The 72089-nt window shown below is 39.0% G+C and overlaps 1 protein-coding gene across 4 annotated transcripts; it reads left to right on the top strand.

The window, feature by feature from the left end:
- The first annotated feature begins 39073 nt into the window (after positions 1 to 39073).
- Positions 39074 to 70984, top strand: LOC122008606 (probable anion transporter 3, chloroplastic). Of its 4 annotated transcripts, none has more exons than XM_042564391.1 (9): positions 39074 to 39533; positions 58058 to 58284; positions 58421 to 58787; positions 58871 to 58915; positions 58983 to 59129; positions 69785 to 69922; positions 70035 to 70068; positions 70174 to 70344; positions 70719 to 70984. In XM_042564391.1, coding segments are annotated over exons 1-9 (1545 nt in total). In that variant the 5' UTR covers positions 39074 to 39119; the 3' UTR covers positions 70721 to 70984. The 4 variants fall into 4 exon arrangements, 3 of the variants coding, with proteins under 3 accessions (XP_042420325.1, XP_042420326.1, XP_042420327.1); XM_042564393.1 differs by lacking the exon at positions 39074 to 39533 and adding an exon at positions 52181 to 52294; XR_006119322.1 differs by lacking the exon at positions 70719 to 70984 and having other exon boundaries at positions 70006 to 70068; positions 70174 to 70250.
- The last annotated feature ends 1105 nt before the right edge of the window (positions 70985 to 72089 follow it).

Here is a 72089-nt window from a genome sequence, read left to right as displayed (position 1 = left end):
GTAAATCTCCTGAGTGGAGTAGGTGAGGACGCATTTCCCGTAGAGGGAACAGTAGGCGCCGAGTCGACCTAGGATTTCCGGTTAGAAATTCGAAGTCAGGCTCGGACAGTCTGATGACTGTCAACTATCATTTGTTATATCATTTCTATGCCAACTTTGTTTTGCAGGGTATGTGTTTGGGACTAACACATTTTGCAGGAACAAAGAAGCAATTTTGGTCTCGGATGAACAGTGTCCGAGGCGCCTCCATGGGGCTTGGAGGCGCCTCGGGTGCGAGCCAGCAGAAGTCTGCGCAGAAGACTTGGAGGCGCCTCGGACATCGCTGGAGGCGCCTTGGACCAGGAGTTGGAGGTGCCTTGGAGCAGCTTGGAGGCGCCTTCAAAGGGATAAGGCGCGACCGGATTAACGCTTATCACCGCGGCAGACTCGGGGCTTGGAGGCACCTCGGATAGGCTTGGAGGCGCCTCCAGCACAACATAAAAGAGGGGTCGAGGCAGCAGCTCAGTACAACAATTCAGAAGTTATCTCTCACTAATCTGCTGCTCAAGAGTCGGCGTTAAAGTGCTGTTGCAGTCCCCGACGACCCGAAGCTTCATTTACTATTACTCTGTTGTCGGTATTGTTTCAATTTCAGTTGTACTTATTCCTACTTGTACTCATTCACGATATTTTAGTGATTGCCCAAAGTAAATGCTCAACGAGTGTGGGCCTTGGAGTAGGAGTCGCCCAAGGCTCCGAACCAAATAAAACCACTTGGGTCTTCTATGTTTGTTTCTTATTTCCGCTGCGTTACTCGTTGTTTTTACGAATCCGAAATGAGTGAAAGCCACGAGCGCCATTCCCCCCCCCCCCCCCTCTAGCGCTTCTTGATCCAACATATTAGATCAATTGTTATTTCATACTTTATGAAATTATGGATAATACAACGAGCATAAACAATCCTACATTTATTCTTAATGGAATTGATCCGGCGGATAGAACAGGGGGCCCCCATTCTGAGGGGTCAATGCCACGCTGGAGTCAAAAGGCCGAGTGGCCCGACCGGCCCCGGCAGACCGACCGGTGAATAGCCGAGGCAATAGGGCCCCCGCTGAAGTCGTAGTTCCGACGCTCAATGGAACAGTAGCAAGGGGCCGAGCGGAAGTCATGCTTGGCCAAAGATATAAAGTAACATAGCGCTAACAGTCCTTGCCTAGCACCCTACCGAAATCTCCCCAGCGTATCGATACCAACGGCAGGTCGGACGTGCCGTCCGTCCGGCACGTAAGATGAGGGTCGTCCGGACAGCACTCCCCGTCCAGCCTGCTGGACGGACCCACCGGCCTGTGGCAGGTAGAGAAAGACAAGAATATCTTATGACAGCTGTCAAGCCCTAGGGCTAGGCCATACTCCTAGTCTGACAGCTAGGTGTTCTCCTGTCTCATCGAAGACGTGCTTGGACTGTAGCAGTATGGCGTCAGGTAAGCTTTCTGACAGACACATACCGAGGTATGGGCTGCGGACACGAAGGCGCCTCGGTGGACGTGCAGGAGCTCTTTCACCGCTCTATATAAAGAGCCGCATACTTCGCCGGAGGTACGCGTTCAAGACCTTTGGAGCCACTCTTTTCACTGTTTGCTTGCCTGACTTGAGCGTCGGAGGGTCGCCGCCGGGAACCCCTTCCCGGCCCGACTTCTGTGCAGGTTCGCCGGAGGTTCATACGACTAGACGGAGGCCCACGTCATCGACTAGAAGAGCGTCACGTGCCCAGCATCCGTTGGTTCAGCGATTCGGACAGGATCAATTTGGCGCCGTCTGTGGGAACGCTCCTGCATCCGAACGGAAACAATGGACAAGGCTGGACGACAACACACGGTGACGCTTTCGACGGAGGAACTCGACGCTCTGATCGAGATAACGGCCGCCAAGCTTGTGGAGCAAAAACAGAAAGCCACAGCCGAGCGGCCGGAGCAGCAAGCAACGTCAGCGTCTGGTGGTCGAGCGGAAGCACCGCCGGCCACCGTTGCATTTCATCGAGCCCTATTCCGCACCCCCGAAGCCGCAGCAACTAATAGAGATCGGGGATCTTCTTCTAATGAAAGGCCTAGACGGGATGACAGAAAATGAAAAGCCCCCCGAGCGAATGCATCGCCCGAGCGAATTAACCGCCAATTTTCGGAGGCCATTCTAAGAGACCCCTTGCCCAAGCACTATGTGCCTCCGACGATCGGCGAGTATAATGGGACAACCGACCCAGATGATCATCTGGGTAAGTTCGATAACACAGCTACTCTCCATCAATACACAGATGGAGTAAAGTGTCGAGTTTTTCTTACCACTCTCTCGGGATCGGCTCAACGATGGTTTCGGAGGCTGCCGGACGGATTCATCACAAGCTTCAAGGACTTCCGGACGGCTTTCCTCCATCATTTCGCAAGCAGTCGGCGCTATCAAAAAACCAGCGTTAGTCTGTTCACCATCAAACAAGAAGCCCGTGAATCGCTCCGAGCTTACATCCAGCAGTTCAACAAAGTGGCCATGGATATTCCAACGGCCACCTCGGAAACCATGATGAATGCCTTCACACAAGGCCTAGTGGATGGGGATTTCTTCCGATCGCTCATCCGAAAGTCGCCCCGAGACTACGACAACATGCTACACCGGGCCAACGAATACATCAACGTGGAGGAAGCGCAAGCGGCCAGGAAAAAAGAAACTCCAACCGAGCGGGCTCCCCCTGCTGAGCGGAAACAGCACGCCGCTCATCAGCCGCCCAGAGGACCGAGGGCCGAAGCAATCCGCTCCCCCCATGCCAGGTCCCACGTGCAAGAGGTAGCTGCCGCCCGGCCAAAGCCAAAGAAGAGATGGACCCCGATGTTCTGCTCCTTCCACCGGACGGATACGCATAACACAAGGGATTGTCGAAGTCTTCCCTTCGTGGCTCATCCCGTGCCCCGGAATGGCGGCCGACGGTCTCCATCAGTTGACAGGCGAAAGAGAACTAATGAAGCCGATCGGACACGAGCTGATAGGCGACAGCAACAGACTCCCGATCGGCATCGTTCTCCAAGACAGGAGAATCGCCTAGCGTCAAGAGAACGGTCCCAACCGTCCACTCGGGAAGAAGAGAATAAAAGTAATATTTCCCGAGACGAGATCAACATTATTGCTGGCGGGCCGACCGGAGGAGACTCCAACCGAGCAAGAAAGGCGAGCGTCCGGCAGCTCCAAATCCATGCAGTCGGTTGCAGCCAAGAGCGGGCGAGCGGACCCGAAATTAGTTTCGGGCCCGGGGACTTGGAAGGAGTTAAAGTAGCCCACGACGACGCTCTCCTCATCAAAGCGGTAATAGCCAATTACACTATTCACCGCGTATTTGTTGACACAGGAAGCTCAGTCAACATCATATTCAAGAAGGCGTGTGATCAGCTACAAATTGATCAAGCCGAGCTGCTACCCATGACAACCCCCCTATACGGGTTTACAGGTAATGAAGTTCAACCGGTCGGACAGATCCGGCTGGCTATCTCGCTAGGAGAAGAGCCGCTCCGGAGGACGAGGACAGCAAACTTCGTGGTGGTCGACTCCCCTTAGTCCTACAACGTCATTTTAGGACGACCGGCGCTCAGCGATTTCCAAGCGGCCGTCTCCACCTTCTATCAGAAGATCAAGTTCCCCGTGGAAGATAGAGTGGGTGAAGTACGGGGAGACCAACTAGCAGCTCGGCGATGCTACATTGAAATGGTCCGAGCAGATGCAAGTTCAGCTCAGAAATCACCATGGATCGAGGTGAATGCTATAACTGAAAAGCCTCCCTCTTTAGTTTATGAAGAAAAAGAGGAAGTGCAGATACACCCGACCCGATCGGAGGCCACGACCTTCATCGCGTCCGATCTGGAGGCCAATCAGAAAGAGGAGGTGATCCAATGCCTCCGAAGAAACCATGATGTCTTCGTCTGGTCGACACATGAGCTGCCCGGAATTTCACCGAGCATAGCGCAGCACGAGTTACATGTCCGACCGGACGCTTGGCCGGTAAAGCAGAGAAAAAGATATTTCAGCGCCGAGCAGAATGTCATCATCCGGGCAGAGGTAGAGAAGCTTCTGGAAGCCGACCATATACGCGAGAGGCAGTTCTCGAGCTGGCTGGCGAACGTAGTATTAGTCTCCAAGCCGGGCAACAAATGGAGAGTATGCATAGATTTCAAGGATCTCAACAAAGCTTGCCCGAAAGACTTTTATCCCCTGCCCCGAATAGATCAGCTGGTGGACTCTACGGGCGGCTGCAAATTAATATGTATGCTCGATGCTTACCAAGGCTATCATCAAGTGTCGCTCGCCCGTGAAGATCAAGAAAAAGTCAGCTTCGTGACGGCCGACGGCACCTATTGCTATAATGTGATGTCGTTCGGACTGAAGAATGCGGGGGCCACATATCAACGCTTGATGAACAAAGTATTCAGAGAGCAGATCGGGCGAAATCTGGAAGTGTACGTGGATGACATTCTCATCAAGTCCGTCCGAGCGGCCGATCTCTTCAAAGACCTGGAAGAAACTTTCCGAACACTACGTAAATATGGAGTCAAGCTAAATCCTCAGAAGTGCCTGTTCGGAGCAAAAGGAGGTCGTTTCTTAGGTTACATAGTGACCGAGCGGGGCATTGAAGCAAATCCCAGCAAGGTGAAAGCTCTACAAGACATGCCGCCTCCAAGAAATACAAGGGAAGTGCAGCGTTTGACCGGTCGGATAACTGCTCTGTCCAGGTTCATCTCCAAAACTGCCGACCGGAGCCTTCCTTTCTTCAAAATCTTGCGCAAGGCCACTAAATTTCACGAGGACGAAGAATGCGACCGGGCATTCGAAGATTTGAAGGCATATCTGAATTCCCTCCCGGTATTAGCCAAGCCGGCTGCGGGTGAGCCACTTTGTATCTACCTATCTTCGACCGAGCAGGCAATCGGCTCGGCGCTAGTGAGGGCGAGCGGAGAGGAGCCTGTGTATTTCCTTAGCCATATTTTAAAAGATGCTGAATCTCGCTACACTGGGCTCGAGAAGCTGGCTTTTGCTCTGGTCCTCGCCGCTCGGCGCCTTCGCCCATACTTCCTGGCGCATACCATCATTGTCAAAACCAATAGCCCGCTTGGGCGTGTGTTACTGAATCCAGAAGCATCCGGGCGGCTCATCAAATGGACGACGGAGTTAAGTGAATTTGACATCCAATACCAGCCCCGCTCGGCGATAAAAGCGCAATCCTTGGCGGATTTCGTTACCGAAGTACAAAGGCCGGAGCCCGAAGCCATGTGGAAGATATTTGTGGATGGATCATCCACTCGGCTCGGGAGCGGTATTGGTGTATTATTGCTGTCTCCCCAAGAAGAGAAGATGCATCTATCTGTCCGGCTTGATTATAGAGCTACAAATAATGAGGCAGAGTATGAGGCCCTTATAGCCGGCTTACAGGCCGCCCGGCATGTGGGTGCCGGTCGAGTGATGCTGCATTCAGACTCTCAATTGGCCGCTCAGCAGCTCACAGGCACCTTCGAGATTAACAACGCTCGGCTCAAACTTTATGCCGAGGCCTTCGAAAAACTCAAGGTCGACTTCAGAGAGGTGATTATCCAAAAGATACCCTGAGCCGAGAATCAAGCGGCAGATGAGTTAGCTAAACTGGCGAGCTCAATAACGCCGATTGGCATCCAGCAGCCAATTGAACAAGTATCCTTGGTGGCGCATGTCGACCGGATGGAAGGCCTCACGTTGCCGAGCAACTGGAGAACACCCATCACTGAGTTTCTGCGCTCGGGATCCGCACCATCCGATCGGAGCGAAGCCCAGCTGTTAAGGAGGAGAGCCGGTCGGTTCACACTCATCGGCGATCAGCTTTACAAGAAGGCTTTCTCACGCCCGCTATTGAAATGCGTGAGCTCGGAGGACTCGGCTTACATCCTCCAAGAAGTACATCAAGGATCGTGCGGAGGACATTCGGGCGGACGATCATTAGCTAAGAAGATCCTGCTAGCAGGGTACTTTTGGCCAACCTTACAAGCAGACGCCGCGCGGACCGTGTCGACGTGCCTATCTTGCCAAAAGTATCACAATGTCTCCCACCAACTGGCAAAGGAAATGAAGGCATCAACAGTTTCGTGTCCGTTCGATCAATGGGGAATGGATATTGTGGGTCTGTTTCCTATGGCGACCGGACAGCGAAAATTCTTACTGGTGGCGGTTGATTATTTTTCCAAGTGGGTGGAGGCCGAGCCGCTAGCCAAGATCACCGAGCAGATGGTCAAGAAATTTATTTGGCAGAACATCATCTGTCGGTACGGCATCCCCCGTCGACTTATCTCCGATAATGGGCGGCAATTCACGGGAAAGTTGCTCGAAGATTGGTGCAAAAGCTATGGCATCGAGCAACACTTCACATCTGTAGTCTATCCCCAAAGCAACGGTCAAGCCGAAGTAGCCAATCGGGAAATTCTTCGCATTCTGCGCGCTCGGCTCGACCATTTGGGAGGAAGTTGGGTCGATGAAGTGTCGAGCGTCCTATGGGCCATCCGAACGACGCCAAAGGAAGGAACGGGCGTCACGCCTTTTCATCTGGTATACGGCGGCGAAGCGGTGATTCCCGTCGAAGTCGGCGTCGAATCCGCTCAGATCCAAATTTATGATGAGGACAATGCCGAGCGGAGGAACATGGAGCTGGACTTGGTCGAAGAAGAAAGAGCCAAGGCGTCCGTTCAGCTGATGGCGTACCGGCAGCGGATGAAGCAAAACTACAACCGCCGCGTAATCCCCAGATCATTCCAGGTCGGCGATCTTGTCTGGAAGAGAGTCAAGCCGGTCGGCGACGTCGGCAAGCTGGAAGCTCCTTGGGCGGGCCCCTTCAAGGTTATTGAAAAGCTCCACTCGGGCGCTTATTATTTGGAAGATGAAGACGGGCGTCAATTGGATCGGCCGTGGAATGCGAATCATCTCCAGCCTTATCGGGCTGGGTGAAAGGTGCACTAATGTAACTTATTTTTGCATATATTTTGGTCGCCCGTACCCTTGTAATGCAGGAAGCAAAATAAATTCAAAGGATGGCCAATGGGTTTGCCAAGCGGTTGTATTGAAGTTAGCCTTAAAAAAGGCCATCGAGCTCCGACGTTAAATATCGAGAGACGAACCGACGTCTATAAACGTCCGAGCTGAAGATCGTCGAGCTCCGACGTTAAATATCGAGAGACGAGCCGGCGTCTATAAACCTCCGAGCGGAAGACCGTCGAGCTCCGACGTTAAATATCGAAAGACGAGCCGGCGTCTATAAACGCCCGAGCGGAAGACCGTCGAGCTCCGACGTTAAATATCGAAAGACGAGCCGACGTCTATAAACCTCCGAGCGGAAGACCGTCGAGCTCCGACGTTAAATATCGAGAGACGAGCTGACGTCTATAAACCTCCGAGCGGAAGACCGTCGAGCTCCGACGTTAAATATCGAGAGACGAGCCGGCGTCTATAAACGCCCGAGCGGAAGACCGTCGAGCTCCGACGTTAAATATCGAGAGACGAGCCGGCGTCTAAAGCCGGCGGAAGACCGTCGAGCTCCGGCGTTAAATATCGAGAGACGAGCCGTTTATAAACCTCCGGCGGAAGACCGCCGAGCTCCGGCGTTAAATATCGAGACGAGCCGGCGTCTAACCTCTCGGCGGAAGACCGTCGAGCTCGAGGCGTATAAACTATCCGAGCGTATAAACGCCCGGCGGAAGACCGCCGAGCTCGGCGTTAAATATCGAGAGCGAGTCGATAAACGCCCGAGCGGAAGACCGTCGAGCTCCGACGTTAAATATCGAGAGACGAGCCGGCGTCTATAAACGCCCGAGCGGAAGATCGTCGAGCTCCGACGTTAAATATCGAGAGACGAGCCGGCATCTATAAACCTCCGAGTGGAAGACCGTCGAGCTCCGACGTTAAATATCGAGAGACGAGCCGACGTCTATAAACCTCCGAGCGGAAGACCGTTGAGCTCCGACGTTAAATATCGAGAGACGAGCCGGCGTCTATAAACGCCAGAGCGGAAGACCGTCGAGCTCCGACATTAAATATCGAGAGACGAGCCGGCGTCTATAAACGTCCGAGCGGAAGGCCGTCGAGCTCCGACGTTAAATATCGAGAGACGAGCCGGCGTCTATAAACGTTCGAGCGGAAGGCCGTCGAGCTCCGACGTTAAATATCGAGAGACGAGCCGGCGTCTATAAACGTCCGAGCTGAAGACCGTCGAGCTCCGACGTTAAATATTGAGAGACGAGCCGGCGTCTATAAACGTCCGAGCGGATAGCCATCCACGTGATACATTCTGGCGGTGAGAGTCGACCGACGACAGAGCCTGTTCTTGAAGGCCAACATACGGCCGAGCGGCTCGCTTAACGAAAATATATAAAAAACCCTATAAGGTAAGGGGCAAGGCAATAGATGGTTAATAGGAATTAAAGAGCACGTGAACGAGTGACGTTCGCGCGCCGAGCGGCTGCGCAGTTGCATGGCGAAAGACTTTGAAGACAATCGGCTTGAGTCCATGTTAAAGTACGAAGCCGAGCGGAGGAGTTTTAAAGAACACTTTAGACATGATGAGAGGAAAATTTCTTGCCAAAACAAAAGTTGAAGGAACGGAAAAGATAATCTATTTATGCCGAGCACTGGACAAACCAAAAAAGTTACAGCGAAAAATAAGTTTGGCCGAACGGCAAGGGTACAAAAAAGTTGATGAAAAACACTCCTCACGCGTCAAAATCAAAAAGGGCATCAGGGATGGCGCCCATCACGGTAGCCAGATCCTCTGGGGGGATGGTCAACTCGGTGGGAAGGTGGCCTTTGGTCTTCAAGTGATCCACAGCCGCCTTGATCGCCTCTTCAAAGGTGAGGGAGATCTTGTCAGTAAATTTCTCCCCAAAGGCATCCGAGCGGACGAATGCCTTCCTCACTTCCTCAAAGCGAGCCGACTCCCCCTCCTGATACTCTTTGAGCGCGGCCTGGGAAGCATCGTTGGCAGCATGAAGAGCCTTTAAGTCTTCATCAAATTTCAGCAGATCGACCGAGCGGCCCTCCTTTTTGGTGGTCAGAAGGGCATCCAGATCCTTGATGCGTTGCTCTAGCCCTCTGATCTCCACCTTCATTCGATCCATGTCGTCGACGGCCTTGCGCTTCCGAGTGGTCGCCGTCTGGACCTCTTTATCACGTTTTTTGACCACAGCTTCAAGCCGAGCAACCTCGGCCGCCAGATCGGAAGCGCGTTTCCGTTCGGCTTCTAAGAGCTTTTTGCTCTTCTCTAGAGCAGCCGTGGATTGCCCTTGGTTCGCCTCCGAGAGCTTGAGTTTTTTCATTTCTTCCTCCAACTCGGCCAATCGATTGCTGACCGCAATATGCTCTACCCAACTCTGCGAACGAAGGCAGTTAAGCTAAAAGCTAAAAGCTAAAACAAAAAAGAAAGGCATACCCCGGTCGCCTGCTGCAGGTTACTGTCCCCTAGCTGACTGGGGGACATAAGCGCGACGCGTACACGCGCGTCCTCCCAAACTTTGGCGAGCGGACCGGTGAGGGTGATCTGCTGTTCGGGAGCCGATGGCCGATCGGCGGCCAATAGATATTCCTCCGATGGAAATCTTAGTACGGTTTTAATCACCCTCGGGCCGCTCGAATCATCTTGAGATGCAGCAGCCGGGCCAGAAGACTCGCCGATCGGACCCGGGTGGTCGCCCAGTCGCCTAAATCGACGTAAAGTTCGAGAGGTGGAAGGTTGAGCCTCAACGATGGTTGGCGGCAAGTCAAGTTGAGTTGGAGTATGCTCTGAGGAGACCGCCTCAAAAAATGCAGGAGCATCAGTGCTCCATTCGGAAAGCTGCTTCCTTTGTGAAGGCTGTGGAGCAGCTTGCTCTAGCCGACGGCGCTTTCGAGTCACCAAAGGTGTCTCGTCGGTCGAACGACCTTCCTCCTCGCCCTGGGTAGATGTTGTGATATTGATCGCGGCCTCGTCAGTGAAGGCACGGGCAGCCGATGCCTCGGGAGCAACTTGAGTTCCCTCGCTCCCTTCAGTTGCAGAGCCGGTCGGAACCAAACCCCGTTCGACAACCTCTTTGTCCTTTACCGCCTCAATATTGGCGGCTTTCAACTTAAGCTTTTCGGTTGCCTTAGCGCGCCACATAACTTCAGCTGCAGAAACAAACAATAAATCAGTTAGCACAAAAGAAAAAGGGGGATAAGAATCGCTTACTCATGCTACAAGGCAGATCGGCTTGGATGGGAGACAAGCCAAATATGTACATTACTCCAGGAAGGAGCAACTTGTCGATGTCGTATCGTTGGCCGACCAGCTGGTTCGCCGCATGAAGATACACCGGATGGCTCTTGAATTTGCCGAGACCCAGTTGAGTCGACACTGCCGTCTGCCACTTCTTGCGGAAGGTCGGCCGCTCGGGTAGACGCATAAAAAAGAAATGCTCCTTCCAATTTTTATTGGAGCTCGGCATGTTGGTAAATAGGACGAAACCCGACCCAGATTGAAATATGAAGGTCCCCCACTCTGATTGTTTTGGGTAGAAGAAATAATGGAAGATTTGGGGGTCCAAGGGGATATCATTCAACTTGAAAAGGACTATCACCCCGCTCAGCAACCTAATCAAGTTCGGGACTAATTGGCCGAGCGGGAGGCGAAAGTAGTTGCATATTTTGATAATGAACGGATGGGGAGGAAAGCGCAGCCCGGCCAAAAATTGATCACGGAAGAAGCAAATGGTGTCGGGCGGCGGATCATTGGGCCGATCGGAAGGAGTAGCTACAACTATTTCGTGGTCGGCCGGAATTTCGTATGTTCGAATGAGACGCAGTGCGTCTTCTTCATCGAATCGGCTCTCCATAGTCGTATACCAGAGACCAGGAGCGCCGACAGTAGGCGTAGAAGTACTCGCCATGGTCGAAATAGAAACGATAATCGACAGAAAAACTAAAAGAAAATGCCAACAGAATGCAAAAGGAAGCAATACAAGAGGCGGGTAGCTGGAAAGGAAGGCTTACGGGTACAAGGAAGATCGAAGAAAGGGAGAAGATGGCGAGCGCACCAAACAGGCGGTGAGTAAGGATCGCCGGAGCAGAAAGAGCAGCGTGAAGACGAAGGAGGATGAAGCAACAATGCGGCGGAAAAGGAGTCGCGAGCTTTATATTACCGCCCGGGAGCCACCTCCACCGTCCGATCCAGGTCGTGAAAAATGAGGCCATCATCTAGCTGTTCATTTCAAACGGCGGTTGTCCCATCGGAAGTGACGCCACCGCCATACGCTGACAAATGCACGATCGCCACGTGTCAGTTGGATACTGGTCGCATTTAATGGGCGCCCCTTACCTTGCGCAGCACACGTGATGGGCAGTAGAGAAGAAGGTTCTGCGTAAATTCCAGGCAATACAAGGCACGGGCAAGGTACGGCCGAACGGATGAGCATCCCTAAGCCTGGCCGAGCGGATTAATGTAGCGGTCGTTACTCAGTCAGATCGGCAGTCCAGTCAGTCGGACTTCGCCTCCTTCGACTAGACTTGAAGGGGAGGCAAGTGATCCGGCGAATAGAACAGGGGGCCCCCATTCTGAGGGGTCAATGCCACGCTGGAGTCAAAAGGCCGAGTGGCCCGACCGGCCCCGGCAGACCGACCGGTGAATAGCCGAGGCAATAGGGCCCCCGCTGAAGTCATAGTTCCGACGCTCAATGGAACAGTAGTAAGGGGCCGAGCGGAAGTCATGCTTGGCCAAAGATATAAAGTAACATAGCGCTAACAGTCCTTGCCTAGCACCCTACCGAAATCTCCCCAGCGTATCGATACCAACGGCAGGTCGGACGTGCCGTCCGTCCGGCGCGTAAGATGAGGGTCGTCCGGACAGCACTCCCTGTGGCAGGTAGAGAAAGACAAGAATATCTTATGACAGCTGTCAAGCCCTAGGGCTAGGCCATACTCCTAGTCTGACAGCTAGGTGTTCTCCTGTCTCATCGAAGACGTGCTTGGACTGTAGCAGTATGGCGTCAGGTAAGCTTTCTGACAGACACATACCGAGGTATGGGCTGCGGACACGAAGGTGCCTCGGTGGACGTGCAGGAGCTCTTTCACCGCTCTATATAAAGAGCCGCATACTTCGCCGGAGGTACGCGTTCAAGACCTTTGGAGCCACTCTTTTCACTGTTTGCTTGCCTGACTTGAGCGTCGGAGGGTCGCCGCCGGGAACCCCTTCCCGGCCCGACTTCTGTGCAGGTTCGCCGGAGGTTCATACGACTAGACGGAGGCCCACGTCATCGACTAGAAGAGCGTCACGTGCCCAGCATCCGTTGGTTCAGCGATTCGGACAGGATCAGGAATAAAATGACTTATCTCTCAATATGGCACATCTAGCTTTTAAAATCCCAAAACACCTCTCAATGCAATTTCTCACTTGACATTATTCCATATTAAAGTATTCTTTGACAATCGCTGGTTGGTAATCTTACTTCCATTCAGTCAAGTGGCTTTGACCTCTATATAGTGTCAAAAATCCTTCCCCATTTGGTTGGTAATTAATTATAACTTAATTACCTTGAGAAATCTTCAAATCATTCCTCCTACTAATATCACCCCTTAAGACTCTATCATCTACTGCAGATCCTTCCACCCAGTAAAACATAGTTAAATTGCATATTCAGTGTGTATACACCCAAGATACTAGTTACAATTTCACCTTTTCTAGTTTGATACCTAGGTTTATCATCTGCTTGGATATTGACATTAATATAAGTTTTATCTAATGCTCCCAAACAATCCTACACTCAAAGAAGTATCATAAAATCAAATTATTTTATTATGTACGATAAATTGTTTAAAAATAAATTTATAGAAATTATATACTTGTACCTTAAACCATTTCCACCTCTCATTCGTGTAATTCTCTAGGATTAGTTTTGGGTTCTTAAGCAAAATATTGTGTAATCGCAGAACAAAGTTTAAAAACTAACTAAAATTGCTTACTAACTATCTCACCAGATCTAGCTGTTTGGTGTTTTTGGACCCTATTCTTCACATTATATGCAATAATATGAAGAAAAGATATTACAAGTTCACTAATTGACATATTTATGTTTCCTTTCAATTTTCTACGAGTCGTTAGCAAATAACAAAGTTTGTCTAAAGACCTTCTATCCATTCTACAATTATCAACACATTGTCGATCACTATGAAAATCCATCTCATTTAAGTTTATAAACCTAATATTATATCTAGAAAATATCTAATAAGCATATGATATGCTCCTCCTCAATCTAACACTTCTTCTCTTAATAGCTAAGACAATTGTCAACGATAGAAGCATAAATAACTTGATTTTTATCATCTTCATGTGCATAATGAGTACATAAATCATCTTCAACTCCTACCTTACTGCGAATCAAGTCATATCGGCCTATCATGTAAATAGGGCAACGAACCAAATAGTAATTTAGCAAAGTGGAAAATCTAAAATTCTAATAAAAGTGAAAAACTAATAATACTGAATAGAAACAAATAAATTGTTGACACTTGATGTACCTACTCGATAGAATTCTACCTATTTGATGTTAGAATCTGCTACATGTCTTAAGAGAGTTTTTGATGCATACGAGGATGCATATCTTGGATATGTAATTCATCTTTTGAAACCACCACATGATGATAATCCTATAGAAAGTACTTGGGTGAGGGTTGGTTTGTTATTGAACTTTTTGAAGTATTTTTATAAACTTACACTGTCAATTTTGGCTCTTGATATGTCACTTCCAACATAGTATTCCACGAAATAATTGTTGTAGATATGCATCTTAGACAATGGTTGAATGGTGACGATCACGAGTTGAGTTAAATGTCTAGAAAAATGAAAGAGAAGTTTGATAAATATTGGGATTGAATGATAAAATGAATATGATTTTATACTGTGTAGATATCCTTGATCCTAAACATAATTGAAATTTATTGATTTTTTCCTTTGATACAATTTATGAAGATGCTGCAAAAAGTGCAATGATGAAAGAAAAGGTGAAGAATGGCTTGTTAGATTTGTTTTTGGACTATAATTTTAGGTATGGGAGTTCTCAAAGCCCAAAGCATTCATTTAGCCAACTATCATTTTCACTTGGTGATGAAAATTCTTAGTCAAACACTAACTTGACATCGAGAATGTACTTGAATGATCCATTTAAGAAGTACAAGTTGGGGAGAAGACTGAGCCTGTAAAATTTAAGTTGGAGAAATATTTAGGTGAGGATACTGAGAATGATAATGAGAAGTTTGATTTATTATTATGGTGGAAAGTAAATACTCATAGATTTCCGATTCTTTCCAAAGTGACTCAAGATGTATTGCCTGTTCCGATATCCATAGTTGCTTCTGAATCAACATTTAGCGCCGAAAGACAAGTTTTAGATGTTTTAAAAGTTCTTTATCTCAAAAAATAGTTCAACCATTAATTTGTACTCAATATTGACTTCAAATGGATTCAAAACCAATTAGTGTTGAGGAAGATCCGTGTGAGATTGAATTGCTTGATAATGGTATCGAAATTTTAGTTTTCTTTGCTTTTACTTCTTTTCTTAAGAAATTTGTTTTTATCATAATTGACTTATATCTAATCATTGTTTCTTATATTTTGTAGAGTTAACAAGTCTGGAATTGATTCGACAATCATTGACATTTGATGTTACTACAAGCCAACCAAGCTATTCAAGACTATGTGTATTGATCCTTGGTGATATGTGCATTTATGAATTATATATTTTGACAATTAAATTATACAAGTTACAGGCTTATGTTTCTAGTGAATAATTATGACTATTTCAGTTTAGTATTGAGATGGGATATTTGAGATCAATATAATAATAATTTAATTAATTATTTTTTATTCGATCATACATTTTTTATTTATTAGGATGATATTAATATGAGTTAAAGTTTTACTTGTTTTGGCATCTAAAATTATTATTATTTTTATTTAACTTTTCTTATGAGTATAAATTTTTTTCTCGTTTATTTCATTAATATTTTATTTTTTTAAAAAATATCAGGTGCCTGAACACATTGGGTAGTGATCATATTTTTTTCCCTACTCGATATATCGGACACCCGATTATAACTACCTGAATCCAATAAAATTCAACCCGCACCCACCTCTACATAGAATGGTTAGCAGTAGTAGGCCGGCTGGTTTACAGTAGCTCAACGCATGGTTCGACACAGAATAGCCAAGAGCAATAGTCTGACTGGTTTACAGCAGCTTAGCAACATTGCTGGTCTCCAATAGCTCAACAACATTGCTCAGCTGCTTTCTATGCATTTTTAAGCTGCCGAGTGAGCCCAAAGCGTGGTTGAAGGTTGTATGAAAGTTGTATCTCATGCTGAAACACCAGTTCTCATTATGGCTCCTTGTACATGTAGGCCTACGCACCAAAGAAAGGATTCAATATGAGGCATGCAAAATCTGCCCCCTTTGTCAAACCATGAAACTTTGGACCACACATTCTTCTGTTGTGCGATAAGTAAGGCCCTATACGAGAGAATGAAGTCTTAGCTACACATATGTTAAGAGATGAGTACCTTTAAGAGGATGTTGAAGGTCTTTCCCCAGTTCTTCAGCGGCAATAGTCGATTAATCAAAGCTTGCTACTTGGGGATGTCTTGTATGCTCTTTCTTCTTTGGCAAGTTCGGTGATGCGACGATGGAGGGAGACCTACTTGGCACGGGGTTAATTGTCAAGGTGGAAATCAAAATCAAGGTGGTCAACGTCCGAGTGTCAAAGGGTCAAGCGGAGGTCAATGGCAATGGTCGGTCAGGCAGTCAGGCCCCGACTGGTGGGAGATAGGTCCGAGCAGACCTCCAGTCTAGCTCAAAATGATATGTAAGATAGTCGACGCTCGATACGTAGTAGCAAGATGTCGAGGGAGACCAGGTAGCATGTCTGAACGGGCGAAGGTAGGTGCTACAAAGCCATCACATAGAAGAACCACTAAGGGTAACAGAGCGGAGAGGTCCCGGCCGAGCAACTACCCCGCTTGGCCAAGCAGCGAGACCTGACCATGGACCAAAAGGAATCTCGGCCGAGCGGCTATCCCGATCGGCCCAGCAACGGGACCACTGTAGCACCTCTCGATATCCTTTTGAGAGGTAGTACCGTTGACACGAGGCATGGTCGACAGACGGATCGTATGGCGAAAACTTCTACTATCTTGTCAGGGATATGTATGCCTTGTTAAGATATGGTGTCAAAGGTACTTTCTTGATAGATCCTTTCATGGGATACATTAGAGAGCATGCTCATGCCTCGAGAAGCGTGCGCATCGCCCACCAGGGCTCTATATAAAGGAGGTCCATCACCGGTGGAGGTACACGTTGTTTACTATTTGTGCATAGTTCTATAGTTGCTCCACTTTTCTCCATATTCTGGTGACTGACTTAAGCGTCGGAGGGTCAACGTCGGGGATCCCTTCCCTAGTCCAGCACTAACGTTACTTGTTTTGCAGAGCGGAGCGAGATCTTCAGCCGGTCAGAGAAGGCGCCACCTCCCTAGCTTTCCAGCTTCTCGCTTTCGGACATGATCACTCGGAATAGGTGTCAATATGAGTGTGATGTCCCAAACATTGAGAGGATGTTTCTCAAGATTTAGACGAAAATTACCTTCATCCAAATAAATAAGAAAATGATACAAGTTTAAAGTTCTTTTTGGGACTTGCTTTCACTTCATATCATTCACTTTCATTGCAATTCATTGACCTTCAAAGCTATCTTTGATTCTTTACTTATAGCCTTCATGTCCTACTAACAACTTATAAGATTAGATGGACTGACTAGAGGGGGATGAATAACTTATAAACTAAGTAAGAATTACCACTTCTCTTGCTTTCTAATTAGCAAGGACACTTTTAATTAAACAAAAATAATAACATAAATTAAAGTAAGGAGGCTAGAAATTACTTGATTACAACTTATGTGATTGTTAATCCAAAACAGATGCAAACATTAAAGAAAAACCCCTTTTTTGATTAAGTCAGAGACGGAGAAGCCTCTTACAACAATTGGAAGTTCAAGAAAACAATATAGAAACTGAGTACAAAGTGTGTTTTAAAACTCCTAATTCTAGAGTGCTATTTATAGCGTTATGGAAAAAATTTACCATTGCAGATGTGGCATTGGAGGCACCTCCATATGGATAAAATATTATCCTCATCACAACGACTATTATTCAATGGAGGCGCCTCGGCTACTATTTATCAGAGGTGCCTCCAGTCTCATTTTTGGCAACTTCATTAGCTGAACATTCAAGGCACCTCAAAACATTCGAGGTGCCTGGGGTCTTCAAGTTTCCATGGTCAACTTCTATTTCTGGACTCTGCTTGCTTGGGTGATGCTTTAGTCGTCTGAAGTTGAAATCACCCAAACTCAACTCCAACCTTCTCCTCGAGCAGGCTTCCTCCTTGGTTGTTCGTCTCTCGATCGGATGTGTCACATGCATTCTTCTCATCCGCTAGTGTACTTTTCCGCAGTTCCTCGTCCCTCAAATGCACCAAATTTGTTGACTCCCTTCCTATGTCATTCTTTTCACTTGCTGTGTCTTCCACTCAATTTCTTGTATTCCTAAGTTCCTGTATATAGGGGTGAGTATTCGGCTAAAACCGAACCGAACCGAACTGAATAAACCGAACCCGAATAAACTGATTTTTTAAACAATAACTGAACTGACCGAATTCCTCTTTAAAACCCGAGCAAATCAAACCGATTAAAAATCGGTTAATTCAGTTTTCAACCGAATTAACCGAATAATTTTAACCCCAATTCGATTTTATGTATTGTGTATTTGTGTTTGTGTACATGCAATTTAAAATCCAGAAACCACCGAATTAATAAAAAGAGTTTGCTTTACCACCGAACTGTGTTTGTTTACCTTGTCTATATTTTATAAGCTTTTATTCGTTATTGATAGCTTTTATTCCTAATCTTATGGACCAGATCAAATGCATATAGGCTGGAAGATTTGCTCGATAGAAAGGTTGCAAATTGCAGTTCAATTTATTCCAACTGGGAAATGAAGACAACACTGAAATGGCGAGTCTTCCTGAGGCGATGTTGTGTTCGCCAAGAGCAATAAGTAGCATTTCCGTTGTGAGGGGAGAAGCCAAATGCTGTGATGCTATTGTTGGTGCAATATCCCTCAGGTCAAGGTTGACCTGGGTAACCAAGCTGAGTCTTGGTTTGGGTTTAGATGTTTGACAATAAGATATTGATTGAAGAAGAGTCAAGTAGGTCAAGGTTGACTGGATACTTAACTGGGAAGTCCTAACTGGGATGTTAGGCAAAATGAAAGACCGAGTGAGTGAAGCTAGGCAGATGGAAATCCTGGTGAGTGAAGCCAGGTGAAAGTCCTAGTGAGTGAAGCTAGGCAGATGGAAACCCCTAGTGAGTGAAGCTAGGTGAAAGCCCTGGTGAGTGAAGCCAGGCAAGGGAAAATCCAGATGGATCAAGGATGATCGGACATCTGGTGCTGGGAAGTTCAAGTAGGTCAAAGGATTGACTGGATACTTGGCATGAAAGAAAAGTCCAAGTAGGTCAAAGGGATTGACCGGATACTTGGCACAGAGAAAAGTTCAAGTGGGTCAAAGGGATTGACCGGACACTTGGTAAGGGAGTCCTAGCAGGTCAAGAGAGTGACTAGATGCTAGGCATGACATACCAACAGGTCAAGGTTGACCGGATGTTGGTTTGGGAGGTTTGGGACTTGGTTTTGGACAAAAATCAAGTGCTGGATCGATCAGTGGATCGATCCAGGCTCTGGATCGATCAGTGGATCGATCCAGGCTCTGGATCGATCAGTGGATCGATCCAGACCTGTCCCAGCGAACAGAGAGCTTCTGGATCGATCCGTGGATCGATCCAGAGGTCCCAATCGATCAGTGGATCGATTGGGACGCGGCTGCTTCGCGCGATAAGCGCTGGATCGATCCGTGGATCGATCCAGGCGCACAGAGGTGCTCTGGATCGATCCGTGGATCGATCCAAAGCCTCCCCGATCGATTGGGAACATTCGAATCGATCGGGATCCGACCGTTGGCATCGTTTATAGCTGCAGGCGTTCGATGGCTGCGGTATCTCTTCTCCGATTCACTCCAGAGCTCTCGCCAACTCCTCCACAGCGCTCACAAAGCTCAGATCGCCAGTTCTTGAAGGATCTTGGAAGCCCTTCAAGTCAAGAGGCGGATCAAAGCCAAGAAGAGAAGCTAGGGTTAGGGTTTTGTACTCATTGTAAGCTTGTAAGCTTGTACTTCTTGTATCCTTTCCCTCTCTTCTTGTATTGAGTCTTGTAGGGCTTCTCCGCCCTTGGTAGTTACCATAAAGGAGAGTTTTATTTAGTGGAGGGTGTGTGTGTTGGTGTGGATCCTTGGATTAGTCACCTCTTGTGAGGTGGATACCAAGTAAAACCAACCGTGTTAGCGTTGTGTGTTTGTTTCTGTATTTTCCGCTGCACATCTTTGAAGGAACAAGCAACGCCGAGCACCGAGCGAAGCGCGACGAGCTATTCACCCCCCCTTAGCTACTTTTGGTCCTAACAAGTGGTATCAGAGCGAGGCCGCTCTTCACCGGAATCATCGCCGGAAGGGTCAAGCATAACAAGAAAAGCTAGAGGGTGAAGAAGTTGGAGCAAATTCTTCAAGTTCAAGATTTTATCAAGCTCAACTTCAAGATGCAATTCCAAGATGGACTTGGATTTGACACAAGGGTGGCTCCACCATATTCATCTACAAGCTTCGATTCTTGGAAATCAAGAATCGAAAATTTTCTTATGATGGAGATAGAGCAATGGTTTGCTCTCATGGAAGGTTTTGAAGCTCCCACAAATTCCAAGGGCAAAGTACTCAAAAGGAGCAAGTGGAGCAAAGACCAAATCCAAAGATGTGAGGCCAATGACAAAGTGACCAAGCTTTTGGTCAATTTATTGCCAAGCAACATCTTGGAACAAATTGGAGAGTTTGAAGATGCCAAGGAGCTTTGGAGCAAATTGGCAAGAATTCATGAGATCCCCTCCACTGTATCAAATCAAGGAGAATCCAAAGAGGGCGACTCATTGGATCAAGACCAAGAGGAGGACTCCGAGGTTGAGAGATGCTCAACCTCCGAAGAAGAGGAGATCCAAGAAGCTTCATCCTCAAGGGAATGCAACGAAGGGAACAAGGAGGGAGCATACTCCTTGTTTCATATTCAAAATGATGAAGCCTCCACCTCTAGGATTGAGGGGGAGCAATCCTTGGTGACGTCGGATCAAGAAGAAGGAGAAGCTTCTACATCCGGGTCAAGTGAAGAAGAAGAAGATGGTGCCACCTCCGAAATTCAAGAAATATCAAATGGAGGAGCAAGTGCCATCCCTATACAAGAAGGTAAAAATGTTTCAATTAAAAATAAAAATCATATAATATGTTTTGAGTGTAGGGAACATGGGCACTATAAGAGCAAGTGTCCCAACTTGGCCAAGAAGAAGGGCCAAGTGGCACAAAAGGGCAAGGAGAAGCCCAAGGAAACCACCCCCGGGACAAAGAAGAGCAAGGAGCACATTGTGTGCTTCTTGTGTCAACAAAAAAGGCATTACCGAAGTCAATGCCCCAAGGGGAAGAAGATGGTCAAGGCTCAAGGAGGCACTAGTCAAGGGGGAGCCTCCAAGGTAAAAAGGAAGGTAACTTTCATTGAGCCTATTCCCTTGCAAAATGGTAAAAAGCATGCTAGGTCAAATTTTTATCATTTTAATGCTATTTACCATGAAAATAGAAAGCATGATAGCGTTAAAGAAAAACATATAGCTTTTCATGCTAAAACTACTACACCTAAGGCTAGGATTGTAGGTAAAAATCTAGGCGAAAACTCTAAGGATTTAAGATACAAGCCTAGAAACAAAAATGCTCATGGATCAAATACTAAGGACTTAGTGAGAGAAAATCAAGTCTTGAGGTCAAGACTTGATAAAATGGAGAAGACCCTAAAAATGATGGAAAATATCCTATTAGGGCAAAGTGAGCATAACTTAGGTTTAGGAAAATCAAAGTCATCCAATGGCCATAAAGGTTTGGGATACAAACCAAAAGCTAAGAAGGATGTGCCTAGGTATCATAGGGTTCCATATAGTTATGGAACGAATCCTAAGTCTAGAGGTCAAGTCAAGGATACAAGGGAAGATATCCCTAGAAGTATTTTTGCAACCAAAGTGACTAAGACTTCTAAGAAGTCTAAGAAAGTCACGAACAAGGTTACAAGGGAGGCTATCCCTAGAGTTGACCTAGAAAATGTGACCAAGGCTTCTAAGAAGCCCAACAAGGTCACTAGGAAGGTATCTAGGGAAGTTATCCCTAGTGAGTACCTAGAGCATCCAAGGAGCACCAATAGGTGTTGGGTTCCTAGGAGCATCTTCTCTACCCCATAGATGGGTTAGAGAGTGTCAACTCCGATTAGAAGGGTAGTTAACCCAACTTTGAGGAAATTGACACTCAAGGAGCATTTTCAAGGTTTTAGTTAACCTTTGAAAATGAAATGGACCTATTGATTACTCCTTGAAAGAGTAAAATGTGCCTAATGGTGGAAGAATTGATTTTAATCTTAAATGGCACATATTGGGAAATTCATAAGAACTATCAAGTTGGATTTTTGGTATGTTCTTAGGCAATTTAAGGCAATCCGGGCCTTAAATTTAAAAGTGCTACTCTTGAGGAAAAATGGAATATGCCAACATTTGAGGACATGTTTACTTTCAATTGGCATACATTAAATCAAGGAAATTAGAAATGCCAATTTAGGTTTTGGCATTCTCTTGAAGCACTTTAGGGCAATCTAGGTTTAAGTTGTAAGTTTAGCTAAGACTTTAAGGATACTTAGTTAGTTAATCTAGGTATATTTTATTTATGCTAAATCTTGCCATGATTGTTTGCCCATCATATGCCATGACATCATGTCTAGTTTTTGCATTCATGTTTTATTATGGAAAATCCAAAAATACCATGTCATGACATTCATACATCATGTAGTAATAGGATATTTTCTTTTGAAAATTATTTTCTGTTGATGTATGCCATAACATAATCATGCATTTAGTTTAATTCCTTGTAATTAAGGACGAATGGCATTTAACGACACTTATTAACAAGTGACATCCTGGGTGGATGTCTAATATCTCTAAAATGCCTAGATAGATATGCATGATCCCTAGAATAGGGCAAAACCAAATTTTACATCTCACAAAGACCTCTAAGGTGACTTGTATGTGTTTTGTCCATATTATATACAAGTGAGATGTTAGGATGATGAACAAAACTCAAGATGTTGATTTAGTGCATTCTTTTGAGTTTTAAATTCATCAAAACACATAGTTATGTGTTTTCCCATCATTGGGAAAGCTAATGTACAAGTCATGTGCATTATGCCCAAGGAACATGATGGGATATTGGTTTTGAAAATGTTTTTAAAATATTTTTGGAAAACCTTGGTGAAGGCTATCTTTTGATAGTAATCACCATTGAATAGTTAGACACAAACTTGAAGAAAAACACTAAAGTTTTTTGTAAGTTTTCAAGTTTGTGTCAATCTTTGAAAATATGATGTATTTTCATAGAAAGCTATTTTTCCATGATTAAGTATGCCCTAAATAATGTCTACACGAAATTTCATAATTTTTGGATTTTTGTAGAATTTTCTAGGGGTTTCTGAAGTTGACTGAAATAGAATTTCAGCAACTATCAGAGCTCCGATCGATCCATGGATCGATTGGAGTTCCATGAATCGATCCATGGATCGATTCAAACGGCAATTCCCGCGAGCAGAAGCTCACTGGATCGATCAGCCGATCGATCCAGGGAGTCTGAATCGATCAGTGGATCGATTCAGAAAGGTTCAATCGATTGGAACCCAACTCCAATCGATCCAAGTTGCTGATTTTGGCTGGGAAGGCTTGATTTCAGCATCTTTGAACCTGTTTGAGTCTAGGTAACCATTCCAAACCCCTTAAATACATTTGTATACATACAAAGGGTGTTTTCATGTTGAAAACAAGGATGGATTGGTTAACGAAGACTAAGTAGAGGTTTAGGTTGAGGTTGTTTCAAATTTTGAATATTTGAACCTCAAAACTTCTAAATTTGGGTTTCCTAATGTTTTAGGGATTCCAAGTCATTGTTGGTGCAATGACAGAAGTTACCACCATGTCTTTAGGGGGAGGGACTCTTTAAAGACATGAAAATTATTTTTTATGAACCTTGGAAGGTGGTTAACCTTCTGTTGTGAACTTGCTCAAGGTTGAGCATTTAAACTTGAAATGGGGAGAAATGGGGAGTGGATATCCTCATTATTTCAAGTGGACACTCAAGTGGTAGATAATGCTCAAGGTTGGGTAGTTGTCTACATTGAAGGAGAAGTTAAGGATAAATGAAGGGTATGGGACCTTCATTATCGTGTTGATCACAACGAGTGATGTTGTGAACAACGATGAGCAACTCTTCAGGGGGAGAGTCTTCAACAAATGGATTTGTTGAAGTGTGCCCAGAATTGGAGCATAGGTTGATGTGTGTCCAACGATGGGTTGATGTGTGTCAATAGGGGGAGAATGTATGGTTAAGTTTAGGCTTTCATTACCTATGGGAAGGTCATAGGGGGAGAATGAAAGGACTCATGAAAGGGATTAAGTTAGACTTTCATTACCTAGAGGGAGTTTGCCCTCTTAGGGGGAGAATGAAGAGCCTAATTTATGCTTTCATTACCTAGTGGCATGAAGAAGGAGGCTATGGGATTAGCCTAACTTACATATGGGATTGTAAGTGTTATTGTGGTATTGTCAAACATCAAAAAGGGGGAGATTGTTGGTGCAATATCCCTCAGGTCAAGGTTGACCTGGGTAACCAAGCTGAGTCTTGGTTTGGGTTTAGATGTTTGACAATAAGATATTGATTGAAGAAGAGTCAAGTAGGTCAAGGTTGACTGGATACTTGACTGGGAAGTCCTAACTGGGATGTTAGGCAAAATGAAAGACCGAGTGAGTGAAGCTAGGCAGATAGAAATCCTGGTGAGTGAAGCCAGGTGAAAGTCCTAGTGAGTGAAGCTAGGCAGATGGAAACCCCTAGTGAGTGAAGCTAGGTGAAAGCCCTGGTGAGTGAAGCCAGGCAAGGGAAAATCCAGATGGATCAAGGATGATCGGACATCTGGTGCTGGGAAGTCCAAGTAGGTCAAAGGATTGACTGGATACTTGGCATGAAAGAAAAGTCCAAGTAGGTCAAAGGGATTGACCAGATACTTGGCACAGAGAAAAGTTCAAGTGGGTCAAAGGGATTGACCGGACACTTGGTAAGGGAGTCCTAGCAGGTCAAGAGAGTGACTAGATGCTAGGCATGACATACCAACAGGTCAAGGTTGACCGGATGTTGGTTTGGGAGGTTTGGGACTTGGTTTTGGACAAAAATCAAGTGCTGGATCGATCAGTGGATCGATCCAGGCTCTGGATCGATCAGTGGATCGATCCAGACCTGTCCCAGCGAACAGAGAGCTTCTGGATCGATCCGTGGATCGATCCAGAGGTCCCAATCGATCAGTGGATCGATTGGGACGCGGCTGCTTCGCGCGATAAGCGCTGGATCGATCCGTGGATCGATCCAGGCGCGTTTCCAGAGCACAGAGGCGCTCTGGATCGATCCGTGGATCGATCCAAAGCCTCCCCGATCGATTGGGAACATTCGAATCGATCGGGATCCGACCGTTGGCATCGTTTATAGCTGCAGGCGTTCGATGGCTGCGGTATCCCTTCACTGATTCACTCCAGAGCTCTCGCCAACTCCTCCACAGCGCTCACAAAGCTCAGATCGCCAGTTCTTGAAGGATCTTGGAAGCTCTCCAAGTCAAGAGGCGGATCAAAGCCAAGAAGAGAAGCTAGGGTTAGGGTTTTGTACTCATTGTAAGTTTGTAAGCTTGTATTTCTTGTATCCTTTCCCTCTCTTCTTGTATTGAGTCTTGTAGGGCTTCTCCGCCCTTGGTAGTTACCATAAAGGAGAGTTTTATTTAGTGGAGGGTGTGTGTGTTGGTGTGGATCCTTGGATTAGTCACCTCTTGTGAGGTGGATACCAAGTAAAACCAACCGTGTTAGCGTTGTTGTATTTGTTTCTGTATTTTCCGCTGCACATCTTTGAAGGAACAAGCAACGCCGAGCACCGAGCGAACGCGACGAGCTATTCCCCCCCCCCCCCCCCCCCCTCTAGCTACTTTTGGTCCTAACAGCTATCTGTCTTCATCAACTTCATAGTTAGTAACTTCAATTGAAATGTAGCTCTGACGGTAGCCTGACTAGCAAATATTTAAATTTTTATGGTGCATTTCGAAGCCACTGCAACAGTTTAAGGGTCCATTTTAAAAAGATTTGAATTTGACATAATACTAACGAGTAAATTATAGAGTGATTGAAACGATTCATTCATCTCATACTTTCAATATATCTAACTTGATCAAGCTATTCAACATTACACTGTTAGTAATATTCAAATTATACACTACGAGACCTGCAAATACAAGAGATGGCAATATTAACTAAGTTTTATACAAGCATTTGACTAAAATCCAAGTGCTTCCGAAAGTTAATTAAGCCAAGCTCAGAAGCATTATCCACAACAAACTATCGACTTCAAAAGCAAATATCATTAACAGAAATATTTCTTCATCCACTATCACCAATTACTGGCCTTCCGTGTCGATCTCCGACAGGCACAACCCTGCAATGAAAATGTCCTTAGAAGATTGCCTGGAATATGAAACAAAGATAGTACTTAAAACCAATATGCCATTAAAGCCTGGTTTACCTTGGCCTGGTTGAGGAATAAGCCTCCTTATAAGCATACTGCCACAGCTTAATCATCTAGTGGCTAGAAGACATAACTTTCGATTTTACTGGAACTGGAAGTCAACCAAAACCTAAAAGGCAGACAAAAAATAATAATTTTACATGGAACTAAAAATACAAATGGTATAAATTAAATACGGGAACTAAAAGGTACTTATTGGATAACATATTCTATTAAAATGCTTTGTATTTCTGGTCCTGTCCTGCATAGTCTTTGCCTGGAAATATATGCAATAAAAAAAACACAAGATAAGGACAACACAGATTCTATTTATTTCAGTAGCTCTATGTTCATGGAAAATTAGCTTGTTTGTACTCATGTCATGATATATTCAAAGTCAAGTTTTATGGTATATTCCTTGGCAATGTCAAATGTATATTCCAACAGGCTTCATTTGACCCACACTAGCCTTCTATCTATATATCAGTCTCTTGAGGATATTTGTTTCATAAGCAACACTAATTTTGTACATTATTAAGATAGTACACCCATTGAAGAATCCTTTTAGAGATCAAATAGCTACCAAATGCAGCCGACAACTCTACAAAGCTATATTACTTATTGCTAGTCTCAAACAGAACATAAAAAAAACATTGTTGAAGTAAGAACTTTGCTAGTATCAAGAATAAAATTAGCATAGCCGAAGTAAGAACTTTGCAATAGCATACTCTTTCATAAGGAATTGGATTGCACCTTTCCTTGTCCTTTAGAAAATGATGGATCAAGCTCAGTGCACTTCTCGGCATCTTTAAAACCTTCAACTTCAAGCAAAGCACCTAACTTTGTGTAGCATGTTGTCTTAGCAGTCAACTTTTAAAAGCTCGAGTCATCAAATATAAAAATGCTATGAAAAAGGTTGAGTAGGAGTTAGAATTACTATTAACAAGTGGGTGTTTTTGATTGCACAAGACAATCTAGGCAAAATTACAATGAGCACAAAATGTTCTAGGCTAATAGATCATCTACTTGTTTGAGATATACAAAAAACTTCATACAATCTTTTGATTACATCAAAATAAAAATTCATCATTTGGAGAGCAGTTTCAATGCATAAAGCAACAAGGTCAACCCCAACATAGCCATGTGTCTGCAATCCTTTCCAAATCAACCTGCATTATATAAATCAAATTGCATAAAATCAACATGTACTGCCACATGTTTATTGAACAAGGTAACAACAATTGAAAATGATCACTTACATCATTAGATAACTTCAAGATCAATTTAAATAAAATATAATATTTAAACATACCATTGTTTATCGCCAGTGTTGTCGAAGAAGATGAGTCCATTATAATTTTTGAGAATTCTGATAAAAAAAATGCAAGTTATCACAATATTATTTATAAGTTTATAATTATAAATAAAAATCTAATTATCTTTTTCTTTAAAAGAAAAACTTACCGCTTTCAAGTTTTTCCACATGCTCTAAAATTTCTTCGATGTTGGGTGGTTTCAAATTTAACCGAAGCCAATCTTGAGTACAAATAAGACTTTCTATCACCTTCGGAGTCAATGAACTCCTAAAACAATCAAGTACCTGACCACTAGTACTAAAAGCAGATTCTGAAGCAACTGTTGATATCAGAATGCCTAATATATCATGAGCAATTTGAGCAAGTTTGTGACAATTTTGCCTCCACCATCCCAAAATATCAAAATTATCACAATACTCTTCAACTATTTCATTAAGATACTTGTCTAATTCTGACATGTTGTCATCACCAAAAACTTGTGACTTTTGTTTCTTATACTTGGCTATAATTGTTTGTTTTTTCAAATCACTCATGTTGTTTGAAGTATTGCCCTTGTCAACTGATTCTGAAATAGATGGAACTCTTGAAGTATTACATTGAGGCTCCATTTCTTCCTTATAATTCTTGTACAAAGCAAATAAAGTGTCCTTTATTATCTTTCCTACTCTTTCACCCTTCTCATTTCCATATAATTCAATCAACATAAATTCTACGAAATCCAATTTATGTCTTGGATCAAGCACCACCGCAATATAAAGTAACTTATTCATTTGCTCAGGATCTCCCTAATACTTGTCAAATTTATTTTTCATTTTAATTCCCATTGAATACACTTCAAGATCATCACTTTCTTGCCACTCCTTCAAGATGGTAAAAATATAACTAATCTCATATGCAAAAGCATTGGATGTGACATACAAAGATCCTGAAACTTTTAATGTTAGCTCATAAAAAACTTGCAGTAGAGATGCAAAATGTCTAACATTAGCCCAATCTATACTTGTTGGCTTCCCATCAAAAGTCTTCAATTCTCTTTTAGGTTTACCATCTGAGTCAAATATCATCTCTCCATTCTCAGTCAAAATGGTATGTCATTCTATATATTGAAGATCTAATTTAAAACATGGATCTTGTTTATCAAACCTATCAAAAGCTCTTTCAAATTTTTGAGCGATATTCAACATCAAGAAAGTTGAGTTCCATCTAGTTGGTACATCTAAACATAATGAGTTCTTGCTTTCAATTTTTTCAATCTCAACACATTCTTTGAACTTGCTTAATCTAGAGGATGATTGCTTAACATATTTAATTACATTCCTAACCTTTATAATAGATTGATTTATGTCTTTTAAGCCATCAGCAACAATCAAATTGATTATATGAGCTACACATCTCATATGAACATATTCACCCTTTAAAATAGTGGAATCCCAATTAATCATCTTTTTTCTGAAACTATTGATAGCAACATCATTTGAACTTGCATTATCAACTGTAATTGTGAAAATTCTGTCAATTCCCCAACCTCTCAAGCAATTTTCAATGGCTAAACTAATAGTCTCTCCTTTATGACTTGTAATTGGACAAAAATTGAGAATTCTTTTCTGTAAATTCCAATTTGTATCAATAAAATGAGTTGTTAGACACATATAGTTGATTTTTTGAATCGATGTCCATGTATCAGTGGTCAAACAAATTCTTTGTGTTGAATCATGCAACAATTTTTTCAATTTTTCCCTTTCAACTGAATATAATTCAACACAATCATGTGTAATCGTCCATCTTGAAGGAATTCGAAACTTTGGGCATACCATAGCCATAAATGTTTTAAATCCTTCTCTTTCTACAAATTTGAAAGGAAGTTCATCCATTATGATCATTCTAGCTAATGTTTTTCTAGATGTATCTTGATCAAATTTCCAAGAAGTTAGAGACACCTCACCCTCTCTTGAACTTTGTAAACTTAACTGTGCTTGAATTGTTTCAATAACATCAGGGTGTTTTTTACATGAGGTAATATGAGATCTCAAACTTGTTGTTCCATTCCTGTATAGATCACAAAAAAAATCTTTATCACAATATTTGCATTTGCCTTTTATCTCCGATGCATCATTAGTAAACTTTATGAAATGATCCCATACTTCACTTCTCGGTTTCATTGCTTTTCTTTTGATTACATTTCTTTTGGAATCTACAGTAGTTTTTGTTCCCACAAACACAGTAGGACCACTTTTAGATTATGGTATTGAACAACTATCATTAACATCCATATTTGATAAATCTCCTTGTATTGATATACAAATACTGATCACAGTGAGTTCACAGATGATTCCCAAACATTGTTTAAAAAATATTACAAGGTGTGATAACACTGTTTAAAATATAAATGACTAAAATTGAAAGATAAATATGAAACTCAACTTATCACGAAACATGATGATAATTACTATCAGGATTTAGAATATCTAGCTACTGTTAAATAGTTGAGTTCAACAAAGAATTCATATGCCATACAAAATCAATGATTACTAATTTCAAAATATTCAGTAAGTTATAAGTAGGTATTACTTACCCACACCGTAGAGCAGTTGTTGGCTATTGTGCTGTGAGGATGAGGGGGCTCTGGAGGAATGAGCTAGCGGTGAGAGTGACGGGAAAGGGGAGGGCTGACCAGTGAGGAAGGAGGAACAAACAGAGAGTGACGGGAGAAGGGAGGGCTGCTGAGTAGTGAGCAGGAAGTACCGGTGGAGAGAGCGGCGAAACGAGGAAGGGCTGAGAAGTGAGCAAGAAGGACCGAGGAGATGCTTGGAGAAGGGAGGAGGGATGGTTGGAGCACTGGAGGAGATGTGGAGTCTCTCGGCAACGAGAGGAAGGAGGACTGAGCAGGGCGGACCAGAGGCAGAGGAGATGTGGAGTCGTAGCAGGTTCAGCGAGAAGGTGATGGGAGGAGAGAACGCTGATCACGATTCATGAACAGATCCTTGGAGTCGGTGATGGGCGACACATCGAGAACGGGAGCGTGAGCGGTGAGGGAGCGAGTCGTGGAGATGGGAGACGAGAATAGGGATTTTTGGGTTTACTGGATTACTTATGATTTAAGCCCGGTTCAAGTTCGGTTTTTTCGATTTGACCGAATAACAAACTTTAAAACCGAACCCGAACCGATTAAACCGAAATAACCGATTTTTTAAATTAAATTGACCGAAATTCTGAATTAACCGAACCGAAATTAAAATTTCGGTCGGTTTATTCGATTTAACCAAATTTTTTCTCACCCCTACCTGTATATTTAGACACAAGACATTAAATACACAGGGTCTGACTTAACTTAGTTTACCACATTAAAACTGACTCAGGGTACTTACACAGCTTGTTGTTCTTTACTTATTGCCCAATTGATTTCTTTATTTAGTTAACTGCTTTAGCAATCTCTTCAGCCTTCTACCTACTAATGAATATGTTTGTCAAATTTATATGCATCCAATCAAGTATGCTACCTAATAATGGATACTTTAGTTGATTGATCAATTAGTTCACAAACCATCTGACAACACTTGCCAACCTCTATCAAATCATTCATCTTCGTTTAGCTTCCAATCATAACAATAATTGATTGCTCAATAATTGATTTTACCTCAGTCGACTTCCTAGTAAACTAACTCACAAATAGAAATATTTTATTCACTTGCAATATCATAACTCGATTTCCTAGTCAACTTACTCACCTAAGTCATGTTGATCGAAAACTCAAAGTATAGATCATTCATAAACTCTCATTTCACTTAAATTTTCATACCAAGAGGTCATTCCTCCAAGATTTCCTCATCTTGCCAAGAGGCCTTACTTTGAGGCTTCCTCTAATAAGAGTGCTCAACTATGAGACTTTATCATCTATCTAGTATCCAATCTACCTTAAAATGCCAAACTCTCACTTTCCAAAATGTCTCACCACTGAGACTTCTTCTGTCAAGTATTTGATCAACCTTGAATCATTACTTTACAAGCATTAGGTGAACCTTGACTTATTGGAATGTCTACTTTTCAAACATTCAATCATCCTTACCCATTGAGATTTCATTTCTTAAGCATTCGATTATTTCCACTTTCTAAGCATCCAATCAATCTTAATTTTTTGGGACTTCATTTGCTAAGTATTTGATCAACTTTAAACCGTAGAGATTTTCACTTTCCAAACATCAATCAACCTTGACACCTTGATCTATTGCGACTTCGTTTGCTAAGCATCCGATTAACCTTAAATCGTCTAAATTTTCACTTGTCAAGCATCTAGTCAACCTTGTGTTGGAACTAATGTGAATGCTTATGTTAGGACGAATGTATACAAATGATTAGATAAGCTAGAGGGGATAAGTAGTGATTTTACCTATAATTATCAATTTATACAACTCCTGTTCATGCTTAGCAAGGTCATACAAGGGTTAGTAGCAAATATAAAAAACATGAACAATTGCACATACTACAATTGCTAACACGGTACATAATGTAGTTCAAAACTCTAGTTCTTACTCCATGACTTAACTCATAAGTTAGATACTCTTAGAAAGTTCACTATCTTTCTCCTTTGATGATAACCTACAAGTGGAGAAATCTCTTACAATATGAACTCCAATTAAAGATTCAGAGGAAGGCTGAAAAGATATTACAATGAAAAGTTTCAATATGGTTTAACCAATCAACTTTAAAGATCCATCTTACTCCCCTTTATATAGCGTTCAATCTCTTCAAGCTTTGTTTATTGTTCTATTAATTTATCACCAATCAATCTATTAATTTCTTGATCACTTTAATTTGTATAAGCCAATGACTACTTGAGCCAACTAGATTCCACCATTAGTCAACTGCTCTACCATAACATTTAGATCATTTGAATGCTACAACACGATTTTCTTAGATCAATAACTCCTTCTGGTTTTCCTATTATAGTATTAGTTGACTAAAATTTTTTGTTAGACGATTAACCATAAATTAGTCGATTATCCAATCAACTCAATGACAAGTAGAAATATTTAGTTCATTGACGAATTAGCTTGAGCCAATCAATTTCATCAATTGATTAGAATTACCTCTAGTCAACTAGAAGTCTACTATAATCATCCTACTGATTGAGTCTTAGCTAAGTTAAGCTTTATCCTCTCCCGAGGATATATTCTCTCAACTCTCACATCTCACATACTAGAACTTATCTTTCGAAGCTTTATTTCAGCACTAAGGCTATCTCTTGTCAAGTTACTCATCCCTTAAATGAACCAAGGCTCATTCCATAAGTCATTCTTGATGCTTCACCTATAGTTTGTCTCTTTTGCCATCGTTGATGTTATGCATAGATGTTCCTCGACCTTGGTCCCTTGGATGATTTTTACCATCCTTCACTAATCTCCACGGACCTCAAGCCATCAAAATACCAACATCATGCCAAGTTGTGCTCCATGAGCTACTTTGACATCAACTTAATGCTTCTTATCCTTTGTGTCGATGCAGCGGGGGCCTGCAAGAGGGGAGGGGTGAATTGCCTGCAATAAGAAAATACCTTCCTTGATCTTTCAACTCTAAAATAGCAGTAATAAAATAATAACAAATAAAATAAAAGAAACAGAAAATAAGAGACTTAGCAATTTGACTTGGTTACAACCTAGATGGTTGTTAATCCAAGGCGGTTGAATAGCGCACTAAGAATCTCCTTCTCTGAAGGTGGAGAAGCCTTTTACACACTTAGAGAGCTCAAGAGTTACTAGGAAATTGAATACTAAGTTGAATGATTAATTCCTAGTTCCAGAGGCTTTTATATAGCTCCTGAAAATCCTATCTCGAGTTTTAAGGGCACCTCCAAAGGGGTTGAGGGCGCCTCCAAGGGGATAAGCGGATAAAACTTTATCCGCTCTTAAATGGTCTGATTGACCCAGTTGAGGGGGCCCTCAAGGGCATTGAGGGCACCCTCAATGCTATCGAGGGCGCCCTCAAGCTGAGAGGGCAGAGGCGCCTCCAACAACTGTTGAGGGTGCCTCCAGCTGCTTTTCCAGCATTTCTTCATCTTCTCTTTAGCTTCTGAAGTTCCAATTGCTTGGGTGATTGCAGCCAACCGAAATAGAGCTCACCCGAATCCAATTTCCGACCTTCTCCTCGAGCAGGCTTCCACCCCGGCTTCTCGTCCCTCGAACGTCATGCACGTTCTTTTTGTCCACCGATGTACTCTTCCGTAGCTTTTTCGTCCTTCGGACGCACTGAGTCCGTCGGCTCCCTTTCCGTGCCGTCCTTCTCGCTAACTACGTCTTCTGCTCCACTTCCTGCGCTTCTAAGCTCCTGCACACTTAGACATAGGGATCAAAACCAAACAGAACCTAACCTAACTTGGTTAATCACATCAAAACAGCCACGAGACCAACATTCTCTCCCTTTTTGATGTGCATCAACCCAAGTTCAAGTTAGAAAAAAACAGACAAGACGTAATTTAAAGAAATTACTAAACTAACATTTTAAGCATAAAGATTGCAATAATAGAATTTATAATTTTCTAAGAAAAAAATATTAACTTGTTCCTATCCAATTTTTTTTAAGTACCAATTTTTTAAAAAATATTAACTCCCCCTAAACTTGTTCCTATCTCTCCCCATTAGATCACAGCAAAAACGGGGTAGGAATTTTTCAAAATAAATTCTAAGTTAACAAAGAACTCTAACCTTTAGGCAATTTAAACAAAATATTTTTGAGAAATTTCTAAAAAAATGTTAAAAAATCTTGTTAAAGCATTATCTAATTTTTATTTTCATGCTTTATCAGTAAGTTAATTAAACATTTTATTTTAATATTTTGGCTTCCAGGCAGTGGCGAGACACTAGACCTTCTTGGTTATTGGAGCAACAACTACTTTCTTAGACAAAGTCTCATAAAGAAATTAACTGTTTAATTTTTCTTGCTGAAAGCGCTAACTTACAAAAATTTAATCTAGAAAAGATTTTGGAACCCAGTATATGTTCCTTCCTACTGGATTAATCAAGTATTTAGGAGGTGCATAGCTTTTGAAAACTTTTTTAAGTTGTCCTTGATGTTTTCTAATATATCAATTCAACTTTCCATAAATTCTAAGCTTTGATTTTTGAAATTTGTTTGATTTAAAGCATGCATTAGTTTTCAGATTTTCAATTTACATTTTCAAATTATTGTTTTCTGATTTTAAATTATCTAACATTAATTTTAAGTCAGTAATTTCTTTTTCTGATTTTACTAAGTCTTTTGTAAGAATTTTGATAAAATGGAAAAACTGTTTAGAGGTTATTTTTGATGCTCCTCCTTCATCGTAGCTTTCTTCTGATGATTCTCCCCCTTCATCTATGCTCATCTCTGAGCTGGTTTGTTCTTCAATTTGATGGTTAGCCATCAGTGCTACTCCTGAGAAGGCTTCGACTTCTGATTCGGAGGATGATGATTCATCCCATATTGCCTTCAGACTCTTGCGTTTAGAGGACGTCGATCTTTGAGACTTCTCCTTGTCCCTTTTCTTTAATTTTGGGCAATCATCCTTGATGTGTCATTCCTCATTGCAGTTGTAGCATCAGACTGTTCTTTTGTTGCGTTGATGCTTTCTCGACTACGATCTAAATTTATTAGTCTTAATAAACTTATTTAACTTTCTTACTAATAGCGTCACTTCAGTTTCGTCGATTGACGCTTCAGAGTCGGGATCGTCCATCTCAGCTTGTAGGGCAACATTGAGATTTGACTTCTCTATTTGTTTAGGTTCTGCAATTCGAGATTCGTGAAGTTCGAAGGTAGAGAATAAATTTTCTAACGTACTTACCTCAAAGTCCTTAGAGATGTAGTACACATCTACTAAGAACGCTCATCCTGGAGTTCTTGGGAAGGCACTGAGCGTATATCGGATCGAGTCTCGATTTGTTACCGATTCTCCGAGGTTGTTCAGTTAAGTTATTAGTTCCTTGATTCTTACTTGGAGTTGCGCTACCTTCTCGCCATTGTTTATCCGGAGATTTGTAAGCTGAGTTCGGAGAATGTCGTGCCTTGCTAACTTCGCTTTTGAGGAGTCTTCGTGGAGCTCCAGGAATTTTTCCCAAAGGTCTTTAGCGGAGTCGTAGCTTCCGATCCGACTTACCTCCTGGGGTAGCAGAACGCTGAGCAGATGGAACTCTACCTTTCCGTTGGCCACGAAATCAGTTTGTTCTTTTTTCATCTAGTTGTATTATTCGTTATCTTTAGGGACTGCAAAATCATATTTCATAACTAAAAGAATATCAAATTCTGTTTGAAAAATACCTCCATTCAGTATTTCTATGTAGCGAAGTCTCCGTCGATTTTCGGGGGATGAATACTTGCACTGGGCATCGTCTTGATCTTGATGCTTCAGTCGGCGGTCAGTCCTTCTGACGCGGTCTGGCTCTGATACCACTTGTTGGTGCAGCGGGGACAGCAAGAGGAGAGGGGTGAATTGCCTACAATAAGAAAATACCCTCCTCGATATTTCAACTCTAAAATAGTAGTAATAAAATAATAACAAATAAAATAAAAGAAACAAAAATTAAGAGACTCAGTAATTTGACTTGGTTACAATCTAGATGGTTGTTAATCCAATGCGGTTGAACAGCGCAATAAGAATCTCCTTCTCTGAAGGCGGAGAAGCCTTTTACACACTTAGAGAGCTCAAGAGTTGCTAGGAAATTGAATACTGAGTTGAATGATTAATTCCTAGCTCCAGGGGCCTTTATATATCTCTTGGAAATCCTATCTTGAGTCTTGAAGGCGCCTCCAAAGGGGTTGGGGGTGCCTCCAAGGGGATAAGCGGATAAAACTTTATTCGCTCGCAAACGGTCTGATTGACCTAGTTGAGGGCGCCCTCAAGTTGAGAGGGTAGAGGTGCCTCTAACGACTATTGAGGGTGCCTCAAGTTGCTTTTCCAGCATTTGTCCATCTTCTCTTTAGCTTCCGAAGTTCCGATTGTTTGGGTGATTGCGGCCAACCGAAATAAGGCTTACCTGAATTCAATTTTCGGTCTTCTCCTCGAGTAGACTTCCGCCCCGGCTTCTCGTCCCTTGAACGTCGAGTACGTTCTTTTCGACCACCGGTGGACTCTTCTGCAGCTCTTTCGTCCTTCGGACGTATCAAGTCCGTCGACTTCCTTCCCGTGTCGTCCTTCTCACTAGCTGCGTCTTTCGCTCGACTTCCTGCACTCCTAAACTCCTGCACACTTAAACACAAGGATCAAAATCAAACAAGACTTAACATAACTTGATTGATCACATTAAAATAACTACGGGACCAACACTTTGATCCATTAGTTACTTAATGAAACCTTATTTGATCTTCAACAAAGCTAAAAGCCACTAAGCATGCTATCTTTGTCAAACCAAGTCATACTCCATGAGCTGCTCTAACACCACCTTCGTGCTTCTTTTTCTTTAGTTCTTCGATTACCTCATGCAACCTTCTTTGATCTCCAATGAACCTCCAAGCCGCTAAGAGCATTGTCTTGGCCGCACTTGGTCATCATCCAACATTTGACCTTGTCAAGTCACGAACTTTAAATGTGTCCTCTCGAGTCCCTAATTCAAACATGCATATCAAATACCTTATAAGACCTAACTTAAATATTTTGAACCGACATCAAAACCTAAAATTCATTTGACATGATGATAAAAATCACACACAAAAACACTTGTAAAGTTTTCCTGCAAACCTCCCCAAAATAAAAACATTTAGCTATCAAAAATTATATATCATCAACCGAAAGATGCTCATCTTTTTAGGCATGCTCAGTCAAAAATCTAGAAAGTGCTGAAAATCCTAAATACATGTGTTTAGATTTTTTAAGAACACCCTATCTATGTATACTCTATTGTTGTCAAAAATACAATGATTTGTAGTTATCCGCAAGAAATGAACCATATAAGACATTTCTAAGTATTGTGCCCTAGTCAAACTTTGTGTTTTCTATAAGGCCTCTTAAAAACTCATAGCATGCACCAGTGGGTGGACATTTACTACTGCATCCCAAGCCATTCCCCCATCTTGCTCCATGCCAACCAACAAGTCATACACTAAAAGAAGATATGGTCCATGTTGGCATAATCGACTTTTAGCTAAGGTTGACTAAGTTTGATTTGATTTTGATATTTGATCAATATATTTAATAGTTGATTAAGATGTTAAGTATGTCAAAATTAATTGAATAATTAACAATGAAGAAGTCTAACAAGAAGTTGGAAAGGGTGAAGTTCTAATAAATCATAATTGACTGGACACTCGTCAATTGAAAGTGTAACAAAAAATTAGTACAATTGAAATCCAAATAGATCATGATTGATTAGACATTTGACAATGATGAAAGTCCTCATAAAACATAGAGGAGATATCAAGGTAACATAAAAGTTTATAAATATTTTACCTAACAATATTTGTGTGAGATAAGTGAGTACAAGAATACTAAGGAATTATGGATGAAATTAATCAATCATTGGCACAGAAGGAGGATGAGTTCAAGGAGAGAGGCTCCTTGCCTCAAGAAGAACATGGAGGTCGAGAAGTGCTTAACGCCCGAGATGAAGGAAGTTGAAGAAGCATCTACTTCAAGGATTGAGAAAGAGAATAAGTCATTAGCACATGAACAAGAGGAACTCTTGACATTTAGAACAAATGAGAAGAAAGCACGTGTCATCGCTACTCGCATAGAAGGTAAAACAAATTTAATAGTTAAAAATAAAGATTACATCATATGCTTTGCTTTTAGTGCAAAGAGAAGAGGTATTGTAAGAGCGATTGTCCAAAGTTGACAAAGAAGAATGTTCAAGTGACACATAAGGAAAAGGAATCTAAACCCATGGTACGACAAGGTAAGGAGCATATAGTATGCATCTCATGTAACCAACAAGAACATTACCAAAATGAATGTCCAAGGTAGAGGAACCCAAATAAGGATAAGGAAGAAAGCTCAAACTTAGGGTGAGCCTTTAAGATAAAACTTAAGGTATCACTATTTAATGAAATTCCTTTATATCATGATAAAAATATGTTAACACTAACTATTATGATTTAAGTACTCACTATCCACCTCATCATATTTTTATTTATGGAAATATTCTTAGTTTTTGGTACGTTGTTATAGAAATTACCAGATCATAATTGGTATTACATTGACATTTCAATTATTAACTAACATACAATTATTAAAAACTAGCAGTCGAACTTTTAAAATTGAGGTCCAATGAATTACCTAAATAATCAATATTTTTTTAAAAAAATGAATTTCCAAAGTAACTAAATTGAATTTTTAAAATTCGATCAATTCGATGATTAATTTTATTTAATCGACCTTTTGCTCATTCTTAATCAATTATTCCTTTCGGTTGGTTTATTACAATAGTCAACTTGGATTATATGGAATGGATTAATCAAGTAAAAAAGTGACTAATTCAGTTCTACGAAAATATTTCATCAGCCACTAATAAATTTTGTGATACGAATGACATGTCACTTCACAGTAAACGTTCTAAGATTGTCTTATCATTAGAGAAAATAAATCCGTTGGCTGTTGTGACTCATTAAGTCGAGATATCCTTTTAATATTAACATAATAAGATCTTGGTTCTTTTGTCAATTTAAAAAATATTTTTTATAAAAAAATAATAAGCAATAAATGGAAAGAACAGAAGAATAAAAAAAAGAAATCATGGAAAATTTAGGAATGTTTTAAGAAATTCTTTTAAAGGTACCCAGGTGTAGATAAGATTTAAAAGTTTTAGTCCTTTAAAATCCATGTCAAATTTAAAGATAACTAAGTGTTAGGATTTCCGGTCGTTAAAATATAACTTGATGTAGGGTAACGCAGAAGTAAAAATTCTCAAAACAAAAAGGAAAAAAAAATAGAACTTGATGTTAAAATAGTTATTTACTTCATTAAACCGCCAGTCCTTATTCCGTACTCGATCTGTTCCGTCGGATATCAAGCCCTCGATCATGCTCCTTCGACCACCCGCCGCCGGTCTCGTCGTCTCCAGCCACCTCGCCATCCGCCGTAGAAGCGATGGAGCCCTCCTGCCCTCACTCTTTGCTTCCCCCCATCCCCTTCATGCTGCCTTCGACCTCCAATTTCAGACCTCGTGCCGCCCCTGTGGCACCAAGAAGCTGCTCCTCTCCAGGCGCCCCCTTCCTCCAGTTAAATCTTCCTCCGGAGATGGCGCCTCCGGAAAATTTCTGCAGCTGGATGCTTTGCACTTCGTGGAGTTCCTCACCTCCGAGAGGGTAAAGGTAGTCTCCATGCTCGGCTTGGCCCTTGCCCTCTGCAATGCCGACCGCGCGGTCATGTCCGTTGCCATCGTCCCGCTCTCCAGGGCCCACGGCTGGACCCAGTCCTTCGCCGGCATCGTTCAGGTGTTGCTATTGTGCTCTGATTTTCTGTTGTCGATGAAGGTTGGAAGATTAGATTCTTTTGACAGTGCGTTCGGGTATCGTTTGCCTGTTCTCTAAATTTACCCTCTCATCACCACCACTATGAGCGCACTAAAATCTTCTACCAGAGCTTGTTTTTTCTTAATGTCCTCACGCCATGTCGGACTTCTCTGATAGTTAGGCTATCATGACAGTCCTAAAGGCATTTTCTGAAAACAGAGTCAATTTTTTCGGGCAGGATAGGTTCACAGAAATCATAGTGAGTCGCAGACTTATTCTGTTTGCCTTCAAAAGCCATTCTTTAATGTGATGTCTTTACTGTGAATTTCTGCTTATTTGAGCAAACGCAAAATCTAACTAAAACACCTTCCCATTTGGCACTTTGCATAGTAGGAGCAACCTGATGAGGAGACATATCATTAAAAAATTTATGCCACCTATGACCTGGCTTATTCCATCTCACAAGAATAAAGGTACCTCCCTACATCCTTTAGATTGATAGTTCTCACACACTAGCATGATTGATGCTCATGAATCAAGCAGCTTGGTACCTCACTAGGACGCAAGGCCAATGACCTGGATCTACAGCCGCACCAAAGATCAGTGACGAAACTTCCTCTCGTGATGTAATTGGACCTGCACAAATCAACATGCGCTAGAGGGCACCAGGAGTTATCTTGGCATCTCTGCTTAAGTTATCACGAGTGCCATGAAAAAATTGAACTAGTAAAAATGTAGAAGGAAAATAAAAGTAGAAAAGCATGCTCTTGAACCCTAATAGGTTATTGGAACTCCGGTTTGTAGGGTGCAGGTAGTGTACTGAAGGTGCATTATTACCCGGGGTATCATTAGTCTCCCCCTTCAAGTCGGACTAAAGAGTGGAATTGAATGAAGCTTGACTAAAGGAGCTCGGAGTGCTGTCTCACATATGCATTGTATGGTGCTCGGGTTGCTAAGCTATAAGAGCAACTTGGGAAGCTAGGTCAAGGAGCCAGGCACTGAGCTAGATGGGGCACTCGGGATGTTGAGCACTCAAGTGTGACTCGAGATGTCACGTAGTGGGAGTGACTCAGGGTGTTGATCACAAGCACAGTGCAAGGGGCTTTGGTGAGAGTCCTTCTTGAGGACTTCATGCTCTAGTAGATTTGGTAATATATAAACATGTAATGAACTTGATTTAGATAACAAAGGCCTATGTGGATCATATACCAAACCTGACCAAGATAAAGGAGTCGACCCCAAAGCTAGGGGCTAAGAAGGAAGAACTCGATCTTAAGACTATAACATGAACGTCTGAGGTTCAGGAGAGCATATAAGGAAATTGATCTTGCAACGAACTTCTAAGGTCGGGAAAATATAAGAAAGCCACTCGATCTTACTGAGGTTGGGGAGAGTGTAATAAAGAAATCTATCTTGAACCCGCATACGCCAAGGAGAGGTATCATACAGAATATCCACAACTCCATCATTCTGTTTGGATGACCCAATGAGGTCGGGGAGACAATAATAGTAGGACACCCTCATAACTCAATCACTAGATTCGGGGGGACTAATAGGTCGGGGAGAGAATAATAGAAGACTAAGCTCGATCTCGCAACTCGGATAGATCGACGAAGTCAAGAAGAGAATAATAGTAGAACACCTGCAGAACTCGATCCCTTGACTTGAGTGGACTAACGTGGTCGGGGAGAGAATAATAGAGGACCAAGCTCGATCCCGTAACTATGATAGATCGATGAAGTCGGGGAGAGAATAATAGAAGACTAGATCGATCTCGCGACTCGGGAATAGAGTAATAGAAGACTAGCTTGATCCTGTGACTTGGAGGATCCATGAAGTCAGAGAGAGAATATAAAGAATAAGGCGGTCCCTCGACTAAGAAAATCAACGAGCTTAGGGACAGTATAATATAAAACCAAACTTGATCCCTTAGAGAGAGAGAGTCTGCTGCCGCTAAGGGGAAAAGAGGCCTGATCTCGCAACTCCCAAATATCTATAAAATAGGGAGAGAATAACCAAGTTGATCTCGAGACCACGGGGCAGCTCACAATTGTTTGGTAGAGTATATAACTAGTTAATCTCGAGATTGCGAGGCAACTCACAACTAATTGAGAGAGGTAAGGCTGAGTCAACCCCTCGGTATGGGGGAAAAGAGAGCTTGATCCCAAGACCTACAAAAGTCTGGGAGGGGTAAGGACTGAGTCGACCCCTTAGTATGAGGGGGAAGAGAGCTCGATTCCGGAACTCGGTATGAAGGGAAAGAAAACTCAATCCCAGGACTTGCCAAAGTTTGGGAGAGGTAAGGGCCGAGTCGTTGGGAGAGGTAAGGGCTGAGTCGACTCCTCGGTATGAGTGGGGAATAAGAATTTGATCACAAGACTTGCCAAAATTTGGGAGAGGTAAGGGCCGAGTCAACCCCTTGGATGAGTCGACCCCTCAATACGAGAGGGAAAGAGAGCTTGATCCCAAGACCTGCCAAAGTCTGAGAGAGGTAAGGGCCAAGTCGACCACTCGGTTCGAGGGAGAAAGAGAGCTCGATCCCAAGACTGCTAATTTGGGAGAGATAAGGGCTGAGTCGACCTCTCAATACTAGGGGGTAAGAGAGCTCGATCTGAGACCTGCCAAAGCCTTGGAGAGGTATAAATAGAAACTGACCTAGAGGCTAGAGCCGTGGGGTTTGGAACCACCATTCCAAATATGTTTTTACTAAGTTGAGTGTAAGTAGGAGAAGAAAAATTCATCCATGAAATGGATAAACAACAGCAATGTAAAACTTTATTGCCTTAGGAAAGAGGATGAGACTATAAAGTAAAGACAAATGAAGTAATGAGAGTTAACAACTGAGTATGAAACTTAACTTGCCAATGAAAGTTCAATGTGAGTATTAGTTGCTTATCATTTTCTCATTAAGTCATGATTATACCAACTAATTATGATCATTAATTACTAAAAACAATAACAATAAGTAAATATTCACATAAACAAATTCTAACACAAAATGATATCTTATTGTGCAACTTCTAATTATTCATTCTTCTCTTTCTCCTGTTTAAATTGCCATAGAGTTAAAGAAGCACATTTTGCACCAGTAGGCATTGATCAAATTGGCTATTCTAATGAACCACACAAAGCTAGGTAAGAAAAACATTTTCCAGAGGTGTAAGGCAGGAATTTGGACAAAGCCTTCAAAATGCAATTGTCCTTTCTACAGGCATTTGTGTATTTTGTCATTTTTATGATTTCCCTGCTTTAGTTACTTGAACATGAAAGTTCTCCTAATGTAGGACAAAATTAAAATCTATGCTATAAGATATTGAAGGAATAAGCATTTTGGTATAATGAATATAGCAATAGAAAGTAAATAACTATGCTGACACCAATAGATAATTGAACTATAGGAATCATTATATATTTTTATGTTATCTCGAAAGCTTCTCAGTTTGAATATTTGATAGCTGATATAACTCATAATACCCATTTTGTATTTGACATGAATACTGGCACTTACCATTTCCATAGCTTTTTTAGTAGTACAATTTATAGAGGTGCAATGGTCTAACCATGTCCATCAATTAAGATGGGGATGAGAAGTTCTCGATCTCTCTCCTAGCTTCAAAAAGAAACTCTTCAGATTTGCAGAGACCATTGATGAGTGCATTGTATGTTATAATAATATTGGGAAAGAGACCCTTTGTAAGCATTTCATCTCTTTGCAGCAAATTTGCGAAAAATTATTTAGTATCCAAAATTCGTCTAGATTTGCTAAGTTCACCAATAATAACATTATAGATATTGTTGTTAGGCAGGAAATTCCCATTTTTAGTATGAGTGAACACATCTGTGATTTCATGAAGCTTATTAAATGAAATACCAAGCTCTTACTGCTTTTTCAGATTGCTAACTTCTGGAGAAAGATATCTCTATGGGCTCTTGGACAACTCCAATTCCCTCGATGATAAAGCTTTTGCAATGAGAGACTAGAAATTGTAGGACCGTTGGACTTGCAAAAAAAGAGGGGATAACACGTCTCACTTTCTTGCTTGTTTAATTGTGTCTGTTTTTTTTCTATCAGGTTAGTACTTAGTATGTAGCAGAAATATAGAAACAATAAAGACAAGAACGACACAGGACTTTTACTTGATTGACACCCCACCCCTAAGGTGCTACGTCCAAGGCCTACACACTTTGCGTGAGTCCACTATTTTTCATCTTTTTTGGAAATCTTCCAGATGTGGAGAAACAGCTTACAAGAATAAATAGATACATTCACAAGTATTAAATCAAGCACGTATTAAATAGTTCAAACATAGTTTGTCAATTCGGTCTGAAAGTCCTGAGTGCGGTGACACTCCTCTTGGCACTTCCCCTGTCGTAGAACTTCGAGAGTTGATTCAAGCAGAGAGTAGAGATGAATAGTAGAAATTGATGTCTTGAACATAGAGCCTTCATCTCCTTTTATAGATTTGGATCCGACCTTTATCGGTCGAATGAAAATCTTATCCGGTCGACTGAAGACTTGGTCAAACTCTTTCCTTGACACTGAGCCTCCTGATCTCATCTCTATGCTCTTATCGGTTGATCGAACCTTTCGGTCACTCGAATCAAGGGATCCGGACTCAAACCCGACTTAGTTTCATTCGGTCGGACAACTAGTCCTATCGATTGAACAGGTTCGGGTCCGGTTCAACTCGGTTCAAGTTCGATTCACTCCGTACTTGGTCCATCTTTGTCTAGTTGTGTTTGTCTGCTTTCCGTTTTGCTTCCAACTCCAGGCTCTTGCAAAAGAACCATACAAAACACAAATAAACACACAAGTCTAATCCTATAAGTGTACCGGGCCTACTAGGCTACACAAGCCTAATCATGTAAGTCTACTTGACTTAATTTCAAATTATTTAGTTTTTGATTGTTTGAATTTGTATTATTAATTAAATTAATATTTTTTGAATTAATTAAATCACTAGATCTTTCTAACTTATTGTAAGAATTCGAAGAATCTAAATTATCATGCATTTTAATAAGGGCATTTTCTTAATTTTTAAATGTACTGACCTGAATTGCTTCTCTTAATTTATTTCTTTTTTTTTCTTCTTATCCCTTCATTGTTTCTTGTAATGTCCGGATCGCTTGCACTTGAATCACACATTGTGCTCTTTGTTTATCTAGACTCCTAGCATTGGTTCCTCCTTTGCCGTAATTTTATGAGTAGAACATTTATTTTTGTAGTGCTCTCTCTCTGCTTTTGAAATAAATAATATGGAATTTGAACTTCGTATTTAAAATCATACCTGTTACGTTTCTCCCCTCAATCTTTGGCCAACTTGCTCCTTTCGCGGTTAGCCCAATCAGGAGACAATTGGCTTTGATACCAATTGTAGGACCATTAGACGTGCTTGGGGGGTTGAACAGCGTGTCTCCCTTTCTTGCTCATTTCATCGTGTTCGTTCTTTCTATCTAGTTTTTTATGCAGCGGAAATATAAAAACAATAAAGACAAGAACAACACAAGACTTTTACTGGGTTCACAACCCTAAGGTGCTACATCCAAGGCCTACACACTTAGCGAGTCCACTATTTTTTCTCCTTTTGGTAAATTTTTTGGAGGCTGAGAAACCACTTATAATAATAGATATGTGCACAAGTATTAAAGTCAAGCACTTATTAATAGTACAAACATAGTTTGTCGATCCGGTCATGAAGTCTTAGTGTTGCGACACTCCTAGTGCTTCCCTGGTCGCAGAGCTTCGAGAATAGAGATGAGCTGTAGAAATTGATGTCTTGAACGTAGAACCTTGGCCTCCTTATGTAGAGTTGGATGTGACCTTTATCGGTGTAACCTTATCCGATCGACTGAAGACTTGGTCAAACTCTATCCAGAGACCAAGCCTCGCGATCTCGTCTCTATCAAGTTTATCGGTCACCTCTTATCGGTTAACTGAACTTTTCTGTCACCCGATTCAAGAGATCCAGGAACCAAACCCAACTCAGGTTCATTCCATCCATCGGACCAGCTATCCGGTCGACCAAACCGGTTCGGGTTTGGTTCGACCCTGTTCAAGTCCGGTTCACTTTGGACTTGCTCCAGCTTTATTCGGTTGCGTTTGTCTACTTTCCATTTTGCTTCTGTCTTTGGTTCCTGCAAAAAAGCCTTAAAATTACGAACGACACACAAACCTAATTTTGAAAGTTTACTTGACTTACTAGACCACACAAGCCTAATCTTGTAAGTCTACTTGACCTACTAGGTTTATATTTTGCTCAGAGTTCACTTTTCCGAGACTTTTATGTAGAGTTCACTCCCCTAGATTTTTCCGTTGTCAAGCATTCGATCACCTTGATTTGCTTGGACTTGCCACTTGCCACTTGCCAGATATCTGGTCATTCTTGACCTGATTGAACTTTCCCTTGCTAAGCATTCGGGGTCACCTGACCAGCTTGGATTTTTGCTAGTCATCCACTAGACTTTCCCTTTGCTAGCCATCCACCTTTCTAGACTTGCCATTGCTAATCATTCGGTCAACCTTGACCTAACTAGACTTCTCACTTAGTTCACTTTCAAACATCTGGTCCTGTTTGGATCAACCCTTTGTTAAACTTGACCAAATACATGTATATTGTCAAATATCGAAACCTTGGAGGCTGATTGCACTAATAGAAATCTTCAACAAAGAGACCTTCAATGGCTTCCGCTTCCATCAAGTCGACAACCTCAGGCCGTACAAGCCATTGACAGTCTTGTCCTCCTTGTCCTTCTTGGAGCAACCCTTTTGGTCCTTGTGGTTTGGTAGGTGGCTGTCGAGTGCTTGCTACAAGGGGAAGATGAGCCTCCTTGGCTTGCTCTACGTCCGTGATAGGAGGAGAAAGGAGTCAGTTGTTTTTTGCTTTGACCCGAGGTGGAGCGATGATGTTGTCGTGTCTGGGCACGTTGGGGAGGTGGCTCCTCATGCAGCCATGCAACCCTCCAAAAGAGTTGGAAGACTTGTAGAAGACGTAACAATGTAGGGCCAATGATAGAAACAGGGGAGGCTCACCTTGGTCTCCTTGCCGGCCTCAGGGACGTGAAGTGGGCAACATCCTTGTTGGCCATGTGGGTGAGCTTGAGGCATTTGCAGTTTGGCCGAAGCCCTTGGTCGCTGTTAAGGCCCTTGTCGACAGCCATGGCGACGGAGAGGTGGAAGTGGTAGGCCAAGGTCTTGGAGTGTAGCAGTATACAGGACGTGGGCCTTTAGAAAACTTTAGAAAACAATGACATTTAGCAATTTGGCATAATTGTCATTCAAACAATCCAGCACGTAGCAAATAAATAAGTGACTTATGCAAAGTTTTCTAAAGAATGAACTAGCCTTATGGCTTTTCCAACCTAACTTGGTGATAGCCAACTTGACCAAATTTATTGCCTTCCTGATTTGGTTTTCTTGTTTTGTTCCTATGTTCTTTCAAGTGGACCAGGTGCATGTCAACTAAATTGGTGCTTTTCCTATTGGACATGGTGCTTGGCCTGACTTAGTCTCAGTTATGTTTAAAACCTAATATTTAAGGAGGGGCAAATCATCTCTGTGTGATTGGATGTATGTTTACTAGGACATGATAAAGATCTCACTTTGTAGCTGCAAATGTAAGAAATCTTATCAAACCATATGAAAATGTCAATCTCTTTTCTTCCCATCTACTCACAATGAGTAAGATACTATTCAATTGTACTGAATAATATCACAGCTCTATCATTTCTATGGGAGTTGATGGTCATTGTTTCAAAGGTGATTTTGGCTTTTGAAAGATGTAGGTTTGACATTCGCTGCAACTTTATTTTCAACACCATGAAAAAGAAGACCATGAAGTATTTGATGAAAATCTACCAGAGATATATTGCAAAATCATCTACATCATGTATGTTATTGTGTTAATTATTTAACCTTGAGATACTAAAAGATGCATCTATTGCAGAGTGCATCAATGAAATCTATAAATTCTCAAATCAATTGTGTTCAAGAGACATCACTTTTGATGTTGAAATTTAAATGTTAATCATGTTATATCGAGGCCACAATTGTAATTAGTATAATTGTGCAAGTAGTTTCAATGAATCTACTAAATGAAAGTATATTTTATCAGATATATCAGGTAAATATTTTTCAAAAAACATTTTTAGAGTAATCTACTAAGATTTTATTTTTTTTAAAAAAATATTTTAGGGTTTATGCTAAAATTTTATGAAAATTTTCATAGGTTGGTCTAGATATTGTATCCATTCAAGCATGTGTTGGTGTAAATAGGCACGAAGCTTGTTTTAGGTGTCAAGCTTGTTTTGACACAATTTTATGTGCTTACCTTGGACATGGAATTGACATCGGTAAAATGGGCTTATTTTAGGTGTTTTAAAGGTGCTGTTTGACTTAGGGTTGGTGGTGTTCTAGGTGCCACTCTTAGATTTTCTATGTTACCTTCCATAAAGTAATAGAAGACTAGATTGTATAAGAGTGGCACCTAGTTAGCATCACTTGCATTTTCACCTCCCAATCCCCCATTTTATTTTATTTTATTTTTTTGGGGGCCGGGGGTGGAGGGTAACATAGAAAATCTAGTAGAGGCACCTAGTATAGTCTTGCCTTTTTAGTGTGATTAAAGGGGTATATTTTTGCCTCCAAATATTAAAGGAAGATCAAGACTCACCCTTGATCGAAGAATGAAGAAGCTAGCCCGAGTAGACTTGAAAATCTCTTGCTCTGCGTATCCTTCCTGTTGGGGGTCATAGAAAGATATGAAAAGAGCTTGGCCAGTCGCGAGATTATGGTTAGGTCACCTAGAGCGAGCTTGCAGGGGAAATGTTGGATATTTGAGATGTTGGATTATCTAATTCAAGACATTGAATTGTTTGATTTGGGACGGGAGGAAGGAAAGATGATTTCATCCAATTTGAGACGGACATAAAAAGGATTAAAAATGTATCCGTGGAAGCACTTTAATTTTACACCAAGTGAGGGAAAATGTCTCATTTCTTGTGCACCCATCCTTTTCTTCATCTGTCCTTTGGGGTAGCCAGAGCATTACTTACCATATATCAGGATAAGATTAAGGTGAGCTATGGTTGGCTTGGTTTGGCCATATCACTTGGACCTATTTCATTGGGATATGAGTTTAATGTTAAGATCTTATCTTTATGTTGTGTGTTTTTCTATGTCCAATAAATCTTTTTAGGCATATACTCATCTCCAATGCATTGTCCTTCAAGACTCTATTACCTACACTTAAACACAACTGCGAGGCCACTATGAACATAGAAATTATTAGTACATCACGATTAATCACAACTAAGATAGAGCACATAGATGTATACTTTTTCTACCACTCTAATATGTTTAAGTCTTTATTATTTTGTTTTCAGTCTTCTTAATTTTCTAAACTTTTAAAATAACTTATGAGAAACTAAGGGGGTGTTTGGTTGATGAGTTTGGGAATGAGGGAATGGAATGATAAGTAAAAGATGGTGTTTGGATTGTGGGTTTGGGAATGACAATTTGGGAATGATTTCTAGATTTATGGGAATCAACCAAACCCATATAACTAGGTGGGTTTCATTTCCATTCCCATTCCCATTACACCTTACTATCAAACTCATACTCATAGTCATTCCCATCATTTAACCAAACGCCCCCTAAGCTTGTTGCCTCATGGAGTTTAATGTTTTAGACTCCATTCGGTTAACTTGAACGAACACTAGCACAATTAAAACTCTATGAAATATAAACATTATTCCTCGATTTTAATGAGAAGATAATACTGAAGGTTGTAATGTTGGTCGAGGATCATATTTGCAGAAAATTAAATATGTTTTGTTTAATCTTTTTTAAAATGTGCATAGGTTTATTGGAAGTTTCTTAATTTTTAATTTTCATAATATTCACTTTTAATATTACAATATCTTACATAATCCTAGGATCTTAAAACATGGCTATACAAATAATATCTGGATATTAGAATAATATTTTTTTAAAATTTTCTTTTATAACTTTAATAATCTTGTGAAATCGATTATAATATCTATGACTTTTAAACAAATAACTTATCATCCATGATGAATAATGCATTTGGTACGAGGTTGGGTTATATGCCGACCAAAAATCATTTCTACAAGAAAAAAAAATTCTAAAGTGGATATGTGCAATTTCATATAATCATTCATTATTGTCTGTTGCCTGTTGGTTAGCACTAAACCTGTTGGCTTTAAATATTGCCAATTGGTCAAGATGTATCAAACGCAATGAATGTGGAAAAAAATCTACATGCTACCATAAATCTCTCTTTTAAACTAACTACCATAGAATCCTTATTTAATGTATTATCAAATATAATCATTTTTTTATTTATGTCATACAAGTGAACAGCATTAGTAAAATGTGTAGAAATAATATGACAAATATGAAAAATCAAAATTTTTACTACTAATTATTCATTTTTGGATATAGACTAAGTGTAGTCTATTCATTGTGTAGTGCAACATATGTATAACTGTGTTATGACTATTATAAATATTAGAAACTAGTGTTGTTCTATATTTATGAGATGTAACAATATTAATTGAATTTTGTTGTGCCTTTGGAATATTTTTATTGTGTCAGAATGTATTGTGTTGTTAGATACTTTCCTAAAATGAGATTGGAGATATGTTCTCATAAATATTCGGAGACACCATTAAGATAGTGACTCAGATTTTATAATAAATTTTTAAGGACCTTTTCTTGCTTCCTTATTTAAAAAAATAAAGTTAGTTTGCCACTGTTAATGGATAGTGTTACTTGTGTAACAGTTATCTTAATGTCGTGAGACATATGTGGTTGAGTTTTAAGGCGACTAATTCTGTTGGAAGATTTGCAAGTAAGAATTTTTTTTGCAATTCTTGCTTTGAGCCCTTTATGATGGTAATCTTTCACTGGACTCTTTCTATTGGTGCAATCATACTGCAAGTGGTTTGATCAACTTGTTTTAATGGGTTTGATATTAGGTTCAAGTTAGATTTATCTTATTTTTCTTATGTGTGCATCAAATGCACGAAAGCTTAACATAATGACATATGAACTAAGAGCTTGGTTGTCTACACATGCATGCTGGAAATCTAGTGATTGTGAAGTCGAATTAAAAGAATGTTGGACTAAGAGGTTGAGGTCAATTAGGAGCTTGATGGAGAAGGAAAGGTTGTGACTGAAAGGGTGAGATAGATTCTTGTACTAAGAGGTAGAGGTTGACTAAGAGTTTGGCAAGTTGCTCATGGAGCATGAAAGTCTGTAACTCAACAGGCAAAGTGAAGGTGATGTAGTGAAAGCTTACAAGACAGTGTATTTGAGGGATTGAAGGTATGATGTAATGAACTTGAGTGTGGGAAACATCAATAGATATAAAAAGTTAAAGTTACGTGTGCTGTGAGAGATTACAAGGGAATATAATTTTGGATTGTATCTCTAAGTAGTGTCTACCTAGTGGTTTGTATGATGAAGGAATAAGTTTTAAGTTATAGTCAATGTTTCAATTTTTTCTTGAATTAAGTTGGGATGTTTGAGTAGACTTAGTCGACTGTAGTGTTGTGATGACTAATCTAGCTCCTGTTTACTAGAGGAAGCCATTGAGTTGACTAGGTCCATTGGGCTGGGTGATAGGCACCCCCACCCCTTTTACACTAAGTTTGTACTATACCCTGTTTGGGCTTATGTTTTGCTAGGGATGACTATGTCCAAGAATGCTTTCTGAATGACACATGGGCAAGGAACTCACCTACATGCTAGGCTTGGCCTAGCACAACCTATTTAGGTCTAGGAATAATCTAAACATTTAAGAGTAAATAATTGGAGTTAACAATAACTAAGGGTAATTAAGGTATAATGGGTAATTTCTAAGACTATATTTAATATTTTTGAGGTGGATTAATACTGATCAGAAGCTAATTATAAGTTAAGTGGAGGTTTGACTCAAATTTGGGATGGGTTGACCTTTTTTAATGATGAACCATTGATGGTAATTAGGGACTAATTGGAGTAAATTTGGTTTTAATGAGTTAATCAAGTAGGCCTTGTGGTTAGAAGTTAGTGAATTCAAATTGGGCTCGATTTGGATTAATTTTGCCCAATTTAGGGCTTAACCAAGATTATATTGGATGGAAATTGGTTCAGTCGGGTTATACTAAATTTCATAGAGTTTGGAATGGCAGTGCTTCTCTCTCCTCTTCTGACAGTCTCTCTTTCCTGATCTCTTGATGCCCTCCTTTCCCTTCATGCAGTGGTTCTTCCAGATTGCTACCATGAGTGAAATCCTGCTGGCGCATGGCTTCCTATGCTGGCATCGGGTTAATGAAAACAAACTCCTTCCTCTTGAGTTCTTTCATCTTGAGCCTAGATCTAGAACAGATCCACTCAGACCACCTTTGATTCATTTTCTGAGTTCCTGTGATTGTGTAAATGTCTTTGCCAATCTCTTTATGAGTTTGATTTCTTGTTTCTTACAGATTTGGTACCTATTTTCTTCCTAAATTTGTTTATAGATGTAGTTATTGCTGTAGTCTTTTTAGCCTAATTTGAGTTTTTTGGTTCTGACCATTTCTAACTTAATTTGGTCAAGGATCATTTCCTGATGATTGCTCCTATTGCTGGAGACTGGCATTTGCCTTTTTTTTAGCAGTGATTTTCTTCTTTCGCAAATTCGAATCTATTTTGGGCGTGGAAATTTTGGCTGCTTTCTTCAATCCAAGATTAAGAGTGGGTAAGAGTTCTATCTTGTTCAAAATTCTGTTTTCGGGTGGAATTGATGCCATGGTCGGGGCATCTTCATTGGATTGAATCCTTTGCTCTTGGGTGTTGATGCATCTTAGATCTTTTGATCCTACATGCTTCTCTTGTTATATGTTGGTGTTCACTTGGTTAATTTTGATGTTCAGGAGCTGTTGGTTAATGTTGGTGTTGATAAGTGGTTTTTTCTTCTCTCATTGTTGTTTGCAAAAATGATAATGTTTCTTGTTTAAATTAAGCTTGTGACAGTTGGGTTAGAGTGTTTTCCACCATGCTAATAACTCTGTTTAAAGGCTATTTTATTGCTAATTTATGGAGTTGGTTGACTGAGATAGTTCTAGTAGTGCATGTTGTCGTTGGGATTGGTTATCTTGAGTTGGTAGGATAGTTAAGTAGTTTAATAATTTGTTTTTGGTCTTGAGCATGTTTATGCTATTCTTGGTATATGGTGTTACTTTTTGTGGTCTTCTAAATAGTATTTTGTTTAATTGTAGTGATAAATATGGATAGAGCATGTTGATTATCCTTTTAGGTTTTATCTCTTAGTCACATTTTTGAGGTGCTTAAATCTATTCCTATACTTGCTTATTCTTGAACTCAGTTATATGATTCCTTATACATGAATTAAATTGTGAAAAGATCATATATATATATGCTTCCATAATTGTCTTAAAACGTTTAAACAACACTAAACTAGTTTGAAATGCTTAAACAACACTAACTAGCCAAATAGGTTTTAAAAGAACTAAACTATTGGAGGGTTAATTAAATGATATTCTTTCCTTGCTATATTATCATGTGGGCGATTTTGTGGGGATTAACATGGGATTATTTTCAAAATATTGATACATCTAGATTCATATATAAAGTGCTTTATCCTCCATATAGCCACTATATGTTGATGTCTTTGTTGATTGTATATTTATGCAATGAACACTATGCGGAAATTATTGACTTAAGTTAGTCTTTCAAAATAACCATTACTTAAGAATGACATAGCTAAACAATAAGTGAACCTAAAGTGCAATAATCATTGCGTGAAGACTCAAAGTGAAATAACAACTATTGTAAATAGTTAAAATAAATGTTAAAAGTGAAATTTCTAACTCTAGTCTTTTAATGACATAGTTAAATAATAAGTAAGCCTAAAGTGCAATGTGTGAAGGCTGAAAGTGAAATAACAACTATTATAAATAGTGAAAATAAATGTTAAAATGTAAAATCTCTAAGTCGTGCCTTTTATTAAGAGTGCTTGACCGTGCATAGAGACACGGTAGCGTGGGTTGCTCACGGTCAATATTTATATTGCTCCATTTATTATTGGTGAGGAATTTAACCTTTGTATGAGATTACACTGAGTCAAGATGTAACTCAAGTGATTCACTTCTTAGTATATTTATTTTTTATAAATAAATGATGACAATTAAAAGTGAATTTTCTTATAACAAATAAATGGTGATAATTAAATATGTATTTACTTGTGATAAATAAATGGTGACAATTAAAAGTAAATTTTGATATGATAAATAAACAACGATAATTAAAGGTGGATAATTATAAGTGTGATCATTAGCAAGTGACTATAGTAAGTATGAATCAAAGGTCAAAATGTCAAACAAGTTCTACTGGTGTTTCAGCCAACAATATTGACATTCCAATGTATGGTATTGGTGGCTAATTGGAAGTTGAAGGAGGAAGGAGATAAAGAGGAAAAAGTAGTATACTTAAGTTGAAAGTTTGATTTCCATCCATTCTACATTATCTTGTATAGAGACAAATTAAAAAGATAACAATATTATGCCTATTTATCTAGCATGCCGAGGGGTGTTGAGTACTGGTATGAAATGATACTCATTGAGATGATTGATACAATGACACCAGAAACGTATGTGCTGAATAATGTTGGGTTTCAATAATTTATCAAAATGGTTTTGGCTCGACACGATATAAGATTTCAAATCGTTTTATAAATACTGTTATTATCCTAAAGAATCTAATGCACATAATGAAGTACTAAAAATGAAAGTTGAATGGTATATTTCTTTGAGTTTTTAATTGTTGTTATTTTTTTGAGTTCTTAATTTAGGATAATAATTTCATTCACATCTCTATTGTGTACCCACGTTGCAATTTATACTCACTTTTTAGAGATTGTTGACCTCCAGATGTTGGTCTTAATTGTGTCACCATTTTAGTTAGATTTGTGTCCCACTTTGCTCTAAGATTATTATAGACTGTGTGCGACAACTTGCTTCTAGACGGACCTAGCTCGGGCATGGTATAGACATCTTAAGTACTATGGATTATGTCATGCCAAGCTAGTCATGCAGTGCAGCTTGCTTGATACCTCTAGGTTCAACATGAAGGCTTTTTTGTTTTTAGTAATGATGACCTAGTTTGTTAGTTGAATAAGAGATGTTATTGGTTAAAATAGGACTTTAGGTAGAGGTACCAGGTAGGAGTAAAGCATGATTTCTATTGTATGTCAAGTTAAATATTGCTCTTGTATTAAGAGTTTTGCTAACTTTGGCTATATATTACTTGGATGATGTTGATTGCAAGAAGTGATATCCAAGAAATCAATAGGTTGGTTGAAAATCAATTATCAGTTGAATTCGCAATGCAAGACTTTTGTTAGTAATTAAAATTCTTAGTTTAATTTTTATGACATAGATGGCAATTTTAGCACAATAGATATTGAAAGGGTTTTTATCACACATGAATCAAAGTCAATTTCAACCTCTAAGCAATCATGTCTATATAGAATGAATGCACTACTACATGACGGGGAAGTTTGATGGACCTTTTGTTGCTTGAGACATAAGGTATATCACTTTGTTTGAACATAAATCAAATGATATTATATGGCTTTTTAATGCAATCTTGGGCAGAGATATTGGTTCTATGAGTACCGTTGTCTACATTTGTACATTGGGTGGTACTATTATCAACTAGGTGTCTTGGTTATTAGCATAGTTGGTCTTTACCACATAAGTTTTTGTTAATTAAAAAAAATGATTTGGCTGAAGAACCTTCAAGCGAGTCCTACAAAAAGTAGGACATAGTGCCCAAAACACAATTAAGGTGTTGCACACCTTACAAGAAAAGCATTCTCCATACAAATGCAATGCATTATTAGCTGAAATATCATGTCATTCCTACATCATTTGACGATAAGATTTTTTAGAAAAATACAAGAACCATAATTTCCAGCATACATGTTAGCCAAGGTAGTAATTGCAGAAATTGAGCCTTTGCAGGATCTCATTGTTTTCCATTATGTCCAAGGCTACAGAAAGGGCAAAGCTTGTGAACTGCATTGGAGGGAGATGATTCTTTTTAGTAAATCAATCACCCAGTGGGCGATTGTAAAAGTGGAGTTTGATTGATGCATAACATAAAGATTCACAATTTAGCTTGACAATGAGCTCACCAATGGTGGGAGTGACATGGTGCAAGGGAAAAGCTCGAGTTGTAACAATTTCAATTTGGCCTTTGAGCGTGTCTATATTTTCCTCTCTTTTTTGACCTGACTTAGTGTTCTACCGACTCAACTATTTATGTGTAACATAAAGATTCAACAATTGAGCTTGACAGTGAGCTAACCAATGGTGCAAGGGGTGACATGGTGCAAGGGGAAAAGGCTTTTGAGTTGTAACAATTTCAACTTGTGCCTATGAGCATGTCTATGCTTTCCCTTTCGATATTTTTTTTGACCTGATTTAGTGTTTTCAACTAGTGCTTTGATTTGTACTAAGTGCATTGTTGATTTGACCTCTTGTTGCCATCTTGTCTAGGTGTGCTGCCAATCTGATTCATTGCTCACTCAATTGAGTCTCAATTATATATTAAATATAGTATGAATGTTATGCTGTATGCACATGATCTGTTTATTTGTTTATTTTATATTTTAAATAGTGTTGAAGTTCTGTTTATGCCCTAGACACCTTGTTTTTGAGTGCCAAACATCTTTGGCCGATATAATGTGTTTGTTGTAGACATAAGATATCTTTGTGTGCTTTCATCAAACTATGTAAAATTTGAGTCTCTTGTTGATATTTTTTCTCGTTTTTTGTTTTTTCTCTGGAAGGGGAGTCTTGGCGCAACAGTAAAGTTGTGATCTAAAGGTCATGGGTTTGAATCTCGGAAATAACCTCTTGCAAAATAGGGTAAGGTTGTGTTGAATAGACTCTTCTCTGGGCTCATTGGTGGGAGTTTCGTGCACTGAGTTGTCCTTTTTTTTTCCTCTTCACTTTTTTTGTATTTTTTATGTCACGCTGCATCTATGAGGGTTTTCATTCCCAGCAATCTAGACAAGCCCTTTAAAAAACTAGACTAGGGGTTACTTGATTGTCTCTTCATTTATTTTCTTTGTAATCCTGTCTAATACAGAGATTACCTACACTGTGAGTGGATACCCACACTAACACTTTTTGAGTGAACACTCATTATTCCTGTTAATTTTATGTAAAATTATATGAAAATAATTGTGCATAACACTTAGACCCACACCCATGTCGGATACGTACATGAGGTGAAGTAACATAGAAAAAGCATACTTTTAACCTAACTGGATTAACAAAGAGTGCTCTTAGGGCAGAAAAATATTATCCTTCCCATTGTTTTCTTTGCTGAGGCATTCATTGGTTCCATAAAGGGAATTCTTATTAGACATAAAACATCTATACAATTAGCGGAATTTTACAAATTGGACCACTCTTCCACTTTATTTGCTTGTGTAATCTTGTGTGTCCAATGAACAAGTTGAGGATTCTTGTAAAAAAATCAATGGTTCACAGCAATGTGTTGCAGGAAGTATGCATTTGATGTTAGCGTTAACCAAGGATTAAAATTTCGACCCGTGTCGAAGTTTCGGTCATGGACCGGAACGAAATGGTTTCAGTACTATATCGTGTCGTGCCGATATAGTTTTGGTATTTTTTAAATATAAAATATATTAATTTTAAAAAATATATTTAACATAAATATTTAAAAAATAAACAAAATAAACAATATAAAAAATAATCTTTAAAAAAGGGAAAAGATATGAAAATAGATAAATAAATAAATAAAAATTTTATTATAAATTTTAAATTAAAATAAATGAAATATAAAATTTATTAGATAATTTATTAGGGTTTAATAAAGTCTCTTTAGATTATCTCCATCATAACTAGAAGTTGATTAAAATAATTAACTTAAGTATAATTAAAAAAAAAATCCGAAATCTGACACCACTCATGAGCTCGAGTGACTTCGGCACTGTCGGAGTTGCGCAACCCCTCATCCATAGTCGTGGGGATCGCATGACTCCTTTAACCCGACCACGGTGGTCGTGCGACCCCTCTGCAGCGGCCGCAGGGTCGCGCAACGCCTCCGCGGCGGCAGCGGAACGGTTATGCAACCTCTCTGCTACTGTTGTGGGGTCAAGCGACCCCTCCACTGTAGCCACGGGGTCGTGCAACACGTCGCAAGTGTCATGGGTCTGGTGCCGGTGCCGATCGTCGGGCGGAACAAAATGTTTTGCCCATTTCAACCATCTCGGCACGGCACTTTAAACCATGGCGTTAACTAAAATTCACTTTAAGTGTGCCAAAATGGAAATGATTGCCTAGGCTCACCATCATATTTTGCTCTTAAATTCTTGTACTTTACTAGCTGTAATCACAAAAAATGTCCTCTAATAGTTGTGTTAGTATCATCCTTTTATCTAAATTTTTATCAGCTTCCATTGTAGTCATCTTTCCTGTGGGGGTATCTCTTGTCACCTATAGCTGGAGGAGCTCTTGTAGACTATTATGGTGGCAAACTAGTAATGGCATGGGGTGTGGCTCTATGGTCTTTGGCTACTCTTCTTACACCTTGGGCTGCAGAGACTTCTTTATGGTCACTGCTTACCATGAGAACTCTTCTAGGAATTGCTGAAGGAGTGGCATTGCCAAGCATGAATAACATGCTTTCAAGGTATTGTTGTAGGAAAATTGTGTGAATAATATCTTTTCATTGAATATTTGTGCTATGAGTCACCTCCTTAATTCTCTGAATTGCTTGCACTTATTGTGGAAATGTAAACATGTTTCAACCAGCCTTTATCTTATAGGTGGTTCCCGCAATCTGAACGATCTAGGGCAGTGGGAATTGCGATGGCTGGTTTTCAACTTGGCAATGCAGTTGGACTGTTGGTTTCCCCTGTCATTATGTTACAAACTGGTACTTTTGGACCTTTTATAATATTTGGGCTATTTGGATTTCTCTGGGTGTTGATGTGGGTATCTGCAACATCAAGTACGCCTGAGAAACATTCCCAAATATCCAAAATAGAGCTAGACTACATTAAAAATGGCAAGAAAGAACCAATTTCAGGAACTAAGGAATTCACAAAGGCAAGAATTATCCCTCCTTTCAGAAAACTATTATCAAAGTCTCCTACATGGGCTTTGATCTCTGCAAATGCCATGCATAGCTGGGTAAGAAATATGACATTCATAAATTGATAAGGTACGATTTTTTTTGTTTGCTAACAGCTAGATCCTTGTGATTGTTTTTACAGGGGTATTTTGTTATACTTTCATGGATGCCAATTTACTTCAACACGGTAAATACTTTTAGCACTTGTACATGCTTCTGGTTTGTAAATTTTTGAATCAACTAATTGAGAACAGGTATATCATGTTGATCTACGACAAGCTGCATGGTTCAGTGCACTTCCATGGGTAATGATGGCTATTTTAGGCTATTTTGCTGGGGCTTTGTCAGATTTACTGATTCAGAATGGTTTTAGCATTACCTTTACCAGAAAAATTATGCAGGTGAGTATGACCACATTCCTAGTAGAAATAGGATCTTGTTAAATGATGCATTTATGTTGTTGTAAACATTATTTTGAAAAAAAAAATACTGTGGAAAATGAAGCATTTCACCTTCTATTCTTGATGTTTCTAAAGTAGTGACTAAGCCAATTTTGTTCATGTTTCCAATGTAAACCACCTACTCAACTTTGTACTCTAGTTGTAATAGAGAAACCTTTAATTTGGCGCCTTCACTTACCTTGTAAAGTTGTCGATTGATCTTTTGACAACATTTAATAATTTTCTAGTAGTTAGTTTTGGCAAAATATTATGTATTTATACTTCTATAATTTCTGAGTTAACATGCTAAATGGCCTTGTGAATTGTGATACCATACGAAGGATATACTGAATTATCTTTTAGAAACATCTATTTCTGGAGTTTGGATTAGGCATTAATTTTTGCGAATTACCTAAATATATCTCATTAGTTAAAAGACATTTCTAGTGGTGTTGTTATTTCAAGGTGTAGGAATGAACTTATTATCTCGGTCATACTTTACACGTTACATGAGCAGTATAATTGGTATTGGTCCTTGTGTATAACCAATAATTTTATAAGGTTATGGATGCTTTGTTTTCACAACTTTTCTTTCAATTAGGAACTAAACTGAAACATTGTATGCCACACCCTAGGAGTGTAATTCATGTACTAACTCAAGATAAACAAGAAATTCAACAAACTTTATATATTTATTTATAAAATTTTTCACTACGAGTACAACAAAATTGAACTATAAAACATCCGATGAAAAAACAAAAAATACCACGAAACAAAAATCAAACAAGAATCAATAGTTTGGGTTCTCTATGCAACTATAATCTAGCTGAAACTAGCTACGATATAAAAGGGTGCCTTTCTTTGCAAAATTGGAGGCCATGAAAAGGAAATGACATAAATTTATTAAGTGGGTAATCAAAAAAGATATGCATAAATTTAATTTTGTTTATGAGGTTAATGAACTAAAGAAAGTAGGTCACAATTTCATATTACAACTTAAAATTTTCTTTACGTTCTTTTAACTTATACATATATGGATATATAGATATATATCTATAATCATCTACTATTTTTTTTTTTGGTAATATAAAAAATTTTGTCAAACAAAATGTTTTTTATAGGATGAGATATAAATGAGTATGTAGGAGTAAAAAATGAGGAATATAATAGGATGCATGAGGGTTATGCTTTTAGAATAAGAAAAAAGGAGGAAAAATTATATTGAGTTTTGCGATAGTATTTGAACTTATAATAGCTAATACGTTTTTCTAAAAAAGAAATACTTTGTTGCATTTAAAAGTTGGAATAAGTCGCAAATTGACTTTCTTATAGTTAGGAAAAAAGATAAAAAAATTTATAAAGATTACAAGGTCATTTTGGAGAAAAATACCCAATATAGGTTAGTAGGGTTGGATATGCGTCTTAAGCATAGTATCAATAGAAGAAAAACATACATGATTTCTAGAATCAAATGGTGGAAATTAAAGCATAGGAAGCAAAACATATTTAAGGAGAGAATATGAGTACAAGTATTAGGAGAAATACATGGTAGCTCAAATACAATATGAGATAAGATGACATAAAAGTTAAAAATGGTAGCCAAGAGTGTACTCGGTGAATCAAAAGGATGTGCATTACCGAGTAAATGGAACGAGAAAGTACAAGAGAAATTGAAGAAAAATGAACAGCCTTTAAATTATTATTCACTTGTAAGAACGAAGAAATCTTTAAAAAGTATGCAATAGCCAATAAAGAGACCAAGAAATCAGTGAATGAAGCTAAGAAAGAAATTTTTAAACGTTTGTATTGACAATTGGATACAAAAGAAGAAAAAAAGGCATCTATAGAATAGCTATAGTGAGTTAGAGGAAAACAAGAGATCTTATCTAAATAAGATGCATTAAAAATGAATGCAATATGGTACTAGTGAATGATGATGACATAAAAGAGCAATGGAAGAAGTATTTTCATCAATTTTTTAATGAAAATTTAAGTGACCAACTTAACTTAGGTAATTTAAGTATGTTAGAGGAGTAAGAATTTAATTTTTATCATAGACTTCAAATTTTAGAAGTAAAACAGGCTCTAAATAAATGCAAAATGATAAAGTAGTTCGATCGGATGATATTCTGATAGAGGTATGGAAGTGCCTAACGAAACAAGTTATTCAACCTGATATTAAAAATAAAAAAAATGTTAAATCGAGGGTATTTCTAGTCACCCTATATAAAAATAAAGTAAATGTACAAAATTGTGTGAATTATAGGAATATTAAGTTAATGAGTCATACCATAAAACTTTAGAAGAGAGTAATGGAAAAAAGACAAAGAAAAGAGACTATAACAATCAAAAATTAATTTGGATTATATGCTTAGAAGGTCGACAATAGAAACTCTACATCTTCTTAGTTACCTAATTGAAAAGTATTAGGCATAAAAGTATGACTTACATATGGTATTCGTCAACCTAAAAAAAAGCTTATTACAAAATTCCGAGAGAACTTATGTGAAAATTTCTAAAAAAAAGAGGTGTTAGCGTATTATATATTGAAATACCGAAGGATATCTATGAAGATGTGACGATAAGAGTGAAGACTTCGAGCGGATTAATCGAAACATTTTTTTTTATAAAAATAGGATTACATCATGGATAAACTCTAAATGAAGATACGCTACCATGGTACATGTTTGCAAATAATACTCTTTTGGTGAATGAGACATGTGAAGGAGTAATGCTAAACTCGAATCTTAGCATGAAATATTGGAAGTAAAAGAATGGTTTAAAATCTTGAGTCGTGCCGAAGTTTCAATTCTAGATTAGAACGATACGGCATCGGTACCGTATCGTGCCGTGCCGACATAGTTTCGGTATTTTTCAAATATAAAATATATTAACTAAAAATAAAAAATTTAATCTAAATATTTAAAAATAAAAGTTATAAAAAATAAAATATTTTTTAAAATATATATATATATATTAAATTAATGAGATAATTTTATTAGGCTGTAATTAAGCTTATTTAAATTATCCCAGTTATAGCTAGTTGTTGATTAAAATTATTAAAGACTAAGTTTATTATTAAGCCTAAGTTAAATTGATTCCGCTGTCCCTGCTCTACGACGACTGCAGGCACATTAACACGTGCGACGCCTCTAGACTCATCACCAGGGCAGGCAATGGATTCGGATGAGTCGCCGGGGTTGAGCGACGTGTCCGAACGTGTCGTCGGGCGACGGGGCTGAGCGACGGGTTTGGACACGCCGTTGGCTCGCGTGATGCATTTGAGCGTGCCACTTGGCTCGCGTTACATTTGTAGGTGTCATCAGGTTGGCGCAACACGTTCGAACGCGTCACCAAACTCGCAAGATGCTTTCGGACATGTTGTCGAGCCTGCGCGTCGTGGTGTGCTTGCATTGTGTCGGTCCGTGGGCGGAACGAGATGTTTCACCAGTATCGGGTAAAATAAAATGTGATTTGAAACCATGAGTGAAAGGTTTTAGGCTTAGTATAATAAAAGATAGAAAATATGAAATTTAAGTTTAGCAATATTAACGTAATAAGATAATTGTTAAGATAGGAGATGATAAAATAGAGTTTTAAGTATTTGTAATCGTTTTTGTAATAGGATGGAGGGGTTGAAAGAGCTTTTTTACATTGAATATAAGTAGGATGGTTAAAATGGAGGAGAGCATCAAGTGTTCTTTGTGATCGTAAATTACCTTTAAAATTTAACAAGATGTTCTACAAAACAACAATTAAATCTTTTATGTTATATAGAGTTGAATGTTGACTTATGATTTGAGTACACGAGCAGAAGATAGAGTCACAAAGATGAAGATGTTAAAGTAGATGTGTGGACATATGAGGATAGACAGGATAAGAAATAAGAACATTAGAGAGAAAGTCAGGATTATATCTATTGAGAAAAATTTTCGGGAGACATGTTTAAGATGGTATAAACATATACTTAGATGCTCAATAAATTCTCTAATTAGACGATGTAAAACTATAACAAATACACACATTAAATGTGAAAGAGGAAGACTAAAAATGATTTGGGTAAGAATGATAAAATAAGTTAAAATTTATTTAAATATAGAGGATATAGTAGGAGATAGAGTCTAATAGCGAAGAAGGATCATATTGTCAACCCCATCTAGTGGGATAAGACTTTGTTGTTGTTGCTATTGTATCGATATATAGAGTTATTACAATCATTTCTAAATTATTATCATCTTTTATCATCAATAAAGTAATTATCAATTATCATTATTTAATCAACATGTATAAATGCCAGTAATGATATAAGCATCAACATGAATAAATGACATTAATGATAAAATTCTAAATTCGAAGTGAATTACTTGAGCTAGTGTCTTCAAAGTGTAATAATTTCATATGTCGTATGGGCTAAAAATTTGTTGGTGGTATACAATAATATAGTATCAACATGCAAAAAAATACTAACCAAGGATGACTGTTTGTTATTACATCTACATGTGTGTAGTTAGGTACTCAGGTATAAGGCTAGATTCAAAGTTTTTAGTTTTTAATATTTTTTTCTCCATTTAACATCTTTATTATTTTATTTTAATTCTTTTTACCACGGGAAACCTTGGCGCAATAGTAAAATTGCTCTCGTGTGATCTTGCGATCACTTGTTTAAGTCGTGTAAATAAACTTTTGCAATGCAGGTTAAGGTCGCGTACAATAGACATAATGAGATCCAACCTTTCCCAGGACCCTATATTAGCGAGAGTTTTGTGCATTCTGACTACCATTTTAATTCTTTTTTCCATAATTATTCTATTTTTAGTTTACATCTTATCGGTTTGTGACCCACCTAAATCAACTTTTTACGGTCGGTAGATAAGAGCTATACAACATGAAATTATAAATATTTATATTTAAAATATCAAATAGCATGGAAGGTCAAACAATTCTACTGACATATATCAATTGAAAAGTAATTCAAGATATCCATTTTAGTTTTTCAAATAGCCTTTCGGGTGTTAATTCCCATATTAAACTAGATGTGAACATGAATAAACATTAATTTTTATCCATGATTTAATTATTTTAAAATCCATTTTATTATTGTAAATATTATTTTAGTTGCCTTTTTCAGAAATATACAAACATATATAATCTATTTATCTATTATTCATGCACAAGGAAATATATAGAAGTCATAAATCTAATAAAATTCGTAAGATGGATTTACCCATCTCTATATGAAAATAACTTAGAAAATATGGGATAATATCCAATAATGGTAATAATTGCCTTTTTCAATTCCGACATGAGACCTCTACTATTTTCAAATAACAAATTTATATATTTACTCATTTTTTCCCATCCTAAACTAAACAAACCAACCTAAACAAGAATTTAATAAAATAAAATATATATTTCGTAACTTTTCTTCAACTGATGAAAAAGAGAGGGGTTTCGTTGATACAAAACACTTGAGCCCATCAAACCTAAACAAATACCATGATTAGTCGAATTAATCAATTAAATTTTAATAACAATCAAGCTTTATCCCACTAAGTGGAGTCGACTATATGGATTCTTTTACGTTATTAGACTCTATCCCCTAGTATATCATCATCTATACTTGAATAAATTTTATCTTATTTTATTGTTGCTAACTAAGTCTTTTTTGATCTTCCTTGTTTGCTGTGTGTATTTGTCATAGTTTCACATCGCCAGCATTTACATAGCAGGTCTAACCACCGTTTTCTAGAATATTTCTTTAAGTTTTAGAGATACTTTACGATAATATAAAATACCCAATGCTCTCCTCCATTTTAACTATCCTACTTTTATTTTATGTAGACGTCTCTCTCAATCACTCCATCATTTTATAGAAACGTTCCTAAATATTTAAAACTCTCGGTTTCAGACAACTCATCATCTCCTATCTTAACAATTGTCTTATTACGTCTAATATTGTTAAACTTAAAGTTCATATATTCTGTCTTTACTTTATTAAGCTTAAAACCTTTCACTTCTATAATTTCCCTCAAAGATTCTAGTTTAGCAATTACTCTTTCACATGTCTCATCTACCAAAATAATATCATCTGCAAACAACATACATCACGATATTGTGTCTTGAATGTGTCTATTGAGTTCACCCATAATTAGTGTAAAAAGATAGGGGCTTAGAGTTGATCCTTGATGTACTTCTATCTTTATTGAAAATGCTTCAGTTAATCTGCTTGAAGTCTTCACTCGTTACATCCTTATACATATTCTTAATTTGTTCATTATATATTTCGTTAACACTTCTCTTTTCTAGAATTCTTCATATAAGTTATTTGGGACTCTATTGTAAACTTTTTCTAAGTCAATGAATATCATGCGTAGATTTTATTTTTTCTCCCAATACTTTTTAATTAGTTACCTAATAAGATGTATAGCTTCTACCGTCGACCTTCCAAGTATGAACTCAATTTGATTTTCAGTCACTGTGGTCTCTTTCCTTAATCTTTTTTCTATTATTTTTTTCCAAAGTTTCATAGTATGACTTATTAGTTTAATACTCCTATAGTTTGTACAATTTTGTACGTCGCTTTTGTTCTTATATAAGGGAACTAGAGTACTTACTCGTCAATGATTAACCTTTTTTTTTTCATTTTCAATATCATGTTAAATAATTTTGTAAGTCAGTCAATATCTTATTTCCCTAGACATTTCCATACCTCTATTGGAATATCATCTAATTCAACTACTTTTCCATTGTACATCCTATTTAAAGTTTATTTTACTTCTGAAGTTTGAATTCTATGATAAAAAAATTAAATTATTATTCTCATTTGACCTATTTAAATTACTTAAGTTGGTCATCTAAACCTTCATTAAAAAGTTGATGAAAATATATTTTTCACCGCTCTTTTATTTCTCTATCGTTTACTAGTACCTTATTACATTCATCTTTAATACAATTTATTTGGATAAGATCTTTTGTCTTTTTTTTCTCACTTTAGCTATTTTATAAATGCCCCTTTCTCTTTTTTATCCAATTTTCGATATAATCGTTTAGAAATTTCATTATTTGCTTCATTCACTACTTTTTTAGTTTATTTCTTGGCTATTGTATATATATATATATATATATATATTTTAAGTTTTCTTCGTTCTTATAAATATATAATTTCTTATAAACTATTCACTTTTTCTTCACTTTCTTTCGTATTTTCTCATTCCACCATCAAGATTCTTTACTTGGTGGTGCATGTCCTTTTGACTCACCGAGTACACTCTTAGCTACTATTTTCAACTTTGATATCATCTTATCCTATGTCATATTAAAGTCCCCTAATACTTGTACTACTACATTTTCCTTAAATATGTTTTGCTTTCTATCTTTTAACATTCACTACTTAATTCTAAGAGTCGTATGTTTTACAAACCTATGTTGGGTAGTTAAGCTCTTTCCTCTTCCGAACCATAATAAAGTCAATTTGTGATTTATTATTCCTATTTTTGAATGTGATCAAGTGTTCTTCTCTTCTCTTAAAAATTGTATTAGCTAATATAAGATCATATGCTATCGCAAAATCTAATATAGTTTTTCCTTTTTCATTTCTCATTCGAAATTCATAACCCCATGCACCCTCTCATATTCCTCATTTTTCACTCCGACTTGCCTATTTAGATCCCATCCTATTAAAATTATTTCATTTGATAGAATGTTTTGTAATACTTCATTTAGGTCATCGCAAAATCTTGATTTAGTAGCTTCATCTAATCATACTTGAGGTGCATGTATGCTAATTATGTTCATAGCTTCTTTCACCACTACTATCGTAAGAGTTATAATTCTATCCCTTTTTCTAATTACTTCTACAACTTCATCTTTTAACGAACTATCTTCAATATTACCCATTCCATTTCTTGTTTTACTCTTTTTTGTATACCATAATTTAAAACCCGAGTTCTCTATCATTTTTGCCTTCTCACCTACTCATTTTGTCTCTTGTATGCACAAAATACTAATTTTTCTTTTAATTATTGCATCAACTACCTCCATTGATTTATAAGTGAGGTTTCATGTTCCAAATCTTAAACTATTAGTTTTTCTATAATATTTATTCTTATCCAACTTATGGTGTGAGAACCCTTACCTATTTAAGATGACACCCAAGTTCTCATAGAGATGTAGCGGTCCTTGCTGATACGTTAGAGTCAGACCCTACAATGTGAACTCTTGCATATTTAGCACTACATCCGAGTTCTGGAGATGCAACAATTCTTGTTGAGACGTTACAGTTGAATCATATAATGCGTTCCTTCTGGAAAACAACCTTGCATTTGCACAATAATTTAATAAATTTATTCATTGAACATTTGTCTTAGTTTTAACGTTGGCCGACAATCGAAATCAACCTTCCTCTTTTATCCGGACATGGAACTAGCCATGACTAGTTCATCATGGACGGAGTTATCAATTAAATTTTAATATTAATAAATAATTATTGATTTGAAGGGGACTCCGCATGACGGGAGTTTTGTGCACTGGGCTACTCTTTTAAATAATTATTGATTTATCGATCATAATTGTTTAAGACAAGAAATTTTTTTCTCCCTATGATTTATCGATCATAGGGAGAAGGTGAAACAATAAAAAATAGGAGAGATAAAGGAGACCATCAAGTGAAGCACTACCAACAAGATTAGATGTTGAAGTTGGAGAAACTGAGATGGATCCATGTCCAAGTTGTTCCATTTTCAATTGTGTAAATTCAAGTCTTACTCTGGTTAACTAAAATATTTACAGATATTAGAAGCTAGGTTTAGACGTCTTAGGAAATTTAATCTAAGTCTTGTAAAATTAGAAGGCTGATCTCACTAGGATGCTAGAAAAAGTAATGGTTTCATGTTTTGCACGATACAGATTTTGGTATTACTAAGAAATAATCATTACTATTACTATAGGTTTATATTTGAATGGAAACAAGATAAGTTCAAGAATAGTTGCATAAATGACTTTGAAGGCAAAATTTGAAGTGATCACATTGCAACCACGTATGGTATCTACACTTTAAAAACATTATTGATAAACTAATTGAAATCCAAATTGACATAAAATGCTAAACTTATAACTAACCTGTAATTTATAAGTTAAACAATTGTTTTGCAATTGTAACACAACAACAACCAAGCCTTTTCCCACTAGGTGGAGTCGGCTGTATGAATCCTTTTGCGTCATTGGGCTCTATCTCCTATTATATTATCATCTACATTTAAATAAATTTTATCTTGTTTTATTGTTGCTAACCAAGTTTTTATTGGTCTTCCTCTTCCTCGTTTGATATGCATGTTTATCATAGTTTCACATCGCCTAACTGGAGCATTTATTGGTCGTCTAAGTACAATAGCAGGTCGTCGGTTTGTAGAACTTACCTTTAGAAGTACTTACTCCACAAAACACCGACGTCCTCCTCCATTTCACCCATCCTACTTGATTCCCATGTAAGACATCTCTATCCATCCCTCCATCATTTTGTAAAAATTATCCTAAATATTTAAATCTCTGTAACTCGTCCAATTCTATCTTAACAATTGCCTTTCAAGATTTACTATATTGCTAAACTTAAATTCCATATATTCTATTTTTCTCTACTAAACCTTAAACCTTTCTACTTCTGAGTATTCCTCTAGAGATTTAAGTTTAGCATTTACTCCTTCACGTGTCTCATTTACCAAAATAATATCATCTGCAAACAACATGCACCATCGCAATGCGTCTTGAATGTCTTAATGAGTTCGTCCATTATTAGTGTAAAAAGATAAGAACTTAGAGCTGATCCTTGATGTAATCCTATCTTTATTGGAAATGCTTCAATTACTCCGTCTGAAGTCTTTACTCTGGTCGTTACATCCTCATACATATCCTTAATTAGTTCAATATATATTACGCTACCTCTCTTTTCTAAAATTCTCCATACAATTTCTCTTGAGACTCTATCATAAGCTTTTTCTAAGTCAATGAATACCATGTGTAGATCTTGTTTTTGCTCTCGATATTTTTCAATTAATTGTCTAAGAAGATGTATAGCTTCCATTGTCGACCTTCCAGGCATGAACCCAAATTGATTTTCTGTCACTGTGGTCTTCTTCCTTAATATTTTTTCTATTACTTTTTCCCAAAGTTTCATAGTATAACTCATTAGTTTAATACCCCTATAGTTTGCACAATTTTGTATGTCTCCCTTATTCTTATATAAGGAAACTAGAGTATTTATCTTCCATTGATCAGACATTTTTTTCGTTTTCAATATCATGTTAAATAATTTGTTTTGCAATTGTAGATATTAGAAATTAAAATAATATTGTTTTTAATATATTTTATATTAAAGCATATACCTTTGCATATGCCTCAAATACCACACGATGGTTCGATTGCATGTTGTCGGTATGTGCTTTTTAAAATTATTACAAACTTGTATTGGTCTTGACATGCTAAAGTTTTCTAGAACATGTTGAATGTTGGCATGACGCCATATTAAAACTATGCCATTTTGTCTGCAGATTAAAATTCTACTCAGTTTAGACCTTACTTGTAGATGCAATCTTATGTTGGCTTCTTGATATTTATATATGCAGTCAATTGGCTTTTTGGGTCCTGGGTTGTCTCTTCTGGGCTTGAATGCAACTAAAAATCCTTCAATAGCTTCTTTTTGGCTTACAGTAGCCGTCGGCTTGAATTCTTTTGGCCATGCTGGTTTTTTGGTGAACTTCCAGGTAGGATAAATGTTTTTTCTTTTAACTGCTTGTATATAAAAAAAAATCTTGTTTCACGGTGCTCTCTTGTGATGCCCCCACAGTATGCATGACCATTCTTTTCTTATTTTAGGAGATAGCTCCACAATATGCAGGTGTGCTGCATGGTAACAACTTTGTGCTTTCTTCTCTTTTTCTTACTCAATAATGTGTATGATAATTGTTGCGATGAACAATTATACACAATTTGTATTTTGATGTTCGGTTAACAGGAATATCAAATACTGCTGGAACTTTGGCTGCAATAACAGGAACTGTTGGAGCTGGTTTCTTTGTTGAGAGGATGGGTTCTTTTAAGGGCTTCCTCATTTTGACATCATTCCTTTATTTCATCAGCACGCTTCTCTGGAACCTCTTTGCAACTGGGGAGCAAATCAACATATGTAAGTTTGTGCTACACGGTTAAATCTTCATATTAGAATATTCTAGCCGTTGTTAATAAAAAAGGGGCAGTTTCTTAGGCATGAAGATCATTATTTCCTATCATAATTCCCATATAATGAATGCCTTATCGAATATAAACTTAGATATGTGATTTTGGAAATATCGTCAAATACTGGACCCGACAATGACAACTCAATTATTTTGCATCCTCTGTATGAATCCATGGCTGCTACAACCGATGTCGATATTGGCATTGAACAATGAAAAACAAAATCACACCAACACTATTAATCCAAGAAGTCAAGAATATACTCAGTATATATATATATATCTACCAACACAATCTATTCATCTCGATATATTTCGGTGTCAGGATCGCTACTTTGAATCTTGTCTAGGTGATGCATGGCAGCCATTGCAATCAACAAAGAAGCTTTGGGCTCCTCTATCATGTACATATAATTGTAAAATAAAGCTCAGTTCTTCTATGCTATGTACAATTCATTGACATCCGCTACAATTGCTCACTATTACTGATGTGGATAATTTTTTTTATCAGTTTAGGATGGATATAAGTGTATTGAGATTGTAGAATCATCAAGGAGGAAATAGAAAATAGGCTGCTGTTTTTTTTTCTCAGATATAAAATTTAAATCAAACATTAGGAATGTGTATTGGAGATAAAAATATGCGAACGTGAAAGTGATAAAGAATAACACTTTTTAACATGAGAATTTGTGGATAATATTGCAGGATGAAGAAGTCTCAATCAAACCGATGAGATTTTAAATTGACATAAAACCACAAAATGAATTCTTCGCTCAAGCAAATTAGCATTTTGGTTGATTTATCTTTGTATAATAATCTAATAAATTGATATGGAGAGAAACTCTCAAATCATTCTATAAGATAGAAATCCTAGGCGAAAAAAAGTTATTAAGAGATCTTTAATCACAAGTTAGAATACCAATAAAAGTTTTAGTTGCCTTAACTTAGGATGACCAACTACAAGGGTTAGGTTTGTTGATGTGAAGATTGATGAAAACCATCCCAATTGATAGAATTTTTGTCAGTGGACTCAATTGAATAAGATCTACTTTGAGTTGTCTTATTTTTAAAATTGAAATAGTATTTTAGTCGACTAAATTCCTAAAATCTACTTATAAGTTAGATGGATTTTTTTTTTATGTCAGCCTACTATGGCATGCTGAAAAACTTCAATCGACTTGATCTACAATCCATTAATTCAATTGTTGTAAAACCCATGTGTACAATCAGTCCCCAATCAGTTTAAAAATGAGAAGCTATCCCTTCTCTCTAGGCGAAGGCGACCGGACTGCTGTTGCAAGTTGGGAACTCAAAGTTGCGGGCTAGAAACTCCAAGGGTTGTGCACCAGTAGCAACTAGTGTAGCTAAACGAGAACGTAGTGTGCAAAGTTTACTCATCGGCTGAGACAACAATTACCTATGTCTGCATGCAGGTGGGAACCTCTAGTCCGCAAAGCAGGCGAAATCCTCCGATCCTCAAAATAGTGGATGGATCATAAAGAGTGATTGATTGATTTGGATAGACCCTATTTATTAAATAGATAGGGCTCATCCAAATCAACTAATCAATGTAATGGTCTTTTGGATCGCGCTCTGCTCTCGTCTGTACGACCCCAGCTTGTGCATGCAAGTTAGTTGCCGATATCACCAGCGCTAGAACTGCACAAAGGACATGGGAAGTCAAAAGCGGATGGAT

Source organism: Zingiber officinale, chromosome 8A (genome assembly GCF_018446385.1).
Source record: "Zingiber officinale cultivar Zhangliang chromosome 8A, Zo_v1.1, whole genome shotgun sequence".
NCBI classification, from domain to species: Eukaryota; Viridiplantae; Streptophyta; class Magnoliopsida; order Zingiberales; family Zingiberaceae; genus Zingiber; species Zingiber officinale.
Note: the sequence above shows the minus strand (reverse complement) of the source record. Positions and strands in the feature narration are given on the sequence as shown.

Excerpts from the sequence above, each read along its gene's own strand:
- LOC122008606 (XM_042564391.1), top strand. The coding sequence starts at position 39,120 with ATGCTCCTTCGACCACCCGCCGCCGGTCTCGTCGTCTCCAGCCACCTC. Across the intron at positions 58,285-58,420 it reads ATGAATAACATGCTTTCAAG|GTGGTTCCCGCAATCTGAAC; the intron begins GTATTGTTGTAG and ends TTTATCTTATAG. Across the intron at positions 58,788-58,870 it reads CAAATGCCATGCATAGCTGG|GGGTATTTTGTTATACTTTC; the intron begins GTAAGAAATATG and ends TTGTTTTTACAG.